The sequence below is a fragment of the Chiroxiphia lanceolata genome, chromosome 1, assembly GCF_009829145.1.
Source record: "Chiroxiphia lanceolata isolate bChiLan1 chromosome 1, bChiLan1.pri, whole genome shotgun sequence".
NCBI lineage: Eukaryota > Metazoa > Chordata > Aves > Passeriformes > Pipridae > Chiroxiphia > Chiroxiphia lanceolata.
Window position 1 is genome coordinate 58,361,036 of NC_045637.1, and position 72,089 is coordinate 58,433,124.

Genomic DNA, 72,089 nt, shown 5'->3' on the forward strand with positions numbered 1-72,089 from the left:
TAACCTGAGGTTGGAGATGCTCAGGGATGCCTCAAGATCTAGTCGCTAGTACTATCCAAATCCAAAGGTGGTCATGCCCAGAATGAGGAGGCCCTTATCAAGTACTGTGCACTCATTATTTGTGTAAGACCTGCAGAGCTGAAATCAGCAATGGCTGTGGTCCTCAGGTTTTAGTCATACCACTGAAATGTTCACCCATGTGCCTTGCAGCACATGTCCCTGACCCTCTTGCACTAATGTTCCTCCCGATTTTCCTTTTTACATGGATGTACTTTCTCCAGATGACACTTCTCACAGTGCTTAATGCAACATGATCATCTCTGAAACAAAAAACTCTGCTCTGTGGTGACCATTGTCATGCAATGAGAAAATACTACGACAAACTCCCCAGAGACTTAAAGCAACTCACTCTCTAACAGTGTCATCTAACAGAAAGTGATCTCTGCCAGAAAGCAGTTGAGGATGTTGGTTTATCCTCTCTTTATTACTAGCTTGACAGCACGTGAAAGAGAGAATATTCATGATTGAAATACAAGTATGATTTTGAACGTAGTCAGAGAACAATATACATTTAATTCTTAATATTAACACTTCGGTAATGAAATCAGCATCCTTTTCAAACAGATAGCAAATATGTACAACTTTGCAAAAAGTTTCCTGGCTACAAAATTTGGCAATAATACTTCACGATTTTGCAGAATCACCTTTCTTCAAGATGGATGGTATAAATTAATTTGGAATATAAAGTAGACTTCCTGTAAGCTTTAAGAACTGCTCCCTCCTATAGCTGCCAACCACTTAGTTTCTTTGCCTGGAAAAGATCTAACTGCAAATCTTGAAAGAATATGTTGTGAGGGAAGCAGATTTAGCCATTTAGAAATGAAAGAGCTTAATATCTTGTGTCTATATTTGATTCTGTTCTTCTAGACAGTTAAAAAAAAATGCAAACCTGATGCCTACTGTGAAACTTTTCCCACAGTTTTATAAGAACTGACAAGGTCACAGCCTGAGGTAATATGGTTGCCAGATGTCACACCATTAGTTACAATCTTAGACAGAATAGGTATAAGTAGGGAGAAGCAAGACTTAAAATATCTCTTCATGTAATGTTTTTCCTGCCAATGCTCTTCCAGCAATGTAAGTGCTATTTCTTATTTCATAGTGTTAGGTGGATCTCAATATTTTTATGTAACAAAAAATAAGTATTTAACTCAATTTATAGTTATGTGAAAAAACCCTGTAGCTATTTATCCTGTACAAACTATGTTTTTAATTATCAAGTTTTTCATTTTCACAAGAAAAAAGCCTTTGATCACATCACATCACATCCTACCAGTGACCTATGATTTCTTTGAACAGAATATTTGTGCAGTCACTTTCAGATATATTTGTTAACTATTTCATTTTAATATATTGTGTTCAATTGAAAGCATAGGTTTTTTTCAAGCAGGGGCAATATTTTTTTCAGAACACCTTTCTTACCTTTGAAAGTCGCTTTCTATACTGGGATACACATAAATAAATCATTGCCTTACTTCATTGGCTTTTGATGCACGTGTTCTACAGGTCATTCTTCACTGAATGAAAGCTATATGTCTTTAGTAGCCCGCTTGGTAATGTCAAGCTGATGGTGGTTAGTTGTTCTGAAGCTTTCAGAGAAACTGGAAAATTTCAAGTCATTTTCTATACTTTTGCTTTTGCTCACCCTGTCTCTCCTGGACTAAGTATTCTTATTTCTCAAATAAGGTTTAATATGGGGAGCTATCTGACCTGCTGAAAGTTTTTTAGAAGTTGCTTTTCATAATAAAATAAAGTTACACTTACTAAAACAAGTAGATCAGGCTTTCTTCTATAAGAAATTCCGTTACACAAAAAGAAGAAAATAAGCTGTACGGAAAAATGAATATATGTGGAAATACATGTCTGTACCTGTATTCTGTTTGCAAAAAAATGCAGTTCTTGTATTCAGCTAATTGTATGCACCTGCATACATAGGTGAAGGGTTAAAAAACCCACTCAATAGTAGCCTAGCCTACAGCTACTATTTCCCTCTGTTTTGCAACCAAATAGTGAAGGCCAAGGTCTGACAACTTTACAACATGGCTAGTGCTGTTATGCCAGTAGACTCAGAAAAATATATACACTGCCTAGTATGGAACCAATGCAGAGGAAAATGCTAGTCTGGAAAGTAAGTCTGTAAATCATTACATCTGATCACCAAAACCACATTCAACCATAGCTGTTTAATACAGGAAAATCTATAAAAACATCCATTCCTCTTCCAACATGCTCTCCAAATCATTCTTAACCAGACAAATGACAAACTTCTAGCACCAGGAACAATAAAAGTTGTGGTGTTATTGAACAGTAAATCTGAACTTTGACATAAGGAAATGAGCAAGACTGACTTTGCAACATTTAAAACTATTAAATATTATTGCTCCTTGATGTGTTTAAGTCTGGTAAACTATACATAACAGTATCATTCACCCATACACAGAGAACCATCATTAAAAATTCAGGTCAAAATAATAAAGGAAATATTGCATTGCAGAAAAAAAATGGAAAAAAGGAAAAGTCTTGTAAATAGACTGACCAGTGTAATGTTTTCAGTGCCATGGTGAGGCAAGTAGACCATGTATGAGACCTTAGTAGACCACTGCATGTAAGTAAATAGTTGTTCTATTCCTGTTTTCATATGGTGTTCATTAGAAAAACAAAAGAAGTGCCTCCAGCAGTTTTTCCTTAGAAGCAGACAATGCAGCTTTTGTCTTTTGAATCTGCGTAAGAGTCACAGACTGGAAAAAACATCTAAGTTCCCCCTATGAATTAATGATATCTAAAAGTAACAAGGATGAAATATGTTTTGATTATCAGATGAATGTTAAAGTGTAAGTAATGCTCTATTAAATTTCATTCTTAAGAGAAAAATGACCCTTTTTAGATGCATCGCCTATTTGCTTAGGGCAGTCTTGCTAAGAAATCTAACAGTGAATTATCATATACAAATTAAACTTTGATATGAAAGGGGTCCTTAGAGAGCTGGTGAGAACTACCTGCATATAAATAGTCACAATATGGAATGAAAGAATCTAGTGACTTGCAGGGTAGTGATAGTTAAAGCAGTAAAAATTGCTGTGGAGAAATAAAGTCACCATAGTCACTTATGTGCCAGTAATCTGAAAGTTTTCATGGCAAGTCACTTTCTATTGCACCAGTGACTAATTAGTAAATGATTGGCTAGAACTTGTAATATCAGTTGGTGTAATTGCACTGAAATGAGACCATTTTCATCAAAGATCAGCCACTTAGCATACTTCCACAAGCAGACTGGAAAATCTGAAATCACTGAGCATTCCCAGAAGAGTCCTCCTCTAGCATAAAGTGACTAGTCAAGAGTAGTTATTTCAATGTTTATGAATGAGGTTCTTTCTAGAATTTTTATAGGACTTTTCCTGTAAATGTTTTACGGTTCTTACCTGGTAGGGAAGATAAATTCAAGAACCAAACCAGCAGACAGATGAAAAAATACTTTGAAAAGCTGTCTGCTGCTGCTGAAGTCCTACTGAACTTCGGTCAAAGCACAATGCCTTCCACTCATCCTCTGGTTGTCTTACCTATTCACGTTGCAGTTTCAGTAAATCAGGGATTTCATGCACTATGAGTGTGGTTTTAGCTTACGTTCATCTGGTGAGACTATGGGCTGCTGATACGTGGGTGATCCTCCTCTTTCCCTCCTAACCTTGTATGGGTCTAGTAAACACACATCATTATGAATTGGATCAGCTTGTTGAACTGTCAGAAAACTAACCCAGCTCCTTCCCTGGCAGACCCTGAGTATGAATAAGGGATTGAGTTGATTCTTCCCTGCAGCAGCACAATCTCCAGGCTCAGTCGAAAGGAAACATCAGGGACACACTGCTGAGAGTGGAGAATTAAGAAATGTTTGCAGATTTGACTGGTTGAAGTGTTTATGACACATCCAATCACACACAGCTGCTGTAACTAGTTTCAAAATCACAACCCTGTTTGTGGGTGTTGGATTTGCATTACACAGACTGTGGACTGGGTAGGAAGTTAAATTAATCACATCTCCTGAAGGGTGCCCTCCTCCCAGCCTGACAGGTGCAAGCTCAAGAAGGAGCTGCAGACTCCACATCACAGAGACCATACAGGCACTATTACAATACCATCTTTGTCAAACATTAAAAAAAAAAAAGTTTGGTTTCACTTGAACAGATAATCCTAAAATGCTGCCTTCATCACTAACTGTAGTCCAAAAAGTTTCCTCTCCTTGCCTTCCATATATGTCAAGTGTTATCAGCCACAGAGATTCTCTTAGTGCTCAGTAAGGCTGGAAAAAAGTACAACAAATGAGTAGCCTAGGTTTGGACAATGAAGTCTTAAAAGAGAGAATAATGTATTGCCAAGCATCTGAAGTTTATTACACATAGGTCTCATCAAATGAAGTGAACTTTCTGTGAGTCTCAAGTTTGCCTGCTAAGTGAAATAGTATTAATGTAACAGATTGCTACTGATCTTACTATGAAAAAAGTCCTTGATGAAGATTTAATACCCCTAAAAGAAACTGTGGGATAATGAGTAGATTAAATTGAAACTATATATATAAGGACAGTTTTTAACTTACAGTGCTGAACCTGAACGCTGAGGACAAAGAAGCTGAACTGTATAACAATCAGTATTTTTTGATACCAGTTCAACCAAGAACGAACAACAGCCAGCAATAATTTGATGTAATGATCAATAATAGTAAAAAAATTCTCAAAAATTTAGAGCATTAGTTAAATAGAGAATTTTTGCAAGAGCTAACACAACAAAAGTAGTCACTTCTGTTTATATTAATTTGCTTTTGATGTTCCATGTAGCTAATTTTGATGTTTTTAATAATTTAAAAAACTAGTTTGATTTCCTCTGAATCCAAAGTAGGAAAGTTTTAAAATAAAGTCCCATTAATTTTGTCTTTACATTGCTACAGGAAAGGTTTACCATTCAGTAGTGTACATACTACTGCTATTCTAGTAAGCATTTAAGCAAGAGTGAGGAAGCTACAGTTGTCCTGAAGTGTACAGCAATTTTGCTAAGGATTTACATGGAATAAAGATGTTGTTTTGAATTTTTGCCTCTAAAAAATTATATGCTGATTGATACAGAAACATTTACCTTTAGTTATCTACATATAAAAATTGCTCTCATTAGGTATACACTTACATATTACCAGTATTTAAGCATATTCTTATTTTTAAGAAAAATGAGTATCATTATGAAAAAAGTATTCTATATTTTTCAATGTGTTCTATAGCTTCTTAAATTACTTTTGAATAATATGGTTTTTAATAGCTTTGTTTCCTGACTTTTTTTTTCTTTTCAAATAATACAAATAGAGATTTTATTCTTTTTCCCTTATGATGAAACAGCATTTCTGGTGTGATCATAGTGAGATTGCATAGAGGTTTTTGTAACTATTGAATACTATTTAAACCAACATTTCTCAGTTTCTCAATTCATGCACTTCACTTTTGCTAAGTACCCTTCAGCTTCACAGTGATTAATGTTTTCCATGCTGCCTATCAACATATTTATTAAAACAAGAGCATGTTTTATTTACAGCAAAGATGTGATAGAGGTGAGTCATAAAAGAAGAGAAATTCTATGTTAAGAAAATCCTAACAGAGCAAAGGCATGAAAATCCACGAGGCACCTAACTGATGTATCCAAGTGCCCTTCATGTCTTTGAAAATCTGCTCTGAATGCATTCTACTTAGTAGAACAGCATTGCTTCCATCAAAGGAATCAATTTCTTTTCTGGAGCAAAATTTGGTAACTAGCTAAAGACTCATTTTTACCCACAAAAGAGACTATGTTTGTGTATTCACTATGTAAGCACGTTTTGCAAACATATTAACCTCCCTTTTTTCTAAAAGAATAGCCTTATTTTTTCTAAAAGAATAGCCTTATTTATCAGTTTCAGCTGAAAAACCTCAATCCTGGGGTTTAAGATTATATCATTCTTAGTGTTGTCTTCACTGGTGTTGATTTTAGTGGTGTATTGAGGAGCACATTCAAATCCACTACATTTGCAGTGGAAAGAAGATGCTGCTGTGTTATTTTACATCAGTAATAATTTCCAGCTTTGGAACAACACATTGCAGATTCAGCACTGCTCTTTTCTTTTATAAAGTTCCTGCATGAAAGGAATGAGAGCTGTGATACGATCTTCAGCATGTCCAGGTTGTAGTCACTGAGATATTCTTTTAATTTTCTTTTAAAAGATGCCTCCAGTCACATAATTCTAGAGCATAGTAGTATGACTGAAAAGAGTTTTGCTACGCTATAATCAATGGTGACTAAATTTACTGCTCCATAAATAAAAGGTAGTGAAATGTTTAAGGGACCTGTAAAGCTTTTGTGGATGAAGAAGGCTTATACAAAGCATCATTCAGTTACTACTGCAACTCTGTCTTTGGTCACCAAGTAGCAGAGTGAGAGACTGACAGGATATTTCTTGACTGTTTTGCATACTGAAAACAACCTGCACACCCAATCATTTTCTGAGGATCTTTCACCTTTTTTGAATCTCGTTCTCATATTTTTTAAATCTTCAAGGTACTTCATGTGATGAATTTGACAAACTTACTTCTGAAGAACAACCCACATTTAACGAACTGACTGTAAAGCCTCCTCACATTTAAGTGTCACCCATATTTCATTGCGGTTTACACTTGCATAGACATCTTCATATATGTTCTCAGAATGTTTCTGAAAATTAGTAGGCTATTTCATAATGAATGCAATGCCATTTCAGGATCTTACAGTGATCTGACTTGCGACCAAGGCCTCATTGAAAATGTGTACTGTAGGCAGAGGGCTTTTCCACCCTGCTTTGCCAGTCAGCTTCACATCAGTGTGTGCGTAAAGAACTGTAGTTGAAAGCTCTGACTTCATTGATAAAGTAGGTTTCAGGTACAACAGAACTTTTAAAGTCAGTATTTTATTATTTGTTTAGGTAAGCGTAACAAAACAGTGTTTTGCCAAATTGTAGAGGTTGGTACTGTTGAATTCTACTGGATGGATAAGATTCTTCATTTTAGAGAAGAAACATCTTTAAATGTGCTTGTTTAGAGTGCATTTAGAAACAAGTCTATTGACCTATCCACTTTAGAAAGCAACTCACTCCATATCAATATGTAACAGATGTCAGTTATTGATAGGTTTAATTTGCAGGTAATGAAGACCATATTTGAACTTGTGACCTAAATGTGAAAAGTTCCATATGTACCTCTGTAAGCTATCTAGATTTAAATACTGTTTCTGCAACAATAGGAAATTTTATTCCAGAAGGCTGTGAGCTGTGTTGCTTGACTGAAGTCTCCTTGGGTTTTATTTATTTTATTTGAACTTTATAAATATAATAAATATGGGTTAAAATTGTTTACAAACTATGATCAATTAAAACTAGGAGCTGCAGGTATACCCTCTAATGATAAGATTTCAAGAAACAAGAGTATCAGGGCAACTCCTGATCTAGCTGAGAGTTGTGTAACGATAAGCACATGAGAAATGAGAATACTGTAGCAGCCATGGATCTAGCTGAAGTCAGTGGGAGTTCAGAAATCAAGAGAAATTGCTCATGGCTTCACAGGCACAGCCTCACAATGCTGAAGTAAACGTGGATCTTTTCTGTGAACTGTAAGGAAAGGACAATCAAAGCCTGACTAGAACGGCTGAGCTGGCATTGTGAAATCTGCTGACATCCTGCAACCACACATCCATTTTAGGGGTCAGGGTCGTTTGTTTGGTTTTAATATGCTTTTGCCCATTAATCGAGTATTTATTGTGCTTTTTGTATGTTTTTAAAAGGATATTCTTAAGAAGAGGATGGAAAAGAATCCTTTTCACCTTCTTTTCCATAACTAAGGACATGGCTGCAACACTTAAAGCCAAAAGGAACACTTGGCCTCTACACAGAAAGTAGACCATTAATTTCTAGGCACACCTGCTACTCCTGTTTTTAGACATTTTTAAATTTAATATAATCCCCAGCAGTGAACATTCTGAGTTACACTTTGCACCCTTTTATGTGGTCTAATGAACTAAGTATGATTCTTGATGTCTAACCAACTTTTATTTTTAGGTTTTTCAATAAAATTCTAGCTACATCTGTATGCTTAATCCTCATATAACTCTAACAGGAGCTGGCTGACGAAAGAATGCAAAATAATATTACCTCTTAAGTTTTCGAAAATATTTACACCTGTGAAAGTTAAGAGTAAGTCATCTTCTAACTCCTTTTCACTTTTTTATTCCATCTTCTATTTCCCCTTAAAGATGACAAAATAAACTACAGCTTCTTTTCAGTAGTCCTGCTTAAGAGCAATAAAATTCTGAGAAATAGAATTGTTTATTTTTAAATGACCAGTTTTATATTTGAAAGTTTTGGGGCAAACTTCTGTCATGAACTCTACTCTGAAAAAAGCAGTTGAAGTACAATGTTTTGTGGACCAGTTTCACTCCCTCAAACAGGGAAACCAGAAAATAAAGATAGAGCAACACATGCCCTTGCCACAATCTCAGTCAAATCACACAAATCTCATTTGATCCTTTAGACTTATGGCAAACCCATGACCAGAAGTTCAAAATGTTTAAGAATAGTAAAGCGATATTTGGAGTTGTTTTGGTTTGTCTTCAGCACTTTCTTTGCCAAATGATTGTCTCTTGGTGAGCTCTATACTCCTTAGGCCAGTTGTGAGTACTAAAGTAAGGGCTGCAAAGCCAAGCTCATGAGCTGCACTCTAAAGGATGATTCAGATAATGAATATAATTAATTGGCTACAGGGCAGAATATAATGTTCCAAATAAAAATATACTTTTTTTTTTTTTTTTAAGAGTGTTACACCTGTAGCCATAAAAATTCTTACTGGATGTATACTTTACATTTTAACAGAAAAAACTTTACAAGTTGAAGAAGGAAGTCTCTGTGAAGTTTCTGCTCTTCTGTTTTAAGAAAAATACATGACCATAGCCTTCTATATATATTATTTTGATGAACTAGTATGGGGAAACAGATGAAATAAGCCTGTATGTACACCAGTGCATTGGCTTTGAGAGTACTGAGTGAGTACTTGTCTTTGTTAGCTATGTCCTGCTTCAGGTCAAAGTCCTCTGTGCCAAGAAATTCAGACTGGTTCTGTCAACAGTGATTATACAGATGAGATCTGAGCTGGGACAAGTTCTCCACCTTGTCTATCTTTCTGCAACTCCAGATGTACATAACTCAATGCAGACATGAAATAAGTTACAAGCGAGTGCACAGGCAATATGGGCAATCAATGAGTAAGATGCCTCGGCTGAGCGAACTGTATAGAGCTGCTTGCAGCTAACTATAGTCATGATTTATTGTGCATCTTCGTCAACAAGAAAAGTGATATTTTATTTCCCTGACTTTAACAGAAATCAATTTGTGAGGCCCAATTTACTCCGACTTTATTCAGCTTTTGGTCCATAAACAATTAAAATGACTCCTCCCTTTCTCCATTACTCAGCAGATTAGAAGTTAGTCCTCTTGAGCTGTTATTAGATATGTCATGTTGCTATCCTCTGTTGTCTATGATAATATAATGTTAGAAAACTTTGATCTAAGTAAATATTGAGCTGTGCTCTTGCTAGAAAAACGAACCTGTATAATCAACTGAAAATTTTGTAATGAATTTAATTTCAGAAGTGTTCATCAATGATTTTAAAATATATTTCCTCTTGAAATGAAATAAAATTAAACAAGCGAGTGTGACACTCAAACTATGTGTATTTTAGCAAAAATCCCCAAGTACATAAGCACTGTTTTTTCAGGCATGAGCATAACAGATATAGTATATCACAACATAACCACAGTATAAAGTAGAAGCAATAGCAGTATTCTGATTAAAATGTAGCACATTAGTTATATATATCTTTCATGGATGGTTTTTTAGTAGCTATAATGAGGTTTTAATGCCATCTATACCTTAAACTGATTTCAGCTGTGCCAGTAAACCACGCCAATTTAACTTCAATCTGAGACAAAGAGTTTGCGTGTGTTAAAGAACTTCCCGCACACTTCAGCTCATTTTGGTGGCTTTTTTTTGCTGTTAAACTGGAGGGACAAGTCCCTTGAAAAAAAAAAGGGAAAAAACCCCAACCAACTTTGAAAATATTTGCATAAATTAACTTCTATAATGGAAATGGAATTTGCCAACAGAAAATGTGCAAGAATCTATGAAAAAACAAAGTGGAATTACAGTATCAAAAAACTATATGTGATGATATGATATATAAAGATTTCTAATACATATTATAACAGAGGAATATAAATATACAATATTATCTAAAATACAAATAAAGCAATATGCCGTGGTCCGAAGGGGGGATGGGACCGTGGCACAGCATAGGCCTGGGACACAAGGGAGGGTGCAAGTAGAACCCTTTATTCACGCGTGCATGCGGTCTTTTATCAGCTCAGGAGGGGAAAGGGCCAGAACATAGGGCGGAGCATGAGACAGACAAGCGGGGGGACAAATCAGGATAGGGACACGGGCAAAAGGGGGAGGAGCGGGGGAAGCAGGGAGCAGGCAAACTCTCGGCAAGCCTGGGCATGTCCAGGCTGTGCACTGTGTAGTGTGAATGCGATGAAACCACATAATAACAGTAAAGTCCATATAATAACTGTAAGGTCCATATAATAAAATCCTGTCAATTCCTGTATGTTTTTCTCCATGCCTGGAACTGTTCCCATCACAGGAATATATAAAATCCACATAATAAAAAAGACTACAGGAATTAAAAAATCAGAAAATTAAACCATAGTTACAAAAAATTATCAGCAATCTACAGTGATTGTGTATAAATTGCTTTCCTTAAAAGCATATATTGTCCCTAGGCCTTTTGAACATTTGCCATTTAAAAGATCAAGTTCCTGTAAAGCATTACAATAATTTGAAAATTTTAGTAAAATTATGAGAAATGCCCTTTCTGAAATATACTTAACAAAACTGGAAAAGAAGGCATTTGCAATGCAATTAAAATGCAATCACATACCCTTAAACACCTGCAAAGAGCAATAAGGAGACAAAGGCATTAACTTCCTGCTGCAATTCAAGCCCAAGAGCCAAGGCCAGAGTAGTTGTTACAAGATGATGGTAACCTATGCCAGGCAAGTAGGTAGCAATAAGATAAAAATAGATATGGTAAACATAACATTGGCTTTGTTGTCTATGAACACTCATACTTTAGGTTTCTGACCTGTCCCTCTGAACTACAGTTTTGTATAAACACATTTTGGTCTTAAAAGTTGTGAAATGATTTGTAATCATGCTTCTGAGTATAACAAATGAGGAAAAAAAGACATAAGCATATAAAAATAGAGAACTCATCAACATGTAGACCTCAAAGTAATTAGAACTGGGTGTGGAGCTCCTGATTTTAGAAGCTCCCACATATAAGGACATCAGATATGAAAGATTTAAATTTTTTATTACTAAAACCAAATTTATAGTTCTCATCATTTTAAACAAAAGCTAGAAACTGTAAGGCAAGTCTGATAGGTGATACATACAGAGAGCATTAAAACAAGATGTCCGAATGTATGAACAGCCCAACTTAGTTCAATATGTGTTTTTAAGCCAAGCACAAATTCATCTGAGTGATCCTGCTTCATCTGCCATTCTCTTCATCTGCCATCCGAGATGCAACACCAGTAGCACACTTCTGTGAGTTCAGACTTGGTGATAAATTGTTGGTCTTACTGGGGTATGGCTCTTTGCTGCCACATTTCAATGGGGAAAAGTCTATCCCAAACATGAAGCTATATGCTAAGACTGAGACAAGCAAACAGCACAATGGTAACCTCAACTGGCTGCACGCTGCAACCCTCAATCCTCCTTCCGTTTCCTCGAATACTACTCCAAATACACAAACTACCTCTTTTATTTGTGTAGGCTGCGATACTCACCTCATAACAGGTTGAACTACATCAGCTACTTATCCAGCTGGAAAGTACTGTTTGGTTTTGTTTATTCAGTTTGCATGTCTGCCTTGAAAGATCCTGGTTTCTCATAAACTGCTTAAAAGTATCTGAAAATGCTGTTCTCGTGAACTCTTACAGCAAGAGATGACACTTTCTAAATGAAAGGAGTGAGAAATAAGGCATCTATTCTACTTTATGTCATGATTTATTGTTAGGTAAATGAACCTCAAGACACTTTGCTACCTGAGCTACCTTTTCCTATCTAGAGGACTCCAATGAGGACTGGAGTCACTATGAAAAAAATGAAAGGTGTGTATGGGCAGGAAGAGGGAAGGAGATGGAGAGAAAATGAGCAAGGTCACTACTCGGAGTAGCGATGCTAATTTAAGCCATATTTAACATTATCCCTCATGAGAAAGTTAAGATATGGAAGACAAACTGGGGGGAAAAGCTACCAAGTGTTTTGCATTACTTTCCTTCAATCTTCCTGTAAGGTTGTCTGTCAGCCCCATTTCTGCAAAAAGCTAAGTTGTTTGGTTGATAAGACTGACAAGGGGCAGTTTCAGACACATGGAAACCTTTGGTCAACGCATGGGCTGGAAAACCTCATTTCTTTTAACAGTGTAGGAGGTTGTAGAATAAGATTTCTAAGACTGTTTCGAAAATTTGTTTCATATGCAATATAGACTACTACAGAAGTTGCCTATGGTAAAAGCTAGCTGAGGGTGGAAAAACATTTTTAGCCCAGATGGCTTCTTCACATACTGCTATTGTCCTGCAACTGCTGATGAAAACACTGCTGAAGTTACTACTACGTATACGTGTCAAGCAAGAGTACTGGCTGGATCCTGAGAATAATTACTTGTTCAAATGCATGTATCCAAAGGAAAAGGAGGCCTGAGAAGAAGGTAAGAACATACACATAAAGAAAAGCTCTTTGTTTGAGGAAATGACTGAACTGCAGAAAAATTAAACTAAAACTTTCCCAGTCAGGGCCATTTTTGCTTACTTGGCTCTCTCCTATTCCTCTTTTTGACAAGGTTGCTAAACTTACAACAGTTCATCTAGGAAAGAAGGAACCAACTGTGTTGTTAAAAAAAAAAAAAAAAGTAAGCTAGTCTTTTGTTATTTATTTAATTTTGTTCCTTTCTTTGAACACCACTGCCAACCTACAAAGTCACTGGTATTTTTCATACCAACAGTATTGACTTAACAAACAAAAATTAAAATCCATAAGGTTTCCAAAATGATCCACTTGAAGCTATTCTTAGCTTTGTTTGTTATACACCACTGATAACATGTAATCATAACTGTAAAAGTTTTAATAAAAAACACTTAACAAAAACATAAATCATTCTACACATAAATGAAAAAGCCAAACTTTATATTTGAAAAAAATAATTTCTTTTTGCAACTCTGATTAGAGTTATCATCTCCTGAAATGGTCCTGGACTGTCAGAAACTGAGGTTGATCAGATGAAGAGTATGAGCCTTGGCTGAGACTCAAGAAAAACCTTTAAGTCTTGATAAATGCCTGAGATACAAAAATGTAAATGAAATCAGGACACATTCTGACCTCAAATAACCTTGGTAATTAAACAATTCACTGACCTCAACGCACAAATACCTTTGATCTCAGTAGAAAAATTCAAGCAGAAGTTGTATGATATTCTCATAATCTTGAGTTTCAACGGATTGTTTTTAACCTTGAAATCAGTAGTTTCATAGTGAGTCATACAAATAATCTCACTGACTCTCATGTGACTACATAGGTAAGCAAATTATGCATATCTTTGCAACTCAGATACTGGCTTTGCATGAGGAAAAAAGGAAAGAAAGGTAGTATTTTACTATCTCCATATCAGTCTCCATATCAGCAAATACAACTTGTGACAACTTTTAAGAGCCATACTGTCCACAGATTTGAATTCTTCACCCCCTGCTAGTCACTTCCGTCAGTCTCACACATCCTAAACTAAGAATTGTTTTGTTGCTCTCGACTTGGCACTTTATTTTTAAAAAACAGAGAATAAGCAAGCGAGGCAGCCTGCTTGGCTGAAGTTGCTGCTGCACAGCTGATGTGCCTGAAGTTTAGTGTCACTTTTCTTGTGGAGATATCTGTGAAGCAAAGTTAAGCACAAAAATAATATGCCTCTTCTGGCGCGTCGGTTCTACGCCAAGGGAGGTGTAAGGGAAGGTGAAACGGAGGAGAGCGGAGAGGGAGACAACCTCCCCCCTTCCCTCCGTGCCCAGCGCAGCCTCCGGGGCGGGGGGCGGCGGAGGAGGGGACACCTCCGGCCGAGCGCTACCACCGAGGGGCTGCCCCTCGCCATAACGAAAAGGGGTGGTAGCTTCCTATGAACTTTATTGATGAGCTTCTGTCGCCCAGGGCGCAGCGGTCGCAGACTAGAGCGGGTGGGGGAGGGAGGAAAGGGCCGTGGCTAACAAAGCCCGACCGCCTTCCTCCCTCGCTCCCAGCGCGGCTCCCGGCCGCCCCCCGCGGGTCTCCCGTGGCCGCCGAGCGGGAACGAGCCCGGGACGAGGTGCCCAGGGCCGGCGAAAGGAAGGGGCCCGGGAGGTGGAGGGCCAGTTGTGTCGGGAGGCGGGGGCGGCCCGGGGGACAGAGCGGGGATGCTCCCGGCCCTGCTGCCCCCGCCGGGCCGTGCGCGGGCGCCGCAGCCATAGCCGAGCCTGCAGCAGGCGACGGCCATCGCGGGCTCGCCGCCCCCCTGCGCCCCTCCGAGGACGGAGGGGTGGGGGCAGAGGAGGCGGAGGAAGCGGCGGCGGCGCCAGGAACAGGGAGGCGGCGGCACGGCGAGGGAGGGAGCCAGAGCCGAAGCCGGGCCGGGCCCCGCGAAAGCAACAGCAGAGCCAGCTCCTCCTTCTCCTCCTCGGTGAGTACCGCTCCGCCGCCCCCGGAGGCTGCTCGCCGCCGAGCCCGGGTGCCGGCGCAGGCCGGGCCGAGGTGCCCGAGGAGAGGCCCGCGCCGGGAGCGGGACAGCGCGGCCTCCGCTGGGTGAGCGTCCCCGGGGCAACGGGCCCCGCTCCCCCGCCCGGCTCCGGCGGCCGCGGGGGGCTGGTGCGGCGCACGGGGAGCCGGAGGAAGGGGCTGGCGCGGTTCGCGGCTTGCCCGCCGCCCTCCTCCCGAGCCGCGGCCCCGGCCTTCTCTCCCTTTGTTTGCTCGGCTCCCCGAGCCCGCCGCGGTGCCAGGCCCCAAGGAGGCACCGGGGCCGCGGCGCGGCCTGCAGGGCGGGCGGGAAGCGGCTCCGGGCCCGGGTCGGCGAGGTGCTGCCCGGCTCCCGCCGGGACAGGACGGGGCCCGGCCTGGTTCTCACCGCACCAGTCCCGGCGGGGCCCGCCGGGCTCCCCCACGTCTCCCCTGGGCCGCTGCCCGAATGCACTCCGAGCCTGCCGGTGCCATTATCGAGGGCGGCGGAATTGGGCTGTTTTCCCCTTAGCCCGCCTTGGGACCCGCCTTCCGTCTGAGGCTTTGGGGGGGTCCCTGTCTCCGGCGGGGCGGGTGCGCGGAGGTGTCGATTTGGGCTGCCGGTGCTGGGGCTGGTGCGGCGGCGGAGCAGCCCCGGGTGTAGGGTTGATGCGAGGTGAGGGTGCGCCAAGGGCTCCCGGAGGGGCGAGCGAGAGAAAGGCGCCTTTCTGTGACAGGCACCACTTAAAAACTTGGCTTAAACAAAAAGCAGCACCAAATCCCAAAACTTTACTCTCTTTCGTGGTTCTTCAAGCTGCTTCTTACACTCTCTTTCCCTAAGGATGCCCCTTCTCTCAGTAAACAACTGGTCCTGGCCCGTGCCAACCTGATTGCTTAAGAAAAAAGCCTTTACAAAACAACGATGTTTTTGAGAAGTGCAGAGGATGATGCTTCTGTGATGTGAGGTATTTTGGCTACCCTGTCTTCTTTTTTCTTTTATTTTCCTATGTTTTCAAAATCATCTTAGTTTGGAGCATGATTTTTTTGTGGAGTAGCTTACTGAGTTAAAGAAGTTGGTCACAGGATATACTTCAGTCAGGGAAAGTTTCTCTTCCACTTAATAAATTCCTGTACCCTTTTACCGTTAGGTCCCAGCCCCTCTTTTCTACTGCCAGGAACGTTTACACCATGTCCAGCCTCTTAATACACCTGTGGTTAAAAGAAGTGTGCTACAGGCCTCCTGTCTTAGAGAGCTGATGTCTGCACAAGCGCTTGAGGAATAAAGCACTTCTGCTCTGGGTGAAAAAATAGCACTAGTTTTGTTTTATGCTAACAACCACTTCTTTGGATTGTAGAAAATATGGAAGCTTTGGTGTAGTTACGAAATAAATGACTTAATGTCACTTAGCTTGGCTGGAAGACTTTAAACCACTGGAGAATGTGTAGGTATTTTTGGAGTTTTCTGCAGTAAGGTGGTAGTCATAACTCACAGTTTTATGTGTAACTTATGAAAGGCAAATTTCAGCTTTTTCAAAATGCGTGATTTTATGAAGTGTTAAACAGTACTTGAATGGAGTCTTCACTTCCGATTTGATATTCCTTGGATTTGTGGCATTGCACTGTGTTTGGAACTGAGCTTTTACTTAAAACAGGTTCATCTGTTGTATGCTGTATCAGGCATGTATCCCCTATATCCTGAGTTTTGAGATTTAAGAAGATTTTTTTTAAATTAAAATTTAATGAAATTAAGCCTTAATATTTAAAAGTATGAATAATAACACTGTAGTGTTATATGGCGATATCTGCATTTGCTAAGCTAGAGGGCTGTGGAGTAGAAAGGGAGAAGCACTGGGTTGTTTCCAGAGGTTTTGTGAGCATCACTTTGTGGCATTCCGTGTGTGCAGCATCAGACTGTTTGCATGGATTCAGGAGACGTGATGGGTAATTCTAAACTTCATGAGAACTTGACATACCAATATCTATAAAATATGTGTATTAACTTCTTTGATCCTAGCTTGTGCAGTTGGTTGGTAACCTTCAGTTAGTCTTGGAGAGGGATGGTTTGAAGAAATGGTAACTAGTCTGCATTGTTCTGCAAGTAGATAACAAGTCATAACTCTCCTTGGTACGGTGAATGGTGGAGTGAGACAGTGAACTCTTAACTAAAAGTTTTTCTTATGAAGCAAGTTAATTATTTCTTTTCTTTCTTATGAAATTTTCTATAGTCATAGAGAAATTTGAACATAAATGTTTGAAAGGCTTCTTTTGGTAGCCTTGCCCTGAGTTTACTACATATTTGCTATGCTGTTGTTGGCAAAACTGAGGCCACAGTCCAGGGTAATCCCTTACTCAAGTGCCTTATTTGCTGTCACTTACCTACCCTCCTGGGACTTCAGAGCACTATTTTGGTAGTGTTTGGGTAGCACAATGTGATAACATAAAGTAGATAGAAAGGAGACTGTTCTCTGCTGGTGTGTCTCTCAGTGTTTTGTTGGCAGGGCTTTAATGTGTGTTAGCAATAATTTAGGGGGGATAGCTTGAGCAGTTGTGATGCTCCAAGGAGGAAAATAAGATACAAGTAGTATAAAAGTGAATTTAGTCTAATTTAGGAATGCAAATGCTAAAATATATTGAGTATAAGTTGGATAGGATTTGGACTGAAAAACAGAATGGAGATTTGTTATGCGACTTAACTCTGTATTTTGTACTGTCAAGTAGTAAACTGAAAAGAAATATGAAACTTAGAGTTTCCTCTTTTTTATGTTTTTTATTTTTCAGAAGAGAAATAATTATATCTGTAATGTTCCTTATCCTTATGTTTATTCCAAAATCTGATTTCATTCCATTTTAGTGTACACCTAATTTTCTGGAAATAAATGCCAATCTTCAGAAGACAATAGTTATACTTGATGCAAAGGCCCCAAGTTCTCACAGCCTTGGTCCTGGTGCCTCCCAGTCAATTTGTAGTAGCAGACAAGGAAGTATTCTTGTAAGAAAATAATTCTTGAAATTGTTTGTTGACCATTTCAGATGACAAGTTACATACAGCAGTATGTTTTTTTAGAAAAGAAGAAGATTGTGCTTGTAATGGGATATTTATTGTCCAGGTTTAAAAAGCAGCTTCATACCACTCAAATATGTTTTTGATACAGCAGTATATAAACATTCATGATGCACAATAGGTTCCTTCTTTTATTATTATTTTTGCTTTTTCCTCTGGAAATAATTGATTTCTGAATTAAAACACTGTACTATGCAAGCTGAATAAATTTCTGTGTTAAAAATAGTTACATTACTTTTAAAATAAACATTTAAAAACTCACAGCTTTGGGGTTTTTGTTGCAGTAGTTTTTTCCCCCACAGTAGCTGAATGATCTTAAGCTATTGAAACAAAAACCTGACACCTACTTCAGCCTCTCCTGATGATTAAAACCAATACCAAAACAAGCTGGCCTTGAATTTTTGCCCTGGATGAAAATGGAAACCTGACTGTATGTAAAGTGCTGGCTGTTATGTCAAATATATGAAGAAGGGTACACAAACTTTGCTGGAGTCTCCACAGACTGAATTGAAAAACACCACATAGAGCAGAGTCGGGCTTAGTCTACTTTTTGTGAGAATTAAAACTTTCAGATCAAAGCATTAGAAATTTAGTTCTCCACTTCCTTAAGCTCGCCAAAATAAAAGTTGCTCCTAATATTTTCTTTTGCCAGTTTTCATGGTCTTCTGACTCCTGCTTTTGTCATGTACAGGCATGCAAACAAGAAGCATCTGCAACTCCAGACAATTTCAGAAAGCTTTGAGGTATATGGCTTTGCAAATCTGACTGCTATTCATTAGTCTGTAATGTGGATTTAAGAACCTATCTTTACATATTTTTATTTTTTAAAAGATTAATAAACTGTTATCTCTCATGAAATTTTCTTCTGGAAAATATTAAGATAAAATACTTCTGAAATTATTGGTCCTTTTCTGTGTCCTTAACTGTTCACAGAACACTTTGGGCTCTGAGGAACTCAGTTGGCTTCATTTATGACAAGGATGTAAGCCACATGTTACCTAAAAAATTCATCCTTGGTTGCTACATCACCAAAAAAACTGTACAAGTTAAATGTAAGTCTTTATTTGTTTAGCATGGATGTGGAGACATTGGCTGACTTGTTCTACCTCTGACTTTATACACTACTGAAGGAATTTGAAAAAAAAGTCTTCTTGCTTGTAGGATGCTGTATATTGGTATCGTGCTAAGGATGCTGTATAGTGGCATTTCTGTCCATGTGTTACTCCCCTAACATTGCTTCTTTTTGCATATATATAGGGCACATAGAAAGCCTCTCATGCTCTTTCTTCTGTGAAACATTCTTTTTGTAATCTGCCAAGTGCAATAGGTTGGCAGTGTAAAAAATTCTCAAGTTTGTAAAGTGTGGTTTTGTTATCAACATCAAATAATCATACTGTAAACTGCTGTGAAATAGTTTTGCATGAGAACCATTTTCTCTGGTGGTGAAGGTATAAATAATGGATGTTAGTGATTTTTTTCAGAGTTCATTAAGTGTTTGGTAGTTAAAAATTTAACCAATAAAAATGAACCTGTGCGTATTGTTAAGTAAATCATACAGATATGTGGTATTTTTCTTTGTTTCTCAGTGCAATGTATAATCAGAAACTGTCTTTGTATCATATATGATACTGAACTGTAAGTGGAGTTGTGTAAGGTTTTCGTGGTCTTGAGTTAATGTGGTGAATGCATCTGGCAGATAAATTGATTAATTTTAGCATTTGAGATTGCAGACTTAATAACTTTGGTATTTTTCCTCAAGGATATTTTGTATTGCTTAAAACAGTACATTGAGTTCTACTCTGGATGACAAAATTGTTGGAAATGAGGTTCTAGTCAGGCTTAGTTTTACAGTGTGTGATCTCTTGTTTTTCTTCAGTAGTTTTATTCTTAATTAGTCTTGACGTTTTCTGGTAAATGTGCTAAAACAGTAGTTTTGTAGGAGTCTTGAGTAGGTGATTGTTTTTCCTTTTCCAAAGCAGTCTGCATTCCTCAAATATGTTGAGAACATAATAGTAGGCTATTCCAAATGTTTCTGAAGCATATTTGGTCCCAAGATTTCTCCAATACAGTGGTCAAGCTTGCTTTCTCTCTTTGTTCCTTCTGATTTAGGGAATCCTGTCTCCCCTGGCTTTGCCTCAGTAAGTGCTACAGAACTGGGTAATTACAAACTATAATGTTGACTATGTTTTTGGCATCAGTAATGGATTTTAATACCCTTGGAATCCCTTTGGGTTGGTAATCAGGTATCAGATTAAGAGTTTTGATAAAATAGAGAAACAGAAATGAATGACATCGGGGTAAAGGTTTTTGATTACAGAAGATGTGCCTTCGAGGATGAGATATATGGAAGCTGTACTCCAAAAACAGGGTAGGCAGCTTTTCAGATTGATGTTCTTTCAGGAGCTGGTGGGAACTGAGTGAGTGAGGAATTCTCTCTGTATTCAATGAACAGAAGCTGTTTGTGCAGGAATACCGGTTTGGGTGAAACCTGCACTGGGGAAGACTTCCAAGCTGGAATTTTGGTCAGCCCGAGGAGACTGACTCCAGAATAGTTGGTTTGTGTATTCAGAGGTAGGAGTCACTAGTTATGTGTGAGAGCTTAAATCTTGGTCTGTGTGGGGTAAGTGCCTGGTGGCTTTTTATGTTCCTTTCCCTCCCTGTTCTCTCCTCAGTGGAAAGCAGAGGCAAGACCAGTTCTGATCCAGTGCACTCTGAAACACTGACTTCTCCTCTTTTTGGCTTTTGAAAGGAAGAGAGCTGCTGGTTAGTAGTAAGTAATGCTGGGAAGTAATAAAGTATTAGCCATAGGCCTTTGGCATGATTTTGTGCAAAAAAATATAGTTACTTGGGAAAATAGTTACATATAAGTGTTAATACTCTGCAGTCCCTTACTGCAGGGATCAAAGAGAATCTATACTGACCAATGACACCAGTCTTAATTGCAGTCTAATCCAGTGGTGATCAGAAGAAGACAGTGAAGGGAAGTTGTTACATCAGTACTGACTCAGATGTCCTGTGTATTACAAAAATTAGTGCTTTTGGAATCTGCAGCATTTTAAATGCTGTTTGACAGAGAAAAAAAGGAACAGAATTTCAATGTATCAGCATTGAAAAGTACGCATCTATGCTCTCTATTCCCTTTTTTTTTGAATTGGGCTAATACTTTTTTTTCATTTTATTTATAGTTTGTGTTTAAATTTATGTCAGAGCAAACAGGAGAAAAAAAAAAGTCGGTGTGCTTGTATGTGGCTCTTTTTTTCATGCTTGAACTTTGAAGCTTAGCTAGCTTTTGCAGCCGGGCTTCTATACTCCTGGCTCTGCAGAAATCTGACCTTGCTCTGGAGATAGCTATCTTAAGGGCTCTGAGTTCGTGTAAATTTCATAGAGCACATTACTTCATAGAGACAGTGAAAATTTTATCTTTGATCCTGCGTATGAGAATTTATACACCAGTGTGAAGTTGCTCAGTGTAAGGCCCAGTTTTTTTATGTACAAGCTGAACATAACCTACAATGAGCAGTCCCATTGAGTTAAATGTCTGCTTACAATTAATTAATTAATCTGTGTTGGGTTAGGACTGAATATTAGCAAAATCAGATTTTTTAGGGCTAAGTCGAAAATGATTTTCTGCTTCTGTGGAACATTATTTTAAAAAACCGACCGCCACAAAAGAACCTTGGACCCAAACATCTTCCCGTGTGCATCAGGACAAAACAGTGTCTGTCTAAAAACTTTAATTAAAATATTCTCCATCAGATTTGCTAGTTGGGGTAGTGAGCCGTTTCTGTCTGCAGGTGATTAGAGCGTAGGTGTAGGAGGAAAAAAAGAACTTCCCGATCTTAATCATGAATAATTAAGTGTCTCTCTCATTTTGACCCAAAATGAGAAAATTTGCATGTAGAGTTAGCTTTGTCAGAACTGGTATAGTCCTGTAAAAAGGTTTTATTCTGACAAGTCAAGACTTCATGAAAAAGATGGCTAAGCAGCTTTGCCTATGCAGTCAAAATTCTGTTCCCACTCTGGTCAGTGTCTGAGTTGTGCAGAATTATTGTATGTACCTTCTTAAAAGCACTCCTTGGACTTAAAAGAACTGTGAATTTAGAAATCTATTTAATATTTCACTGTATGTTTTAGGGGAAACAAAATGTTAAAGTAATTTTGTGAGATTAGGAGAGAATATTCTCTCTATAGGTGTGTTTACTCTGTGTATTTGACAGTACTTTGAGCACAGCCGTCTCCTCTTTCCCATATATGGATAGACTCTAAACCATAAAGAAGCTAATTAATTTACTCTGTTCTTATTAGGCCTCCTACCAGTGAAAATGGGAAGGGAAATATTTTAAATAAGCTGTATTTTACATTCTCACTTTCCAAAATGCAGAACTTGAATTACTCTTTGCAGTGGGTCCTGAGACCTTGGAGGGGCAACCAGGCTGAACATGTGAGGGTCAATGGACACACACGAGGTGGGACTTACGCTTGATCTAGGTTCTGCTGCTGGAGCATGTTCCAGGAGAGACTGCTTAATTACAGAGGTACTCAATGAGGAAGAAGATTTCCCCTTGGCCACCCACCTGACTTAAGATCACCCAATCTTTAAACAAGGAGAAGGAAGTTCATTTCCCATCTCTCCACCTCCTGCCTTCTGGTTTGTTGTGTTGTACTGGCATGTCTGCAAAATAAACCTTACTTTCTGTTTCACTGACTGGATCTCTTTTCCTGATCCTGAAAGACTGATCTTCTGTAGCTGATACTATTTGACAATCTCAGTTGAATTGTATCTTGTTAAATAGCATAGATGTTCCAGAATAGAAATGAGATACAACTGTGTAAGAGTAGGTTCCTTACACTTGTTGTATTAAATGCTCTTTTACCTTTAAAATGGATTCCCAAGTGTGCACGAGTGAAATAATGGTTGTCACTCTTATTTATTTGGAACCATGTAATAGGTGGACATTGGGCCTATCGATGTGATGGACAAAATGTATCTGCAATGAAATACAAAATTAAATGTAAAAGTATGTAGCTAAAAATTCCCTTGTCATTTGCATGTCCAGGTTTCACAAACTGCAAGCAGTACAGGCTGCATTTCCCAGTGATGTAAAATATAGGATGTAACAGCTTGTTAGGTAGAGACCTCATTCAGAGTGTGAGATAGCCAAGCTAATTTTCTGCTTCTATCCTTTCTGTTTGAGGACTACCTTGAACACCGGCCTTTTGGCTGCTCTGTAGTGTGAAAATTTTTCTAGTGCTTCTTTTAAAGGTGTTCAGTAGAAGATAAACAGAGCTGAAAAAGGATGGGCTAGGTAGAGATGGTATGTTTTTCTCATCTCAGTGGAGGAAGCAACTGCCTTGTGAAGGGAAAACCTGAGACTGACTTTCTTGTGCAATTCATCCCGCATCTGAAACTGTTGCTGCACAGTAGTGTATTTTAAGAATAAGTGAGAATCTCCCTTTCACAGTGTCTGGGACCACTGTCCAAATAATTTGTAGCTTGATTTCCATTGGTGCAAACTCCTTATATCTGGAGGGATGCTATGATCATTCTTCCACTTCTCATGATGTCCATAAAAAGAAGCAGTTGCCACTGAATTTTGTGCGGCGTCGCTCTGTGAAGTGATGATGGACAGTTTTAGAACATGCCTGAGGAGGCAGGTGAAGGTGTTAACCACGAGGTAGCCACTGATACTGTTCTTTTAACACTAAGTACTTCTCATTTTATATGCAAAAAATAAGGCTAAGGGCTACTGAGAAGCTCTTAATTAAAAAAAAAAAGTCCCTCTGAAATTCTGGTACTTCCTGGATTAAACTACTCCTGGTATGTGAAGGGAGAAGGCTTTTGATGGAAAGCAGTTTAAGGTCCTCACATCTGTGAGTTTTAAGGAACCTGACTGTTCTAGTATACCCAAAGTACTTGCAGCTCCTGTTGATTTTTAGAGGGATTGCTTATGCTTTGCTTAGGTACTAAAAAAATAATCTTAACTTGGACAAAAGTTAGATCTTTTATGTCTGTTGTAGGTAAGATAGCTGTAATTCTGACCTTTGCAGTTTGTCAGAATGTACTTTGCTTTCAACTGTATTTTTGGAAAGCAGGCCATCAACCTCAGATCTGTTCTGTTGCAAGCAAAATGTGATAGGGGTTGTGAGAATGCTTTGTGCCTTTCTAGAGACACCAGTTTAGCCAACTCAGAGTATGTGTCATACAGAGCTTAAAGTCTGGGCCTTGGCCTATTTGTTAGTCTGAATTTACTTTCTTTGCAGGTCAAACTTTAATTATTGGTTTGGAACTAACCATGAAGGGTGTTTGTTGATGTGTTTTTTGTTTGTTTTGGGGTGTTTCTTTAGGTGGGGAGGAGGGGATTAGTTTTTTTACCTTCCTCCATAACTTTGGTGTTTTGCTTTTATTTTTTCTGCATATTTTTAACTTCTTTAGATATATACCACTGTGGGTCTTCTGCTCCTTATCCTGCTACGTCTTTGTACTGTAACATGGATTATTCATTCCCTTATTGCTTTGATAAACGAAACATTTGGGCTGAAAGGACTTTGTAAAATATCTGCTGAATTGTGAAGTTTTAAAGAAATTCAGGAAGCTGAATCATGACTAAATAGAGGACAGTGATAAGAAGGTATACTGAAAGGTTAGGTATGTCTCAACAGAATGATGAAACCCGAGGTCTTGTGTTTGACTTCTCCATTGTCAGCAAACCCCTAAAAGGGACCTCAAGCTTTAACTCTCGCAGCATGTGGCAGTTTGCTGCTGCAGTCAGCTACTGGACTTGTGCTTGTTCTGTTGCCATCATAGAGAGATGGGGGAGATTTCAGATTTAAGTAGGTAGGTATTTACCCAAAACCCCAACAGGTCACCCTCCTGCGCCCATCACTCCACTTTATGAAAATTCAGAATTTAGGTTTCAGAATTAAATGACCTTAATTTCACCTTATGGTGCATATAATTCAGCTTATTAATGCTCCTAAAAAAGTGGAAATTAAGCTCTCCGTGTTCTGACTCATTGAGTGTTGAATAGAGCATCGAGTACCTGTGCACTAACATTTAAGTGTCGGACATAGAGACAGCAGAAATTTCCTTAATTAAGCCAATAATTCTGTCTGGAATTTCGAGTTTGATTGGTATACTGTAAGTAAGTGGTAGGACCATACATTTTAAAGGATGTTGGAGAGTAGAATTAATGTAAACATTTTCGTTCCATATGTGAGACAAGAAAGAGAATTGGTCAGGCAACTCTTCTGGCTTTTCTCAACTTCTGTGTTCTTAGGCTTTGAACCTTAATGAAGTCATCTACTATGTTTCCTATATAAATGGTTCAGATAAAGGTTATAAAATTATTTTTCTCAATATGTTCAAGAAGGGAAACACAAGAGACTTTACTTACTGAAAGAAGTTGTCTGATTATTTTAGTGATAATGTTTTAAATTTTCCAGGAAGTAAAATTGTCAGTAGAATTTGCTGATCACTTCAGGAATAAAGACTCTCTAATTTTTAATTAACATGATACATAGAAAATGGTTTTTGCTAGTGATTTCTTACTGTAGTGATATAAAAAATATCTCGTAAGCCTAAGCAGAAATTAAGGAAAAGTCACAGTGACAAACCACTTTTGCTTCTAATGACAGGTGTGGTATCTTGAAGATTGGAGGTAAACATTTGTATGTTACAATGAAACAGTTTTGTAAAAAGTGTCTCTCTGTGTTGTTGTTTCGTGCTACTTTCTTCCTTTGTTTTCGAAATACTTTTGAGTTCCAGAGAAAGCTTTTCCTGAATTTAGAGATGTCCTTGGATGTTTTTTTATGTGTAAGAATATAAGAATTTTTGGCATTTCTGCTCCCTTAGTTGGGACGCTACGTATCTTCTTATTTGATAAAATGTAAAGAGGCTGCAGGGCATACAGACAGAACCTTGCATGGTTGAGCTTTGTTTCTATAGGAAGTAATGCTGAAACAAACAATAGTCTCTGGATGTGAGTTTAACTCTGAACTTTTGAGAAGTCACTAGGGAACTTGATTTCTTGACTAGTAGCCTGTACTTTATATGAGACACTTTATTACATTATTCTTCCTAGTTGTTGTTATTTCAGGGATTAGAATGACCTTGATTGCCTAAATGTAATTATTATTTAAATGTAGCCAATGTCTTTTTACCCCAGAACTTCCATATTTCACTCAATGTCTATTTCTGTGTTGAGTGAATTATACAGAATGGATGCATATACTTTCAAATTATATGTATGTTATGTGTGCCACTTTGGAAAAATGTTACTGTCTTTAGTAAAAAAAAAATGAATTAAATGAATGAATGAAATCTATGAGAATTTCACAAAGTTACTTTTTTTTTACAGTACACACCTAAATGATATTGCTTGTTGGTGTTTGTATTCTGTCAGAACTTTCTACTGTTAGAAATTAAAGGTATGAACTGATTTCATGTACACAAAAAAGCAAAGCCGTAGAGGTAGAAGTCTTCAGGTTTGAAATATTAAATCTTTGAGTTGTATGGCAACCAAAGAGCTTGATACAAGGCAAATATTATGAAGTATTGACATTAAATCTTTTTGTATGGTCTGGAGGAGAATGGAGGGATCTTTTTGACATCTGTGTAGCAAATACATTGTATTTGTCTTTGATAATTTAGTGAAGAAAGTCACAAAACAGAGGTCAGTCCCTTCTTCTCTGTGATTCTGTGGACTGCCCTTTATTAGCTGCTTCTTCCTCCTCAGCATGCTTGGAGATTTCTTGCCATGGGTGAACCCTGTAGAGATGTTGTGGGAGATAGCTTTCCACTTTTCTTTTACTTTAATCAAGACACTGTGCTCTTGACCTTCAGATCATAAATAGGTGCATTTAATCCTTCCATTTGTGTAGAGGGTTAACTGCATTATAAAGGATTGCTGCATCTTAGCTTAAATTAAGAGGATAGAGTGTTATCTTCTAATAAAAGAGAGCTTTTATTCTTATTGAAAATGACATGGTGAAAGTGGTGGGGTGATAGCTGCAAAAACATCAGAGATTCTATCTGCTCATACAAGTTTAAAAGGTCATTCAACCTCGGAAACTATACCAGAGGAGGCTACTTTGAAGCCACAGGTGCAGCCAGAGTCAGTCTTGAGATCCAAGGCAGAGTGGTAGGTACAAGGAAGTGTAAGACTGCAGTGTACTGCTATTTGTTTACGCCTTCTAGGAAAGCTGAAAAATAGGAAAATGCATCTTCCTTCAGTCACAGGTTCTCCAGTTGTAGTACATGACTGTGCTTGATATAGCAGAAAAATGGAATCCTCTTTTTCTATAGAGTGAATTTTCAAGCCAGTCTCTATTTCGAAAACTTGTTTCAGCTGCTTTCGTTTCAGCTTGTGTATTTGTTAGACAAATATCTGTCGAATATATTTGTCTTTTAGATTTTAACAATATTTCTTTAGTTTCTAGTAGAATATTTTAGATAACTAAATTTGGATTATCGTTTGAAGAATTTAATCACTAGGTTTTTGGGGTATCTTTACAAGGGTGGGGTTTTTTTTCCTTTTTGGATATTTTGAAAATAATCGTATTACCCTGAGATAATTTGTGCAATTTTTTTTCCTTTCTGTTTTTTATGTCTTTCATGCCAGGTGGATGTTATTTATGGGAATAAAGGGCAATTACATATGGTTTTGCTCGTCTGTCAGATAAGCATAAATGTAAGTGGGAAGGTGATCAGTTTACCACTTGCTGGTCAAGATAGCTATTTTACAAACAAGGGCTTTGAAGCCACCTGTTGGCTAGATAGTTGGCTAGTGAGTTGTTTAAAATAAAAGTCAGGTTTTGTTGGCTTTTTTTCCCTGTGAATCTGACTTTATAGCTCTCCTGATAAATTGTTTTCTCATTTTTGCTCAAGAAGAGAGTATCCCATGTTGCACCTTAAGGAAAGCATAAGTATCAGTCATGCTTGCTTGCTGCTTTAGTGTGCAAAAGCTACTTCCTCTGTCTTCATTTTCATGTCAGGTAACTGGGACAGGCAGAAGCAAACATGATGACTATAACAAATTAACAACTCGTAATTCAGGGAGACTGGCAGTATTTAGAAATTAGTAGGGTAGTGACCTGGTGATGCTGTGTAAAACTATAATTTTCAGCAGAAATATGAATCACAGAATCACAGAATATTCTGATTCAGAAGGGACCCACAAGGTCATCAAACTCCAGATTCCTGGCACTGCACAGGACACCACAAGAATCGGACCACATGCTTGAGAGAGTTTTCCAAATGCTTCTTGAACTCTGTCAGGCTTAGTGCTGTCACCACTTCCCTGAGGAGCCTGTTCCATTGTCCAACCACCCTCTGGGTGAAGAACTTTTTTCTAATATCTGACCTAGGCCTCCCCTGATACAACTTCAAGCCATTCCCTTGAATCCTTGTCACTGGTCACCACAGAGAAGAGATTGGTGCTTGCCCCTCCTTTTCCCCCTCACGAGGCAGTTGTAGACTGCAGTGAGGTCTCCCCTGAGTTTCCTCTTCTCCAGGCTGAACAGACGAAGTGACATCATCTGCTCCTCATATGGCTTCCCCTCAAGGCCTTTCACTGTCTTCATAGCCCTCCATTGGATGCTTTCAAATAGCTTTATATCCTTCTTATGTTGAGGCACCCAAAACTGCACAATATTCAAGGTGAGGCTGCCCCAGTGCAGAGCAGAGCGGGACAATCCGCTCCCTTGACCGGCTGGTGATGCTTTTCCTGATGCCCCCCAGGACATAGTTGACCCTCCTGGCTGCCAGGGCACTGCTGACTCATGTTCAACTTGCCATTGACCAGGACCCCCAGGTCCCTTTCTGTGGCACTGCTTTCCAGCATCTTTTTTGCCAGTCTATACATACAGCGAGGGCTGCCCCATTCCAGGTGCAGAATGCGGCACTTTCCCCTGTTAACCTTCATAGGGTTGGTGACTGCCCAGTCCTCAGAATCAACGGCTCTTCCCAGTTTTGTGTCATCTACAAACTTGCTTAGTATCCCTTCCAGTCCTGTGTCCAAGTCATTTATGAAGATGTTGAAGAGCACAGGGCCCAGGATGGAGCCCTGTGGAACCCCCCTAATGACAGGTCACTGATCTGTTGTTACCCCATTCACTCTTACGTTCTGTGCTCAATCCATGAGCCAATTGCTCACCTACCACATGATGTGTTTATCCAGCTGTGAGCTGGACATTTTGTCCAGAAGGATACTGTGAGAGACAGTATCAAAAGCTTTGCTGAAATCCAAAAAAAAACCCCATCAGCTGGCATCCCTTGATCAGCTAGGTGGGTTACCTTGTCATAAAAGGAAATCAGGTTATACAAGCAGGACTTTCACCCCATGAAGCTGTGCTTGACTTATGACTGCATCGTCCTTCAGGTGTTTTTCAGTACCTCACAGAATAATCATGCCCACAATGGTACCATATGGTACAAGGCTTCTCTTTCTGTTACTTTTCCTGTATTTTCCTCTTTCCCTTCACAGTGTCTTTCCTTCTTTTTCTGGCATTTTTTCCCCTGGATGCAGGAAATGAACATATAATGCAACTTGTACACATGTTAACTGAGTGCTGTGTTTCTGTACTGCCTGTTTGGTACATGCCCTGTGTACTGTGGAGTTGATCGGTGACAGAGGTTTGGCCTGAGACATTGAATATCTGTTCTGATAGCACTGTAGAAAAGATCATTCATGGTACTTGTTTTATTTTCCCTCATCAAAATATCTCTTGGCAGCAGTCCCTTTTCATGGTTTTTGTTCATGTTTTGAAATTGCATGCAGTGGACAGTGTTTCTCTGCTTGCTGTAGAAATACTAGCCTGAACTTGGAAAGTGAAACCAAAATCAATATAAGTCAATGTGAAGAGGTAATATTTAGCTGTTGCATGTCTGCCGAGTGTTTTCTTTCCTTTTTTGGGAAGGACTGGAAAACTCTTTCTCACAATTTTATTAGTTAGTCACTAATATTAAAAATGGTCAGATTATTGCTGACCACAAAAATCACTTTGAGAAAATGGTCTGCTTTGTTATTTCTGTCTTTCTGGTGTTTGCTTTGAATGAATGGACAGCATTTTTAAACTTATGCTTTGAAATGCATCGGCGTTCACAAACAAAGCTGCATTCAGAATTGGGTTTTAGTACCTGCATCCATACAATTAAATAGGTTATGTTTTTTCCAACACATGTTCCAGGATTTAGACATTTGTGCATACGTCTTTATAGAAAGAAGCACAGAAATGCAATTTTTTTTTTTTTTACTGAGTGTCTTTTCCATTCTTTCTTTCATTTTCGCTATATTAATTTCAAATGCTTTTCTTGTTCTCAAATACGTAGGCACAGAATCTGTTCCTTGCCGAAGGCAGTTTATTACTGTAAACTGTGTACTGGTTTCTACAAATAGCTTTACACAAATCTTAGAGCAAAACTGTTTTAAATTTTTTTCCTTTTTACAGAACGTGATGTTGGTCCGTATTGCTAAATGCATGATAGTTTGTAGAGCATTGTAGTTTTACAACTTTTCAGACTCCTAACATAACTGTGTTACGGTTTAAGAGGATTGCATAAATATCTTGGATAAGCATAAAATCTCTCTGTTATCATGCTGAGGGGTACCGCTGTACCTGACAACGGAGAAGAAACATTTTGGTGTATCCAACTTCCGTCAGGATGGAGAAGGGGGATGGACCCTTACTCAGAATGGAATTCTCGTATGCATCGCCTCCCAGGAAGTCTAGTTTTTGCTTATGGAACTAAATTTTTGCTGACAGACAGCCTGCTGCAAGGCTGGCTGCTACAGTCTTGCAAAATAGTAAAAAATGAAAACAGAGACTGACTGAGCATTATTCTCTTTCTTCGCCTGCTTCTGCACAGCTCTGTGAACACTGTAAGTGAAGGTTTATTTACACTCAGTGGATGTGATTCCCTGCAATGAAACACATGCACACATCAGGTTTCTTTAGTGACTTCTCTCAGCTGATTCATCAAAAATGTTCCACTTTTATCTTTTTCAGTGGCTTGGCATACATCAACCTGCTGAGTTTTTTTTTTTTTTGCTCCTTTGCTCCTCGCTGTTTGTTCATCAGGGTCTTAGAGCCAAATTGTGGCTTTCTTTTTCCTGGTATTTTTTCAGCATGCTTGAAAAAATTTATTAGTAGTATACTTTATTATCATATGTCTGCTTAAAAGAAAGTGATGAAAAGTGGTACTTGTGCCCATGTTTTAGTAAGTGTATTAAAAGTACAATCTACTTGGTTACCTGTTTGGTTGTTGATTCCTAGTTTGTGAGAGATCTGGCAGGAATGGCTGAAGTGCTTGCTGGCTGTCATCCACCCAGCTCCTCTGGAGTTTCCTTCTCCAACAGCAACTCTGGTATTGTGATGCTGTATGTATTCTTGAGCCAGTACCAACTTGTGCTGACTTCAGTTTAACACACCCCAGGCTAGGGTGTCTGCGATAGCTCGGAAGTAGACATGCATCTCAGTCACTCATGCTTGGATAGGGGAGATGTAACCTTGGCTGAGGTCTGTTACTATTAGTAACTGGTTTTAGCTATTGTCGTGATGAAATTATTGTAGTTACAAGACTGTATATACACATATGAGCCATAACAGAGATGCCGTTTAACACTCTTAGTTACTCCCCGGAGGAAAACTACCAATCAGATAGAAATATTCTGCCCTGCAACCAAATATGGGAAAGAAGAGCAGGAGTTACTGCAAACAGCCATGGATTAAGTAGTGTTCAACGAAAAAAAATGAAAAAATAAAAAATAAATCAGGGAAATCCAGATGTTAAGGGGCATCCTTTTTCAACAGCAGGCCAGAGACAAGCAGTCATGGTGTTTAGACTTTTTCAGTGGCTCTGTTCCTGGTTTTGCATACATTTAATTCCACTAATGGTGATGAAGAATAGTTTCTTTGTGTCAAGTTTTTATTATTTTACCCCCCTTTCCTACATATTTCCAAAGGTGTACTTTGCTTATTCTCTGCTAAAGATTGCTAGTCATGATTAGGGTTACTCTACACTGTGTTAGAACATTAGTGCCCATGGACTGTTTTCTTTTTAAGCTTTGTAAAAAGAGAAAAAAAAAATTGGAGAAATTCTATGACTGTCTGACATATTGTTGGTTGGTTTGTTTTCAATCGTAATCACTGTAAAATCTGTTAAATTATATTGACCTCTAGAGAAGCTGACCATACTTTTCTCAGCTGTTCAAATCTTAAATGGTAAAAATTTAAATTTGTGGTGAATAACATCTACTCTGTGTTAAGGTCATTGATTAGTTAGCTTAAAAATAGGAGGCTTTAAGTATGTAAGTATAATGTTGTAGGTATAATGTACTGTCAGATGAGCTTCTCGTCTGTTTTTCCTTGTTCCAATTTTATGTGAAGGTGTACATCTGAGCTTCTCACTAACTAGAAAAGCAGGTATGCAAGTCAGAAGGGCTTTTATAAAATTTGCAATCATATTAGGACAGTGTTCATCCATTAGTAAAGCAAACCACTGCTAAAACAATCTACCTTTTTTGTTTTCAAGGTATACGAGTATGTAATGGAATTTAGATTGCTTCATTTAAAGACTCTTCTTACTAAAAAGCAATACAACGTAGGAATTTACTTGAAGCTTAGGGAAGGGAAAAACCTCACCATCTTCAATATGATAAGGGCGTGTATAGTGAAAAAGGCAAAAACTGCCATGTAGTGTGTATGTTCTATCAGAAACTGATGGTGTTTGAAATAGATATTGAATCTCTCTTTACATAATGAGTATTTTATGTGTAGTTTCTGTACTCATATAGACTGAAATTGAAAATACGTAGAAGGAAATATCTTGGTTTGGTATTTTCTGTGCTGGTTTGAAGACAACTTCTAGTGATACCGACTTCAGTATTGAAGTAAATTTGATGGGAACAGGTATGGAGAACAACTTCTTAGTAATTCATATTAATAATTATATGAACTTTGGAGAAAATTTAGACACTTATGAATTTCCAAATTATATCACTTGAAATCTGTATTAAGATGCTGTTTTTGACATGCTCTTCCAAAGAATGCATGAATATATTTCAGTGGGAATTTGGGGGCAGCAGGAGAATGACACCTCATACTTCTGCAGATAATTAGACTAGGCTTCATTATGTGATTGCAATGAGAAACTGGTGCTTGTCATGCCCGGGAATGCAGAAACCCTTTTGCTTTCAAGATATTTTTAGTTTTTTTCTTAATAATTATATTAAATACAATAAATTGAAGTTGTAAATGGTGTAAGTTTTATGATATGGTAAGAATAAAGATTATATATTTCTAAGGGACAACCAGACTTTTCAGGAATGATGCATCTCTGGATTAAAAAAAATCAAATTCAATGCTCAACTGTTTCACTTTAAGGAAATAAGTAAGCAGATTAACATTTATTTTAGGAAAGTTATCTGAAATAGCATTGATTAAAAGTTCCAAGTCATTTTTGTGATGGTATTTTTATTAAACATTTTAAGGACAATTTTTTGTTCAGCCATGAGTTTTATTTTGCTGCATGTTTCCAGTACGATGTTTTCTGTCACAACTCTTTAAAGTTAATTCTGATTTATTTCTATAGTAGTGCATTTTGGCAGCACTGTTTATAGTACTTATCTCAGGAAATGAGTATGCCTAACCTAAAAGTGTGAAAAAGATAAGAAATTAATAAAAACCCTATAAATATAGTAAAGCTTTTTGTTGATGTACTTTTGTGAACACTGTTTCCAGATAGCTATGTGATTACAGTCTGCTGAAACTGTTTTGTAACATCAAACTGAAACTACTCTGAAGTGTTGGAATATTCAAATTAGATTTGCAGAAACTGGTTTATATATATATATTTTTAAAACTTTCATAATTTTTCATACATCAGTGCTTGGCCACCATAATAATTAATATACGATTGCATGACCTGCTCTTCAGATTTCTGAGAAGCAGCCTGTAAAGTCTTAGCCTTAATTATCTTAATTAATAACTTCACATGTGTGTATGATTAATAAATGTTGTTCTTCTTCAAAATGAGGTGTACAAATTTAGTTTTCATTATTTTTATATGCAGAAAGGGAGCATGGAGTTTGCTGGGTAGTAATTTGATAGTTTTTATCCAGAGGCCTTTATTTTGTCGACCTGCATAATATTAAAGATTCCAAGATGCAGACTTTCTTATGAAAGTTCATAAGTCAGAATCTCATTCTACCTTGTTATTCTATGTGTTAAGATCTCATTCTCTTTCTGGATTTGATTAATCTCTCATTTTCAGTCTGTGTGTTCCAGGTGTTTCTGCGTACATAGCCACAAGGCTTTGGGAGTACATTGGCGTAGTTCAGTCTGTTTATAGTGGCAAATGCCTACCAGAAAAATTTTTAGAGGTGTTGCTTGTTAGGCTGTCTAAATTCACTGTACAGCAGATGGCACTGGAAGAGCACATCAGTGGGAGACTTCAGTAATTTGTGCAAAATACTAATGTAGCTGTTGCTGTGCTGAGGGTTGTGAAGAAGTTGCATAGTTCATTTTAATGTATTCCAGGAAGGGGTGCATGCTGGGCTCTTTGGCTTCAGCTCTTTTATATGTAGACTGTGGAAAATTCTATACTTGCAAGTGTGAGAGTATCATCTATTGAGGGCTGTTTATACAGCATTTTTAAACACACTGATATGCAATACAGAATTACTGATATTCTTTAAGTATGTGCAAAGAAAGGAGAGTATCTGGGTCAATTCGGGTATTTGACTTCAGGGTGTATTTATTTTCTCCTGTCTTGGATAAAATGTGTGTAGGAGGTATCATAGAGTGTATCTCATATGGAAGACTTGTTTAGAGACTTGCTCTCATTGGTGGGTGTATTCATTTTACTTTGGAGAGCTTTGACCAGGACTGTCACTCACTAGATTTTTATCATCTTCTCATGTGTGAATGAACTGGACTCTGGATAGATGCATGTTGTTTATGTGCTTTATATTTGAGCATCAAATCTTTCTTATATCCTCATATGGAATTTTCAGGGGTACAAATAATGAGTCACGTGTATCATAGAATATACTGAGTTAGAAGAGACCCATCTAGATCATTGAGTCCAGCTCCTGGCCTTACACAGGACACCCCAAGAATCACACCATGTGCCTGAGAGCGTTGTCCAAATGCTTTTTGAACTCTTGGTGCTGTGACCACTTCTCTGGGGAGCCCGTTCCATTGCTCAGCCATCCTCTGGCTGAAAAACCTTTTCCTGATACCAGACTTTAACCTCCTTCAACTCTGCTTCATGCCATTTCCTTGGGCCTTTGTCATTGGTTGCGAGCGTGAGAGATCACTGCCTACTCCTCAGCTTCCCCTCATGAGGATGTTGTAGGCTGCAATGAGGTCTCTCCTCAATCTTCCCTTCTTCAGGTAGAACAAACCAAATGACATCAGCACTCCTCATAAGGCTTCCCCCTCAGACTCTTCACCATCCTTGTGGCTCTCCTTTGGATGCTCTCTAAGAGCTTAATATCTTTCTTATGTTTTGGCACCCAAAACTGCACACAATATTCAAGGTGAGGCCACCCCAGTGCAGAGCAGAGCAGAACAATCCACCCCTTGACCAGCTGATGATGCTTTACCTGATGCCCCCCAGCCCTCCTGGCTGCCAGGGCACTGCTGACTCATATTGAACTTGCCACTGACCAGGACCCCCAGGTCCCTTTCTGCAGTGCTGATCTCCAGCCTCTTGTTCCCTGATCTATACTCACAACCAGGATTGCCCATCCCAGGTGCAGAATCCGGCACTTTCCCTTGTTAAAGTTCATAGGGTTGGTGATCGCCCATCTCTCCAATTTATCAAGGTCTCTCTGCAGGGCCTTCCTGCCTTTGAGGGAGTCAACAGCTCCTCCCAATTTGGTGTAGTCAACAAACTTATTTAGTATCCCTTCAAGTCCTGCATCCAAGTCATTTATGAAGATGTTGAAGAGCACTGAGCTGAGGATGGAGCCTTGTGGAACCCCACTAGTGACAGGTCACCAGTCTGATGTAACCCTGTTCACCGTAAGTCTTTGTGCTCAACCTGTAAGCCAGTTGCTCACCTATCACATAACATTTTGTCCAGAAGGATACTGTGAGAGGCAGTATCAAAAGCTTTACTGAAGTCCAATAAGATTATATCTGTTGTCTTTCCTAGATCAACTACGTGGATTACCCTGAAGTAGAAGGAAATCAGGTCTTATAAGCAGGGCTTTCCCCTCATGAAGCCGTGCTGGCTGTGACCAATGACTGCATTGTCCTCCAGGTGTTTTTCAGTACCTCCTAGAATAATCTTCTGCATGACTTTGCCAGGCACTGAAGTGAGACTGACAGACCTGTAGTTTCTGGGGTCCTCCTTCTTTCCCTTCTTGAAAACTGAGACAACATTTGCCAGTTTCCAGTCAGCTGGAATTCCTAAAACCACTCAAAAATCATCAAGAGAGGTTTTGTGATGACATCAGCTAGCAATTTGAGGATTCTTGGACAAATCCCATCAGACCCCATAGATTTGTAGGGGTCCAGCTGGAGGAGCAGATCCCACAAAATTTCAGCATTGACTATGAGTTGATCATTCTTGCAGTCATGGTCCTCCAGCTCAGGGCATTGAGACCCCCTTGGCCCATCATCTGTGTTGAAGACAGAGGCAAAGAAAGCATTAAACACCTCTGCTTTGTCTCTGTCCCTGGTTGGGAAGTGACCATCCTCACCCTGTAACAGGCCAATGATATTTCTATACTGCCTCTTGCCATTAATATATTTGAAAAAAACTCTTTCCATTGTCCCCCACATTTCTGGCCAGCTGCAACTCCAGCTGAGCTTTGGCTGCACGAATTTTCTCCCTACAGAGGCAAGCAGAATCTCTGTATTCTTCCCATGTCACCTGACCTTGCTTCCACTGGGCATACACCTTCCATTTTTGGAAAAGATTGCCTGCTCCTGTGCCCTTAGGAGGTGATGTTTAAAAACTGCAAAAAGCTGCAAAAACATCTTCCCGGGAGATTTTACTTGCTAGTTCCCTGAGCAGCCTGAAATCTGCTTTCCTCATGTCCAGAGTTGAGGTTTTGCTGGCAATTTTTCTCCTGTCAACAGAAATTTTAAACTCAATCACTTTGTGGTCGCTTTGGCCAAGACAGCCACCAATCTCCACTTCGCTTGCAAGATCCTCTCTGTTGACAAGCAGCAGATCAAAAAGGGCATCTTCCTGACTCGGCTGTCTTAGGACCTGTTCCATAAAGTTGTCATCCAGGTTTTTTAGGAATCTTCTGACTGGGGTTGTGCCAGCTGTGAGATGCTTCCAGTGGATTTCTGGCAAATTGAAGTCCTTCACAGGGACAAGGGCAGTTGACTTCCTTGGAAGAGTCCCATTTGGACAGTCACACATTTTTTTTGATGAAGATATTGGCTACTAAGGTAGGCTGACAGATGTAAACCACTTTTTTGCTCAAACAGGCTCAGTAGTTGCTTTCTGAGTAAAAAGTTTTGACTACTCTGGATGCTGCCTTAGAGACTGATCTGTTCAGACTATTTTTAGATATTGGATTTTCATTTGTAAAAAAACCTCCACGTTTTGATACAGAAAGACTAGCACGTGATAACAACCTGTTCTTTCAAGTGACTGGCTTAATCTTTTAGTTACGGAAAAGCTGAAAGCTAAAACAATGTTTCTTCAACCAAATTTTAGGTAACTAATTGTTTTGAAACACATCAATGACAAAAGATGTGTGAATCATACAGTTTGGGGCATCTTCTTTCCCTAGTCAGCAATGTGATAGTGCTCTTTTAGTTTCTCCCTAGCTTGGAAGACAGATTTTACTTTTTTGTCCTTCATTAGTGTTTTTTTTTGGTTGGGTGCGTTTTTCTCCTGTTTTTCTCCTGTTTTCTCCTGTTTTCTCCTGTTTTGTTTTTTCTTTTCTTTTCTTTTGTTTTCTTTTCCTTTGTTTTGTTTTTTCTTTTCTTTTGTTTTGTTTTCTATTGTTTTCTTTTGTTTTGGTTTTTTGTTTTGTTTTGTTTTTTCTTTTGTTTTCTCTTTTGTTTTTTCTTTTGTTTTGTTTTCTTTTGATTTTCTTTTGTTTTGTTTTCTTCTGATTTGTTTTTTTAATTTTGTTTTATTTTGTTTTGATTTCTTTTGTTTTCTTTTCCTTTATTTTGGTATGTTTTGTTTTTTTTCTTTTGTTTTGTTTTCTTTTTCTTTTGTTTTGTTTTTTGTTTTTTTTTGTTTTATTTTTCTTTTGTTTTTTTTTTTTTTTTGTTTTCGTTTTCGTTTTCTTTTGTTTTTTTCTTTTTAGTTTTCTTTTTCTTTTTTTTCTTTTGTTTTCTTTTCTTTTCCTTTGTTTTGGTTTTTTTTTCTTTTTGTTTTGTTTTGTTTTCCTTTGTTTTTTCCTTTCTTTTTCTTTTGTTTTTTCTTTTGTTTTTTCTTTTGTTTTTTTTTTTTCCTTTTGTTTTTTTCTTTTCTTTTGTTATCTTTTGCTTTGGGTTTGTTTTTTCTTTTGTTTTCTTTTTTGTTTTCTTTGCTTTTGTTTTGGTTTTGTTTTGTTTTGTTTCTTTTGTTTTGTTTTCTTTTTTCTTTTTTTTTTGTTTTTTTTGTTTTTTTTTTTTTTTTTGTTTTTTATTTTTTTTTTTTTTTTTATTTTGTTTTATTTTGTTTTTTCTTTTGTTTTTTTATTTTGTTTTCTTTTGTTTTTTATTTTGTTTTTTTATTTTGTTTTCTTTTGTTTTTTTCCTTTTGTTTTCCTTTGTTTTGTTTTTTCTTTTTTTCTTTTTTTCTTTTGTTTTGTTTTCTTTTCTTTTGTTTGCTTTTGTTTTGGTTTTGTTTTGTTTTCTTTTGTTTTGGTTTTTTCTTTTGTTTCTTCTTTTTTTTTTTTCTTTTGTTTTTTCTTTTGTTTTGTTGTTGTTTTGTTTTGTTTTTTTATTTTGTTTTCTTTTGTTTTTTTCCTTTTGTTTTCCTTTGTTTTGTTTTTTCTTTTCTTTTCTTTTTTATTTTCTTTTGTTTTCTTTTGTTTTGGTTTTTTCTTTTGTTTCTTCTTTTGTTTTTTTCTTTTGTTTTCTTTTGTTTTTTCTTTTGTTTTTTTTCTTTTGTTTTCTTTTATTTTGTTTTGGGTTTGTTTAGTCTTTTCCTTTGTTTTGCTTTTTTCTTTTGTTTTGTTTTTTTTTTTATTTTCCTTTGTTTTCTTTGCCTTTGTTTTGGTTCTGTTTTGTTTTTTTTTTTTCTTTTGTTTTGTTTTGGTTTTGTTTTCTTTTTTCTTTTGTTTGGTTTGGTTTGGTTTTTTTCCTTTTGTTTTGTTTTTTTTTGTTTTCTTTTGGGTTTTTTTTGCTTTTTCTTTTTTATTTTGTTTTCTTTTGGTTTTTTTTTGTTTTCTTTGGTTTTCTTTTGTTTTGTTTTTTTATTTTGTTTTATTTTCTTTTGTTTTGTTTTCTTTTGTTTTCTTTTCCTTGATTTTGGTTTTGTTTTGTTTTCTTTTGTTTTGTTTTGTTCTTTTGTTATGTTTTCTTTTGTTTTCTTTTCTTTTACTTTTGTTTTGTTGTTTTGTTTTGTTTTCTTTTCCTTTGTTTTGGTTTTGTTTTCTTTTCCTTTGTTTTGGTTTTGTTTTCTTTTTCTTTTGTTTTGTTTTGTTTTCCTTTGTTTTGTTTTCTCTTTTGTTTTCTTTTGTTTTGTTTTCTTTCTTCTGTTTTGTTTTCTTTTCCTTTCTTTTGTTTTTTCTTTTGTTTTTTTTCTTTTGTTTTCTTTTCTTTTGTTTGGGGTTTGTTTTGTTTTTCTTTTGTTTTGTTTTCTTTTGTTTTCTTTTCCTTTCTTTTGTTTTTTCTTTTGTTTTGTTATTTTTGTTTTCTTTTCTTTTGTTTTCTTTTCTTTTGTTTTGTTTTTGTTTTGTTTTCTTTTGTTTTGGTTTTGTTTCGTTTTCTTTTCTTTTGTTTTGTTTTTGTTTTGTTTTCTTATCTTTTTTCTTTTGTTTTCTTATCTTTTTTCTTTTGTTTTGTTTTTTGTTTTATCTTTTTTTCCTTTTGTTTTTTTCCTTTTGTTTTCTTTTTTTTTCTTTTGTTTTCTTTTGTTTTGGTTTTGTTTTCTTTTCTTTTTTTCTTTTGTTTTTTGTTTTTTCTTTTGTTTTTTTCCTTTTGTTTTCTTTTGGTTTTTTCCTTTTGTTTTGGTTTTGTTTTGTTTTCCCTCTTTTTTTCTTTTTTTTATTTTGTTTTTTTCTTTGGTTTTTTTCCTTTTGTTTTCTTTTGTTTTCTTTTGTTTTGGTTTTCTTTTGTTTGCTTTTGTTTTGGTTTTGTTTTGTTTTCTTTTTTCTTTTGTTTTTTGTTTTATCTTTTATTTTTTTCTTTTGTTTTTTCTTTTGTTTTCTCTTCTTTTTTCTTTTTTTTTCTTTTGTTTTTTCTTTTGTTTTTTTCCTTTTGTTTTCTTTTTTTTTTTTTTTTTTTTGTTTTGGTTTTGTTTTATTTTTTTTTTGTTTTGTTTTATCTTTTTTTTTTTCTTTTGTTTTTTTTTTGTTTTCTTTTTTTTTCTGTTGTTTTGTTTTCTTTTGTTTTCTTTTGTGGTTTTTTTCCTTTTTTTTTTTTTTTTGTTTGTTTTGGGTTTTTTTTGTTTGGTTGGGTTTTTGGTGGGTTTTGTTTTTTTTTAGGGTTAGGAATTACCAATAGTATAATATAGTTTCCACAATGATGGGGGAACATTTCTGGAAAAGTAGCAATATTGTCAGCTTGTGGGTATCAGTCAGAAGCAGTTGGAGAACACTGTGGATTTCACAGGTGGAGCTGATGTGAGGGTTCCCAGGCTTCCAGTACTACATACACAAAAGCACAGTTAAATTTATCAAATGAACCAACACTCTGTTGGTTTAGGAGCAGTGTAGAATCCTGAAGTTGTAATTTTCACTCATTTTGTAGGTTCATTTACTTACCTATGATGAAAAGAGTACTGTAAATTGGTAAAATGGCAAAATCCAAATGGTTTAAGAATAGGTCAGCAAGACATTTTGAGTCTCCTCTTAACTGACGTGTAACTTTATCTGTACTTGTAGGAAAGTAAAAGTAGTGTTGTAACCTTTGAAAAGTCATACGTGTATCTCAGTATCTACTTCAAATTGTTTACGTGGAAGATGTTGTCTTAGGGTTTCATGACTCTTGGTACAACAGGCATCATGTTAAAAGTGGAAGATAATCTGAACATCTGATAAAATACTGGTTCTGGTTTTTTAAGGTTTTAATATTTGTTTTATAGCAAGAAATTGGTTCTTAGCCTTTTATTTGTTTAGGGAACAATTTTTTGGGGTATGTTTGTTCTTTGCTGATTGGAAGTATATCAGTTTACAGAAACCTTTTAATTTCTCCCCATTGAAAGTAAGGAAAGTGCTCTTTAGTTTGGTAATTAAGAAAAGGAAATGAGAGGAACTGAGCATGCTCTAAAGATGGACTTGTGAAATATCAGAGGTTATGACAAAGTCAGAACTGGTCTTTGAAACAGGAAGATGCAGATAGTCTAGGGAATTTGAAGATAGGACTAGGGTACAAATCTAAGTAAAGCAAGCTTTACTTTTTATGAAGCAGTGTCCAACCTCCAGCAACAGGGCTTTACGTCAAATTTTTCAGGGTATGTTGAAGTTCAGAATCCAGAGATGCCTCGCATTGCCTTTTAGTTTACTTTGAATATGATCGTTTAGCCTTTATGTGCTTCAGGACCACAGAAGTTGGACAGGACAAGAGTAATAGCCAATGGACTGATCTTTGGCTATAGTAATCATTCTCCTCACATGTTTTTATGCAATTTTTGAATGCTTATTTAAGAAAACCATATAGTTTAGTTGAAAAACTTATTTCGGTTTATTGCACAGTTTTTTTCTGTTGCTTGTATTGTGATGCCATGGGAGAGAAGTGGGAAGTATGTACATAAGGACTGTTTTACTTTCCCCTCAGTCCACCAAGGTTGGAAGATTTCTTGAAAGATTGAGCTTGCCATGCTTAGATTGGAGCCAGGCTTGCTGCTGCAGTTTGTGCTGCTAACATCACACGTATTTGGAGGTACGTGGAATAATGGCTACTACTACTGGTAGTACCTACTTCTGTGGCAGTGGCAACTTCTCTCTCTTCTCTTTCCTTTGTTCTTCTCTCTGCACAGCTGTTTACTTTGAAAGGTCTAGCTAACATTAAAAAGAACCAAACCAAGCTCCACCCCAAGCACAGCCACACCTGAAACAAAAAAACCCACAAGCCAAAAGGTTAAGTTTGTGGTTACATGACTCTGCAAGATGCCAGGTGGGAGCAGTTAGCTGGGACTTGAGCAGCTGTGTCCACTAGGTCTGGGCAGAAGTACAGGCAATTAGAGCCTGTAACTTGGTCTTCCGTGCCTAAAACAGTTTGGAAATCTACTTTTCTTTCAAAGAAGTTCAGGAGGGGACTTGTTGTAAACATATGTTACTTTGCTGTTAATATCCCTCTATTTTTTCATTAGAGTTAGTTTTCCTATAATTATGTAACCTTTTGAATATTCCTCAACTTGTGTAGAGAAAATATGACCTTATAAGACCATGTTTTTAGGACCAATCACTGTTTAACCGGTTTGTAGGAATCCTGTTGAATATCTCCTGTAGTTTTATCTCCTGTAGTTTTTTATGTGGGGACTTTTTAGGAGCCTTGGGAAAGAGAGGAGTGTTTCTGTGCTTGAAAACATGTATACATGCATTAAATATATACGCCTGTGAGTGTGATGTAGCATGTGTGTACGTTTCAAAAAATATCCTGCTGATAGCAGAAAAAAAGTTGTGGAAATCTCCAAGGCAGATGTAGCAGATTCATTTTTTGAGCCTGATTGGTTTCTAAGTCAGCTCTCTATCTCTATTTTTATTTGATACCCATTGTTTTAGTACTGCGACTGCTGTATTGTTTAGAGAGGGGGAAACCCTTATAGATAATTTTTGAAATATTTCTTTGAAGTTAATTGTTTTTTATTTGTTTCCAGGAAATGGCTCTTGAAGTTAAATGAGGCTGGATAAGACACGTAAATGAAGCAGAAGCTGCTCTGCATGTGTTAGGGCTATATCACCGCAAGCACTGCTGATCAGCCAGATTTGCTAACTTGTCATAATGAAGAAAATTAGTCTGAAAACAATTCGCAAGTCCTTTAACTTAAATAAAAGTAAAGACGAAAGTGACTTTGTAGTGGTTCAGCAGCCATCCTTAAGTGAATTTGGAAAAGATGATTCCTTGTTTGGCAGCTGCTATGGTAAAGATTTGGCTAGCTGTGAAGTCAATAGTGAAGATGAAAAAGGAGGCAAAAATAGATCAAAAAGTGAAAGTTTAATGGGTACATTAAAAAGGAGGCTTTCAGCAAAACAAAAACAGAAAGGCAAAGGCAGCACACCATCTGTAAGCTCTGCAGATGATGACACCTTTTCTTCCTCATCTGCTCCAATAACCTTCAAAGATGTGCGAGCTCAAAGACCTCTGAGATCTACTTCCCTCCGTAATCACCATTACAGTCCAACTCCGTGGCCCCTTCGACCTACAAATTCGGAAGAGACTTGCATCAAAATGGAAGTGAAAGTCAAGGCCTTGGTCCATTCCTCTAATCCAAGCCCAGCACTGAATGGTGTTAGAAAGGACTTCCATGAGTTGCAGTCAGAAAACGTGTTCCAGGAACAAAACAATGCATTAAAAAATACAGAATCTCAGAACGGAGACTTGCATCTTCATATTGATGAACATGTGCCTGTAGTTATTGGATTAATGCCTCAGGACTACATTCAGTATACTGTGCCTTTAGATGAGGGAATGTATCCTTTGGAAGGATCACGTAGTTACTGTCTGGATAGTTCCTCACCCATGGAAGTTTCAACTGTCTCTTCTCAAGTGGGGGGAAATGCTTTCCATGAAGACGAGAGCCAAGTGGATCAGGATGTAGTCGTTGCACCGGATATCTTTGTGGACCAGACGGTGAATGGTTTGTTGATTGGTACCACAGGAGTCATGTTGCAAAGCCCAAGGCTTAATCACAGCGATGTCCCTCCACTCTCACCTTTGCTACCTCCAATGCAGAATAATCAAATCCAAAGGAACTTCAATGGATTAAATGGCACAGATGCCCATGTGGCTGAAAGTATGCGCTGCCATTTGAATTTTGATCCTAACACTGCCCCAGGAGTTGGAAGAGTCTATGATTCTGTACAGAACAGTGGTCCTATGGTTGTGACGAGTCTGACAGAAGAACTGAAAAAACTTGCAAAACAAGGATGGTACTGGGGCCCCATTACACGTTGGGAGGCAGAGGGAAAATTAGCTAATGTGCCTGATGGCTCGTTTCTCGTTCGAGATAGTTCTGATGATCGTTATCTTTTAAGTTTGAGTTTTCGTTCCCATGGAAAAACTCTTCACACTAGAATTGAACACTCAAACGGTAGGTTTAGTTTTTATGAACAGCCAGATGTGGAGGGACATACATCTATAGTTGACTTAATTGAACATTCAATCAGGGACTCTGAAAATGGAGCTTTCTGCTATTCGAGATCCCGGCTGCCTGGATCTGCCACTTACCCAGTGAGACTGACAAATCCAGTGTCTCGGTTTATGCAGGTGCGCTCTTTGCAGTACCTGTGTCGTTTTGTAATACGTCAGTACACCAGAATAGACCTGATTCAAAAACTGCCTTTGCCAAACAAAATGAAGGATTATTTACAGGAAAAGCACTACTGAAAGCTTACGGGAATCTTGCATCTTGCACTTTGGGAACGACAACAACAAAAAGAGATTGAATTACAGTTTACAGACTTTCATTATTATCAAAATCTTTTGCTGCCATAAAAATATTTCATTTTTGTGTGTAAAAGAAAAGTAATGCATTTGGATTTATGTTTGTTTTGGGGGGTTTTGTGTATTTTGGGAGGCTTTCTTTTTTGTTTTGTTGGAAAGAATGATCTCAGTTTATTTTTAGAAGTGTGAAATAGCTATCTTTCATCAATGTGCAGATTAATCACAATGTGAATGATCAAATTCTCCTTAATTTCCCCCAAGTCCTTTGCTGCTATCCACTGTGATTTTTATGCATTGAAAGCACATTTCATGTGTATTCAACGATAAGTAAAAGTCAAATGAAACTTGTTGAATGGAATTTTTTTTCCTTTAAAACAACCTCTTGAAAAAAATTATCATGGATAAGGAACATATTGGTATTCTAAATTACTGAATTTACACCTATAGTAATAACTATTTCCTAGTGTCCTAATTAGAAAATTCCTATAGAGATATGCCCTAATGTATAGACAGAGCTGTGTGATAAGAACATGATTATGCAGCATATCTTTAAGAAAAAAAAACAAATGCCTTCCTCCTAAGCCTTGTATTGTCTGTACACTCTTGTGTTCAAGAAGGTTGATTCAGCCTTCTTCTCGTCTCAGTGTTTTGTCCTCTAAAAATGGCCTTTAAAAAAAAAGTCAATGAAAGTCAATATATAATACCTATAAGGAAATTGTGATATTGGGATCTTGTCAAATATTACCTTTTCTAATCATACCATCAGTTAAATAAATGAACACCTACCAGGTCCCCTCTTTTTGGCCTTTTCCTTCCTGCCTCATCTTGGGGGAGCAGGGGAGTGGAATTTCCCGGATTTGTAGGAAGACTCTAGGAATTGTTATTGTGGGAACATAAATTATAAGCCATTTTGGGGATGGGATAAAACTTTTAATAGGATGATTTCTACCTTATTTATATTCAAGCTACTTGAAATTGTATCCTTTTTCATTTTTCTGCATTTTTTTTTACTTCAGAAATTACAGTAATACACTAATGTCCTTTAGATCATTTTCCCCTTTTTTGTATATCCTTTGGGGAGGAAGGAATGGATTGATAACATTTTGTATGGAAGATGCTTAAAATGCATCTCTAAAGCTCTATTCTCATCTTTCAAATCATTGAGAAAAGATGTTTGGATATACAGTGACCACAGAAAATGTTCAGTTCATTGTCATGAAATATGTTTTGACATATGAAATATTGAATCAATTAAGTAAATGTTTGTGACATCTGTCAAAAATTCTGGCATTTGAAAAGCTTACAGTTATTCTAACCTTCTGTAGGGAAAAAAGACTTTCAATGGGGAGTACAGGTTCTACACTGTAGTATTTTCATCATGCAAGGTTAACCCATGGCATTTTCCTGTTTTGTTTTAGTTGCTGGGTTTTTTTTCTCTTTCTCCCATGTTTCGATCACTTTTATGAGTTATTTGTTAAAAGGGTCATAGCTAATTTGGGAGGGAGGCTTGCTTTGTCTGCCTCTGCCCCCCTGTTTTGTACTTTAGAATGTCGTATTCCCTGTCTCTGGTAGGAGTGGCTAATCAGTAAACATCACCTTAGAAAAAAAGGCTGTTCATCTTGGATACAGCTTTCTTGTTTAGGTCATTTTCTTCTCCTTATTTAATCTAGCCTTTTGGTCCCCTCAGATGAGTCTTTAGGAATGAATACATTGCTGCAAGGTGGTGCAGTAGCACTACATCTTGGGTTGCCTGAATTGATAGACGAAATTTATATTTTTTTAATTTATTTTTTTGACCATAATGTTTAACTAAAAAATAAAAAAAAGAAAATCAAAGGTAGATAAAGACTGCCTTTGCTTTTAAGGGAGGGAGAATAAGGATTTCCTCTTTAGTCTGATAAAGTTTTAAACTTAAAAAATTAAATAATCTAGAGCAGTCTATACATGTAATTTGTTGGCTCTGCCATGGAGATATATCTATGAAAGTGTGAATTCTGTTTTCTTTTTTTATCTCTACTGACTTCTCCCCCTATCCAGTCATGCCCCGTCCCCCCCTCCTCTGAATCAGGATCACTAAATTTATTCAAAAAGGCACAATAACCTATTGTATGGTACAGTGTTCTGATTCTGTCTGTGAGGAGGAAAAAGAAAATAATTTTTGTGGATTTCAGATGCATACTTTTGGAAGAAAGCCTCTGGCATTTTCTTCACTTTAAAAATTCTTTCCCCATACTAGAGGGCCTATGCATTCTACGGAATCTTTGAAAGATTATAATATATTGAATATTTTCTTTGCCATTTAATACCACTATTGAATGCATTAAACATATGTTTATACTATGCCACATGCATTAATTTAGCAGTCATTGCATTGAAACTTAAATATTTGAAGCTATAATATCCTGGTCTCACTGCTGAATTGAAAAACGTGCAAGAACACACATGTCAAAATTCTTGCTCATGCCTTTATAAGTTTCAGTTTGTTCACTCATAAATGTTGATGCTTTTTTTTTTTCTTTAAACTCTGTTTCAACTATCCAGTTTCTGAGTTACCTTCCTTGCTTGTCCTTCATCTGTGAACTTAATCAGGTCAAGTTAACTTTGTCATTTCCCCACCCCCCCTATAAAACTACCACAAAAGGAACACTTTAAAGTGACTGAGGTATAGGATGTGAGAACCACATAGCACTTTGCTTCTGAATAAAAAAATGGCGCCGATATTTCTACAAAGCTCAAAATACTTTAAATCAGTAGTAAGTAGACACAAATACTTATTTTTCAGGTTTCTTTAATCAGAACCCCACTGTATTTTTTCATGCTGAGGTAACTGGCCGGCCAGGAGAAGGAACCCAGAAAAAATACTTCGAAAACATTAAAGATACTTACAATTTCCTATAATCAAGATTAATATAAAAGAAACACAGTAACATTTAGTTATGAGTCCATTTAGAAGTAGTCATAATAACCACAAAAATTGTGTTGACTTCTGCTTCATGAAAATTAGAGGAACAAAGTGTCCTTGACAAATAAAAGGAAAATGATTGAGAATATTTTGGGGAACTTTGGAAGTAGATACACTAGGAATAAAAGCTAACTGACTATGATCCTTACAGATTAGAAATATGGCTATTTATTCAGCACAACAGTTTAAGGGTTCAAAAAGTATGCTTTTTATGATTGAATTGTGGAAAAATATTTTTAAAAAGGAAACTTTGAAATAAAACTTTTTTTGAGCATCTGAAATGATTGACATTATTGATAACATTGTCTGTTTTACCAATTAGAAGAGTTAAACCACACGTATTTGGAAATAATAAATTTGCACAATTTCCTCTGTGGGTTTTTTGTTTGTTTGTTTGTTTGTTTTGTAAGCCAGTGTTATAAACAACTGAAAGTAATGTGTATTCTTTGATCTGTTTGAAGGATATAGCACTTATCCTGCTGTTGACATAGTGAATGCCATCTTTTTTTCAAAATGTAATTCTGTCAGAAGGATCAGAAATGCAATTATTAATTAAACTCATTGTTCTCAGATGAGCTGACTTTGCATTTTGTTAAAGCCAATTTCTTTCTGTGAATATTGACTGCTGGGCTAAGGAAAATCTGTGCAGTTTTTGTTTTGATGCATTTCATCTATGTGAATACTGGAATTATAAATTTAAAACAGCATACCAGCAATATATGGGCTATGATTCTGATGAGAAGCATTTCTCTATTACTGAACTTTCAAATTCTGAGCTAAGCTATGGATGCATTAATGATTGCCAATTTAATTTCATAAAATCTTTCTATGACTGCAAAGAATAAAAATTACAGGCATTCTTTATAAATAAAAATGGACCAGATGATAGGTCATAATATGAAAAGTATGACATTATTGTATCTGGAAAGTGTTCTAAATTCTACACAGATAATGAAAAATTCTAAAAGAACTTTTTATGAATACCTGTTGGGTTAAAGAATTTTTATAGTGATGATGGAGTGCCATGAAGTTAATACTTGCAATCCAGATTGCTGTAGTTTACACTTTTCTCTGTTTCAGACCTGGTGTGCACTATTTGTACTAAGCACACCACAGAGTGAATTATCCAAAGTCCATTGATTTTAATGTGTTTTGGTTTGTAAACAAAATTATAGTAATTTCTTGCACATTTTTGAAAAATAATTGTATAAGGATTTATGTATCTGCTTCTGGATACAGTGTGTAAATAAAAATTTCATTCACAAAATGATTTGTGGAGTGTTCTATACTTTAATGATGTTCTAAAATAAAAAAACCCTGAGAGACATTGTAAAATTTGGGCATCTGACTCAAACATTTAAATTTTAGTGGTTACAGTTTAAACTATATATTTTTTAAACTTTGCTTGTTGACTTTCAAAATATTTTTGTATACCAATTATTTTAATTTCTACTTTTCAAAGAAAACAAAAAAAAATCTACCAGGACTTAACTGGAATATAATTTTTGAAAGGTCTGCATAAGTACTGTAAGCTAACTTTCTGATAATTTTACGTGGGCTTTTTTTTTCCATTAAAAATGTACAGAATTCGTAACAAAAGCCTCCACCTCATCCAGAAGTACCTCAAAGGTATTATAGTATCTCTTGCCTTCTAAGCAAGCAAATAGTTCTTATTTAACTCAAAAAGAGAAAGTTATGTGTGGTATTGATCTTCAGATGTTCTCTCGATGCTGTCTTAGATTCACTTTAAAACGGGAGTGAAATTTTAAACCCTGGGAAGTCAAACAAATAAACCAGAAGATCCAAGATAAACAGTTTCTATGTTACAAAAGAAATGCACAATTGTTCATGTGTTTTCATGTATTTGGGACTTGGACTCACTACTGAAGTAAATACCATCAGCTCCTTAAGTGTTGGTTATAAACGGGTGGCAGGGAGGGCGGGCGGCTGTTTGGTTTCATTTTTTAAAACAACCAAACTAAAAACCTAGCCCTGGTAGGAAGTCACTAGTGTTCATATTGTCCACAATGATGTACTTTTCTATGTATCCTGTAACTTAAGTCCTTAAACAGTAATCAGAAATAATTCATAGTTTTTGCTGTTTTAGAGAAAATTACATTCTCTTGTTTCCTGCTGCTGGGGCTGGTATTGCTTTATGCTCAGTATGTTGTGTGGTTGTTCCCCTAGTGCACAGGGGATCTTGCAGGAGTTTTGTTACTGGGTCAGCTTGATCTTCTTCTCTTTGTCTGTTCTATTCACTCCAGACATTTGGTGAAGAATAAGCTTACCCTAAGATGGTTCCATGGTAAGTAGTGAAAGTAAGAATTAATTTTTCAGCCACCTGTAAAATTAGCATGATCCAGGCAGGGCTGAAATGTTTATAGTCAAGATGCCTACAATACTAATTATTTCTACCTTACATTCAATCATCTTTTTAGTTGTGGGTGGAAGAGAAAGACTAAGGCACTGCCTGGTAAAGAAAGCTTGCTGTATTTCTGATAATACCAAGGTAGGTACCAAGGCAGGGCTCAGCAGTGGAGAGCTGAATTAAGTCATCTTCTGCAATTAAGACAAGACCTCAAAACTTACAAAGCTGTAAGATCCAGTGGAAGTCCATAATATTTAGGAAACAATGTTCTATGACTTTCTTCCAACACATACAATTTGGTTACAGTCTGTAATTTTTCTTTTTTTTTTTTTTTTTACCTTTTTAAAGGCTAAGGTTCAGCTAAGGATTTTATCATCCGTTGCAACATCAATATGCACTTCTTTGTTTATTCTGGTAAGGTAATAACTATCCTTTCCTGTCAACACCATGTAAAGCAGGAATAGGATATGGCAGGGAGTGGCAACAATGGTCATTTGTTAGGTTTTAAGGAATGACTGAGAAATAGGTGGTGGTCTGCCTCAGATCGGAGTCTCAGTCCAAGCTGATAGAACCATAGAATAGCTTGGGTTTGAAAGGACCTTAAGGGTCATCTAGTTCCAACCCCCCTGCCAGGGGCAGGGACACCTTTCACTAGACCAGGTTGCTCAGAGCCCCTTCCAACTTTACCCTGAACTCTGCCAGGGATGAAGCATCCACAACTTCTCTGGGCAATCTGTGCCAGTGCCTCACCACCCTCACAGTGAAGAATTTCTTCCTAATAGCTGATCTAAACCTACTCTCAGTTTAAAACCATTCCTCTTTGTCCTATCACTACACGCTCTTGTAAAAAGTCCCTCTCTGTCTTTCTTGTAGGCTCCCTTCAGGTACTGGAAGACCACAATTAGGTCACCCCGAAGCCTTCTCTTCTCCAGGCTGAAAAATCCCAATTCTCTTAGACTTTCCTTGTAGGAGAGATACTTCAGCCCTCTAATCATCTTGGTGGCCCTCCACTGGGCTTGCTCCAACAGGTCCATATCCTGAATCTCTTCAAGTGCAAACTTTGGAGATGGTACTGCTGAGGGTTTGGGTAGGCACGGTACCAGCCCTCATGAAAGAAGCTTAAAAATAAAGGAATGTTTGCATGCACAAAATGAGGAAGGAAAGATACTTGTGGTGTGTTTCATTTTTGATGGGTGACAATGAGTAAGTTTAGATGCACACAGAGGAAGTATGTTTGACAGAGTCTGGACTGCTCCTGACACTGACAGCTCAAGGGCCATTTGGGCAGTTATGGGCTGAGGGAAGACTCATCATCCGCTCAAAGGAACTGTAGCAAAGGTAAGACAACTTTTGTAAAACTTTGGAGCAACTGTGTGTGATGGTAAATGTATGTTATGTCTTTGTCTGCTCAACATTTCTGTCTAATTTTCTTAACTTTAATTTACAGGACTTTTAAGCTGCAATCCAGTTTTCTTGTCCCTGTGATGGGGTGTTTCTCACTGAGCCTGCTGCAGTAAGAAGAGCAGTTTTTAAAAGCATCTCCTGTTGGTTTCAGCTATTTAAATAGGAAATATTGCTTATACAGATGGAGAAAGTAATTCAAATGTGTTTTCCAGATTTCTGCATGAAACCACTGGGGCATCTATCATCATGTGATCGTAATCATATCTGTTTCTTAATTCACGTGTCTTTTCAGTTATACTCCTTTAAGCTAAGAAAGAAAGGAAAACACCACTTTCTCAAACTGAAGAGATTTTTGGCAGTGTTGGTTTCCCACAAAATATCCCCCTTTTTCCTCTACCCCAGCTTTCTGCTTCCATCAGGAAACAGCAACTGTCTTGTTCAGTTTCTAGTTGGAATTTATTTGGTGTATCCACTACTCCAAACTCAGGTTTCCAGTGAAAAGCATACTTTCTTTTCTTCCAGAACACCTTTCTTCCCTGATTGTCTACCCTAAATCGCTCCAAGAAGAAAATAAACAAACCTTTGAATGTTCTAACCTTCCTTAAACCTGATCTTGTCTGAAGCAAAACTGTTTCTGATTTAAACAGTCCTATTTTGTGCTAATGGAAAAGCTACCTAAACTGTTTTATGCCAGCAGTGTTTTCAGTCAGTCTCATGATGCTGAAATCTCTAAAAGTCTCAGTTTCAAAACTTTATTGTGCAACAAATTCAAAGATACTCTGTAGTTCTCATGAGCATGAAGTTTTGAAATGCAGTGTTCTGAGAAACTCCTGTCTTTCTACACTATGGTGAAGGTAAACAATACCAAAATGCAGGTCCATGGCAGACTTGTTCCTTTTTGTCAGTCGTTTGTGACAATCACTGACCAGTTTCAAGTTTTCTAACTTCCCCTTAAGTTTTCTTCCCCTTCATTTGTCTTTTCAGTTTCAGTGGATGAAGCCAAATTAAAAAAAATTATAAAAGCATAGAAATTGTTACTATTGCTGTATTTTCAGTGAGAAATTTTTTTGTCTGGTAACAGGCAGTTACATGAAATTTAATATTGACGTAGTTAATTTCATACCAGTTAACTTTTAAGATGGTTCATCAAAGAATCATGTACTCCTGTGGGTTAATGTAATAATGAAAGTGAAGATAACCTTACTGTCATCTTTTGGTACTTGATTTACTGTATATCCAAGTTTCTTATGAAGATAATTTATTGCTTAGAATAAAAGCCGTGGCCTCTCATAATTAGATCATTAACTTTTCTCCAAAAGTGGTATTTGGGAAAAAAATTTGTTTAAATTTTGGAAAGCATTTCCTTACATTTTTTTTAAAAAAGGCACTGTCAAATCTTTAAATTAACATTGACCTCAATAAATTTTCAGGTTTAATTAATTTTGGAACAATTTCCTATGGATAGTCAAGAAGCAGAATATTAGATTGAAAGATTCGTTTCAGAAACAGTAATTGCTGTTGTAATCGTTAAAGACTACTTTCTGTCTCTAAAAATTCAGTAATGTATGAATTTAATATATTGCTTTATTCTTATCAATAAAAGGTTTTCTGGCTGTAATACATACTAAGTATTACTTTCACTGATGTCCTAATGTACTGGTGACATGAGTTGGAAACTTCCTAAGATCAGCTAACAGCATAGTTCAAAGACAGAAAATGTCTGTCCTAAGAAAATGAAGTAATCCCTGCCTCCTGCCACCCCAAAATCCCAAATCCTTCATTTTATACATGATCATCTTGCACAACTGTAAATGTAAAAGGATTGTGAAAGAACTGCAACAAAATAGTCAACACTTGAGATCTGTTCAAGTATAGCTAATCTAGTTCAGTGGCGTATATTATGTTCAAACAGATCAGTGCTAAAGATAAGAAATTGTCCTAGGGTGTAGTTGTTTAATACACAAATGATGGTGTCATTTGAAAGTGATACATTACGAAAATATAGAAACAATTTTAATGAGTCTGAGGAAGGCATACAACATACATAAAAATTTGCTTCAAGTAACTTTCCAGTGAATTATTTATCCTTCTAGGAACTAGTTACAATTTTATTCAGCAGAGACTGATTTTTAGATATCATGCCTCCTAGCTGGTACTCAAATTACTTAGTTACTTTGTACAAATTTACTTATAATATATCAGAATTAAACTTGTGGTGGGATCAAAGAGGGTTTTTTGTGGAGGGAGAGGTAGAATTTTTTCCAATTTTGTCATCTCTGCTTCTCCAGTAGTGTTAAAGTTACATTTTACACAGGCTGAGGTAGGAAACTGCTTAGTTTCATATAAATTTGCTTTTTTTAAAGTTTAGGTGATGTGTTCAGTCATTGGAAGGTTATTGTTCTTGTAAAACTGTCAATACTTGGTAGCGTAGAATATGTGATGTACAGTGCAATGCAAGGAAAAATAGCTACAAAAATAATAGCTTTGAGCTTCTAGAAGACAAATTTGAAGAAAGGAGTTTATAATTTTCTTTTAAAACAGAGATTGTACTGTGATGTATTTTTATTTTCTGTCATAAAATACATGTTTTAAGTGCAAGGAAATCTACTTGAAGATTAGCAATGTTTTAAATAATGATTTTATTAAAAAAAAAAGGAAGAAAACTATGCCTTACGATGCTGACACTTCTTCACATGCATACCTATCTACCTGCCTACCTGAGGGCATACCAGTGTGTAGAGATGGCAGTGTTCTTCATCACTGTTACTCTTGGTCCTGACACTTCTCCTCCCACACACACTTTACCCAGCCTGATCATTCACAGCTCAATCTCCTGTCGCTTTAATCACTTGTTTTGGTGTAATTTTCCCCAGCTGCCCTTGCTGCATCTCTGACGTGGCTTGCTGTGTGGGATATTCATATCAAAACCTGCCATGTGACTCAAAGGTAACTTCTGTCCCTTTATGTGGGAGAGAAGAGGAAGCAACAATGAAAACATCATTTGACCGGTGTTGTACATGCTGTCAGCTGCTCCAGTGCTCGTACAGCCCCATGAAGAGGCTCCAGGCAAGGCCTCTGGGTTAAATCCTTGTCTAGTTTCAGCAATGTGGTAATGGTTGTTGCTTGGCAAGCTGAAGGAAGTTATCCTAAAGTTAGTGAGAACAGATGAAGTATTTGTTTCTAGAAGTCTCTGTAGAAATCTCCCATGCAGGTATTAATGCTTAAGGGTCTTAATGATTTAAGAGAAGCATTCTCAAGAGTTGTCATAACAAGAATAAGAATAATATGTCAGAGAAATGAGGTTCCATTTACAGCTGATGCTACTAATTACATTTTACCTGCCCTGAGTTCTAACCTGCAGGATCACCACAACCAGCCAGCCCACTGTTGCCCTAGGCTGCTGGCCAAGGGCAATGAAATTTTTTCGGGTGGCTAATGAACTGAGTGTGAACTGGGATCTATGATTCCTGTCATTGTATCTCCCAAAACAAGATCTAAGGGGGAAAAAGGAAAAGTAGGAGAAAGAGGTTCAAAAGAAAGAAGAGGAGGATGGGCTTCACACAGTTGGTCTTGAGGTGAGAAGCTCCTTTTCATGGGATCTTTTAGGTGCTAAGAATGTGTGCGAGCAAGAACACAGTAAGTTCATATGTTAGAAATACTTGTTGTGGTTCTGCTAAATGCAAAGATAATGCTGGATGGTTAGGAGGGTGTCTGGGCAGACTGTTTATGCTTTTACTGTGCTCGTCATCTTTTTCAGGGTTGGGTTCTAAGTGAACAAACGTAATATTGAGCTGTGAGGGTCTGTTTATACTTATATATTTTAACACTGGGTGAGAAATTGTAAATTTTTAAATTCTGTCTAAGAATTCTTTTTTCTGTGTTCTGGGGTCAGTAGGAATTTTAAGGATGAGTACCTTCTTCATTGTTGTGGAAAGTGTTGATTTTTTTTTTTTTTTTAAGTGAAACATTAAACAGAATGGTGAGTAATTTGTCATTTTCGAGGCAAAGGATTGTTCCCAGCTGGAACATCTAACATATTTTTCATGAAGCTCTTCTGTACTTTTTTTAGTGCAAAGCCAGTGTTAAAATTAATTCAAGATCTGCTTCAGATTCATTCTAACACTGAAAGCTTTGAAAAATATATCCGAGAGAGACATTTTATTTGAACCAACATAGAGTCTGTGTAGTATAAATATTTCAGCATATAAGAAGAACAAGAGCAAATCGGAAATTATGTTCTTTCTCCTGTGTTTGTCAAAGCAGTGCTTCATAGGCATATTTAACTGCATAGAAAATATTAGAAGTATCTGCATATCAGTTTGTATCAGAAGAAAATCTGACCTGCTTATCAATATAATTGATTGGTAACATACTGATGTATTTATTTCATATTGTATTTTAATTCTTGTATTGGAGGTTTGTTTGTTTGTTTTAAGTTGCTGAGGTGATGAAATAGCTAGGGGGAGATGAAAAAAAGGGAGGAGGGGAAGGAGGAAAACATCTTTCATCCTTCGATTTTTATATGCAAGTAAAAAAGAGAAGAAATACTACTGGGGGGTTGGAGACATCTTGGGTAAAGATTAACACTACATTATAAGGATTTTGTCCTTTTTTTTTTTTTCTCTGTGTGTTTGGCTGAATTTGATCATAATACCCATGTACATAATGTCTAAGCTTCATAATTTGATGCCCGTATATCTATTTCTTCTCCAAGGCATTTTGCAGCTTGCTTCTATAGATTTTTTCAGAGACTATGTTTTCAAAGATCTATCAGAAACCAGCTTTGTGGATTTTGGTTCTTACATTTCTCTTAAAGATTATATTTCTTTAGGAGAAAAATAACAAAGTCTAATTTTTCTGTCCTGAATAGTCTTGGAAAAGATCAAATACTCAGCTAATGAATGGATTAGTGCTTTTCCTCATTGCTTTATGAGTCTCAGATATTTCCCAATGGAAATATATAAATAGATTTTGATAACGAACAAAGGGAAGATGTATTTTATTCCAAAAGTACTAATGCTGAAGGGCATGTCAAATACTGTTGTTTTTTTTTTTCTTGAGGAGAGAAACTGAAAACCACCAGGGATTTTGACCAAAGATTTTTTTTTTAAGTGGTGGGAAGTAATTAAAAGTAGTAAGTGCATAATGAGTGATTTCCGAACTCTAAAAGGATATTTGAAAAATGTGAAGCACTGGGAGGTGTAAGAAAATCTGGGGCCTCATGCATATAGAACCATAAATGCCTGTGCATCACCTATTCCCTTTCAAGACTAAAACTGAAAATGTTCCATATTTGGAACTCGGCTTGTCAATACTATTACAAGAAGAAAAAACTAGTATCTTTTATATAGTAAAAGAAGTAATTTTTATTAGTTTGTTTTTTTTTTAATCTCAAATTCTAGTTTTAGAGGGCAGATATTGTGAAAATGTGGTAATCAACCAAAATCCTTGCCTTTCTGTAGGAATCTGTTGGGAACAGATGCTTATGCTTTTGATAGAAGGTGATAGCCACTGTTTCATTTTAAACATGAGCTATTTTACAGAGCAGGGGAAATACAAAAGAAATTAAGGATGAGCACAATTTTTTTCTCCTCTGTAGACCTTTGACAAGTTTCAAATCTTAGACTTAAAACCACACATATTTTAAATAATCATGATGCAGTTGGCATGCAGCTTGGGAAGATGACAAGAACTAAAATCCTTCATATAATATATAGAGGTGATATATTATTAAAATCTCATCTATCTTTAGTAGGAAGATAGTATATTATTATATCCTCATATATTCTTAATAGTAATGCATTTTTTGTTGTGGAACTGTATCTTAACACCTTTTGAGCGAAACTGAAGCTTGCCCATGCCTCACTCAGTGACCCTACTTGCATTTTTTTTTTCAAATGCACTACTTTTTTTCTTAGGCACACAGTAATATTAATGCAGAAAATATTTCATTACCTCATAAAATCCTTTGTCTTCTTAGTATACATTGCACAATTCTCTTAAATGCGGTTCTTTATAGGTATAAAGCAGGAAAATTTAAAAGTCAGGACAGAAAAAGAGGCTAATTTTCTTCACTTTAAAGAACTAGTGTACTGTTTTTCTCTCAGCTTCCAAAAAAGATTATAACAAATATTGGGGCACTGTTGTCCAGCAGAGGGTTTGATATAGGTATCAGCAGCTACTTATGCCTTTCCCTTTTTAAAAGTTGGATACAGTATTGTCCGTTTCTATGGCTTGTCCCTCAGAGGTGCTACAAGGGGAGGAAAGTTATGAACCTTGCTCTTTCTATGCAAAAAGGTGGTTGTATGGCACAATCAAGGATCTACCAGGAGAAAGGAGAGAAGAGAACCTCTTCTTGATAGGGCCATGATTTGCCTAAGCTTACCTGTAGCAAAAAAAACCCAGAAAACAACCCCTGAAGTGATAAAGTTTCACCTTTTTCTCCCTATTTTGTATGCAGTTATATATCTGCTTTTAAATCTTGCTGCTAATTTTGGCTGAACTGACACGTATGTGACCTTGCACAGTTGTTTAATTTCTCTGAGCTTCAGTAAGCTTGGCAGAGCAACTAGAAAAGAACAGAAGACCACTGGATAAACCATATGGGAAAGGAAAATAATTTTTACACAAAGCACTATGTTTTCAGGGGAGTAATTTAAGGGGAGGGAGTGAAGTAAGCAAGGGATTGGATGCAGACTCCAAAGAGATCACCTATCGTATCCAGGTAGCCAACCTACTAAAAGCAATAATCCTACTGAGTTTTTTATTTGAAATACAATCCGTCTATCTATTTCTGTGCATGTATGGTTGTGCACATTCATATGTCTATGTGGGAGAGGATGCTGAAGAAATTCAGATAGTTCAAAGGAGCATTTAAGGCCCTATGATTGCACTTGTGAATTACTCTCGTGCAACATGGTAACATGCAGACAAATGTTTACTTTACATGGAAATTTCTGTTACCTATGTGCATGAATAGCTTGAAAGCAAAATACTGAGTGGTAAAATACAGTGCATTCTACGTTGCATCTACTAATAGAGAGTTACTTGGATGTAAGTAAAAGTACTTGTTTAATTTTTGGTTTGTTTGGGGTTTTTTGTTTGTTTGTTTGAGGGGCTTTTTTTTCTAAACTCCAAAAGATCTCTCTCGTGTTATGTAGACTCAGGGCCAGAAACTGCATCTGGAGATGTAAGCCAAGTAGGTTACTACCAAAGTTAAACTTTTTGCTAAATTATATGAAATGCACATTGCTTAAAAGTTGACTCCCAGAACTCTGGAAATTAGTAAACTTTTTCTGGTTTTCCTTGTAAACTGAATTACTGAATAAGTATCTTCTGGCTCTGTATTTCTTATTCTGACTTAAAGAAAAAAAAGTATTAATGAACTAATGACCAGTGACCAAAGCATACTCTTATTCTTTGGCATTGTATAAATACAATTAAAATTAATTTGAACTGTAAATGCAAATAAGCAGTTTCACCTGACCTTTCTGTCTAGAAAATAAGGAGCAATTCATATAACGACAAACATTCTTACAAAAAGCTCCAAATGCTTTAGCAAGCCAATATAAGCCGACAAACATTGATGGGGCACTGCAGAGTTCAGAAGCTGTGGTTAATCAAGATTTTTTTGGAGACAATTATGCCTCTGTGTATGTTGATAGTAGCTCATCTGTATGTTCTATTTAAGGGACAGGTTTATTCAGCCATGGACATCAAATTGCAATGGATATATTTCCAGGAAATTAATCAATCCAAATGCTTGTGCCAACTAAACAGAAGCACTAATTTGTCAGAGAGTATAAGAAATTACTTGTGTCTGTGTTGTGAGAGTATAAGAAATTACTCATGTCTGTGTTGTGAGGGGTTTTTTTAAATAATATTCCGAAGCTGATAGATATTGACTTGTTTTAGGGGGCCTGAATTTGCTAAGAACTTTAAATATCAAATTACTCTTTTCTTCATCTTATTAGGCTTACTTGTCTCTTAGGTTCTGTCAACTCTTATTTCTCTAAGTACATTGATAATTACTCTAGATGAGTTGTGGAGGTGAAAAGAAAATCAATAAACAGCACACTTATTTGTGTATTTTAAAGTATAAGAATTATATCTATCATTTTAGCTTTTCCAGATTGTTGAACATTAAAAATAAGATGAAACTCAAAAAAGTATGAGATAGTCTTGTCCCTTACTAGACGTTTCAAAGTTTGTGATGGTACAGGCAGTAAATGAGACTATGCTTTAGAAATTATCTGATAAACAGATTTGTAACTGGATTGATTACTTTACAATGTGTGTTCTTGGAAAGCAATATGGAGATGTTACAGTTATATACAATAGAAATATATATACAATTTCACAAGGGAAAGGGAAGGGGGAAGGGAAAAGGAACAAAACCAAAATAAAATATATATATATATATCCCGATTAGTAGCCCAATATCTAGCAACTAAAAGAGTTAGCAAAGAAATATCTCACTACTCTCCTTGGGACAACCGAGAGTCTCTCTGGGACAATCGCTGGCAAACCTCCGCCTCCCAAGGTCGACAAGGCCCTACCAGGCCTCGCTCCCCAACCCGGCAGACTCAGCAACAGGGAACCTGCACCTCCAAGCCGCCGGAAGGAAAGAGAGCGAAGGCCTCTCCTCCTTTCTTCTTATAGTCTGGCTTACGTAAAAATCGTAGGGAATACTGGGTAAATCTGGGCCCTTCCTTGGCTACAAAGTGGTCACCAAGGAAGGCCTAGACCAAATTACCACAGGAGAGAATTCACATTCTCTTTGCATTGAAATCAAAATCATGTTGCTTTCAGAGGCATTAGAATATCACTAAATGTTTTTTAAAATTTCACTATACAGTCTATTTTTTTTTTGCTGTGTAATTTAGAAGCTGAAATAACTTCATCAGTTTATCAGATTGCTATTGATCAGTAAATACATGGTATCACTCTTCCAATTTGAAATTAAACTATTCACACATACTGCTTTCTGACAGATGTCTGCAATTTACATGACTGTGGAGTGCTCTATTCAGCTTTTGTAGTGTACCAAGAGAAATGTCTGCTCAGCAGCATGTCATTGTTTTATTTATTTATCTAGATATTTATTTTATTAAACTTAATGAAACTCATTCAAAAAATGTCAGCTCTGTCTTCTGGTTCTTTGAGGAAAGAGGTACAAGGATAATGCTTCTTTCAATTCTAGATGTAGTTACACACCAGTGGAACTGCTTTGTGAAGCTGGTTGGCAGTTACTAGAATGTTAAAGGTAATATCTTTTGAAAGCAAAACCTTTCACTCAACCTTGGGTGCTCTTTGGAGGAAGGAAGGGGCATATTTAAAATAAGTGTTTAAAGTATGCTAACCATTAATAGCTGCTGGCTGACAAGTCTGGTTTCCACTATTGACGTGGGTTTGGTGTAGCTAATATCCAAGGGGTATCTCTGAAACGTAAGTAAGAGGTTTAAATAGGTTTCTCCAGTGAGGCAAAGGTGCTGTGGGGTATGCATCTCCTCCTCTCACTTTTGGGTGAAAAAGGTGACCCAAAGCCTTGAGGCTAGAATCACAGAATCATAGAATCAACTGGGTTGGAAAAGACCTCCAAGATAATCAAGTCCAACCCTTGATCCACTACGACCGTGATTACTAGACCATGGCACTAAGTGCCACATCCAGTCTTATTTTAAAAACCTCCAGGGACGGAGAATCCACCACCTCCCTGGGCAGTCCATTCCAATGTCTGATTATTCTCTCTGTAAAATATTTTTTCCTAATATTCAACCTAAACCTCCCCTGGCACAGCTTAAGACCATGCACTCTTGTCTTACTGATAGCTGCCTGGGAGAAGAGACCAACCCCCACCTGGCTACAACCTCCTTTCAGGGAGTTGTAGAGAGATGAGGTCTTTCCTGAGCCTCCTCTTCTCCAGGTTAAACAAACCCAGTTCCCTCAGCCTCTCCCCATAGGACTTGTGCTTGAGTCCCCTCACCAGCCTTATGGCTCTTCTCTGGACCTGCTTCAGCACCTCAATATCCTTCCTGAACTGAAGGGCCCAGAACTGGACACAGTACTCCAAATGTGGCCTCACCAGCACAGAGTACAGGGAAAGAATCACTTCCCTGGTTCTGCTGGCCACACTGTTCCTGATACAGGCCAGGATGCCATTGGCCTTCTTGGCCACCTGGGCACACTGCTGGCTCATGTTCAGTTTCCTGTCAATCCAAACTCCCAGGTCCTTTTCTACCTGGCTGCTCTCCAGCCACTCTGTCCCCAGCCTGTAGCACTCCATGGGGTTGTTGTGACCAAAGTGCGGGACCTGGCACTTGGCCTTGTTGAACCTCATCCCATTGTAATCAGACCAACTCTCCAACTTGTCCAAGTCCCTCTGAAGAGCTCTCCTGGCACTACGAAAGCTCATTGTCAGAGGAAGAAATATTTGTATAATCATCATTTTATTGCAGCAAGGAATTTATGGGATAATCAATTTTAGTAACAATGCTAAAATGCTAACAATTTAAAAATCTTTTCTAAATACTGTAGAGCCTGACAGCATTGTACAATTACCAGTTAATAGAAAGGGCAAAACAAGAGTATCCATTTAAATATATTAAGGAAGATCACAGGATCATAGAATCATCATTGGGTTGGAAGGCACCTTTAGAGACCATCTAGTCCCACCCCCCCATCATAAGCAGGGACATCTTCAACTAGATCGGGTTGCTCAGAGCCCATCCACCCTGACCTTGAATGTTTCCAGGGACTGGGCATCCACCACCTCTCTTGGAAACCTGCTCCAGTGTTTCACCACTGTCACTGTAAAAAAATATCTTCCTTATATCTAATCTAAATCAACCTTCCTTCAGTTTAAAATCTTTACCCCCTGTTCTATTGCAACATACCCTGCTAAAAAGTTTGTCCTGATCTTTCTTATACCTTTAGGTATTGGAAAGCTGCTGTAAAATCTCCCTGGGACCTTCTCTTCTCTGAGCTGAACAACCCCAGCTCTCAGCCTGTCTTCACAGGAGAGGTGCTCCAGCCCTCTGATAATTTTTGTGAACTCCTCTGAACCCACTTGAACAGATTCATGTCTTTCCTGTGCTGATGGGTCCACAATAGATGTTTTTACTAGCATTATCAGATTTTGTTGATATGTACTCAGTAGATTGCCATTTGTTATGCTTCCTTGTGAGTATGTGACGGTGGGACCTTCCCCATTTGGGTTATTCATTTTGTAGGTTTCAAATGAGCAGTGTCAAGCATACTCGCTTCTTTGCATTAGCTGAGTCTGGAGTTTTCAGAAGGATTAATATGTACTCTTTCAGCTTTCACGCCTTTGTGCTGTCCCAAGACTCATAAAGCAAGAGGGATTGATAGGTTCAGCATTTTACTCATGTAACACAGAGAAATCATTTAGAAGAGTGATTTATGGTTTTGCAGTGATATGGTTCATAAAGGATAATGTCTTTCTACTTAGAATTCACGTTCCATTACATAGGAAAGACTTTGGCATTTGAAGGAAAAGTCAGCTGTGGTATCATCAATTTATAACAAGCAGTTTGAATGTGAAATAGAGGGAAATACCCCATCAAACATTTTATTTCTGGGAGTGTTAGCTTCCCTGGTAGTTAATTAGTCATGGAGGATGTCATTTGATAATTAGCTATAGATTAACCATAGATTTGTGATTGTGATGAAGAATGGTTGGAAGAGAAAATGAGAGAGACAGTAACCTATACAGCATTTCTTTATGTGTGGAAGAGGTAATTTATTCAAGGACAAGCCTTTAATTCTTCTGTCTTTGACATGTTAAGATGACACAAAATGAGAAGGTTGAGGCAGGCTTACCTAGCTTATTCCCACTTCAATATTCAGCAGCAATAATGAGATTAGAATATATTTTCTTGTTATCAGCTGACCTGGTACTTTTCAATACACACTAGAATGAAAGCTATTACGGTGGTCCCCAGATATTTGAGTCTATTCCCATCCCCCTTTGATCTTCCACATGTTTTTATTGCTAGTTCTGATTTAAATCACAACTCCATTCTTTGCTCTTAGTTTAAAACCAGATGAACCACATCCTAATCATCAGCTTAACTGTTTGTTGATTTTGGGAGCTACTCTACCTGTGGCTGCTGCTTCTTGCCTGGTGATCACAGGAAGCAAGCACCTGCTGATGCAGCAGCAGGGGGAAAAATATCTTTTTTTTTTTTAAAGTTCACAAACATATCTTAAAAAACATATTTTTGTTACTGCACTTGCATAGGCTGTGGAAGAAAGAGGAGTTATCATCAGGCAGGAAATTGGCTGAAATGACGGCAAAGAGGAATTTGTAACTTTTTAATTAAATATGTCAGTTCTTCATACCCTGTGCACAGAAGTAGAATAATAGGCTTAGGGGACATACCTAAAGTGTTATGAAGGGTAGCTGGGACCAGTCCCTGCATTAAGTGACTGAACAAGACAACGTCTCAGTTGCTAAGTGCAAGGAGAAATCAGAATAAAACTTACTTTATATCAAAGAGAAGATTAACTCTGCCTCCTTTATCCTTCTTCCCTTAATTATTAACATCTCTGAGTGCTGGCAGAATGAAATGTGGGACTGATATTCTGGCTATTTATTGCATCATAAGGAAAAGGTTTGTCAAAAATCCAGCATAAACTTCTGTTCATTCTTAAATTGTCCCTATACATTTTAGGGAAAATGTTCCTAATGGGACTGTATGCAAATATCAAAATCTGGAAGAAAGAAACAGAAAGAAAATAAGAACTTTGGCATAGTCTTTTAAGGAGGGGTATGAAGTTAAGACAGAAGCTGTTTGACTTGATGAGGTTCAAATTGGACTTGCTCAGTAGAATTGATTCTCACTCCTTCTTTGAAAGAAATGTCATTTTTACTCTTTGGATCACTTTTCCCAGATGCTTTCATAAGTGGGCCTTTAGCTAACCCTACATTTGTGTGGGATGCTCTCTTTCTCTGAAGTCCTTAATGAAAACATCAAATTAAATAGGACCTTAATAATGACCTTGTTGGTATTCTGCAGTGATTGTGTACATAAAACCTTCAAATCTAGACTGCTTCATAATTATTCATTATAATTCATAACTGCATCCATCAAAGACTGTCACTAATGTTTCTTGGGGGTTTTATGTAGGTTTTGTTCACAGGGAATATGAAAGGGTAAGAAAACTGCAAAACTAGGAAAAATGTAGTTGACTATGAATTATTTTAGTTTTGTTTGCTGCTACTACTTTTTTTCTAAGCAAAGAAGATAAATTCTGAGAAAGAAGAGTGTTGCAGTTCTACCTCTTTCAAGCATTGCTTCCATAGCTGCATTTTTTGGTCTTTCTCCCTTTTACCTCTTTTTACCTGTCCCCTCAACCAGCGGTAAGTGCTGTCATATACCTGTCTCCTGTTATTGGTGATGTGAGAAGAACAGCAAATGTCTTTATGTGGCAGGAGTCTTGCAGTTATAGCAAACCACATGCTTTATCTTTGCATCAGTAACTGCAATGGTATTCTGTACTCTGCAAAGTGAGTTACTGCTTTCAGTCACTTTCAGAGTTGCCTCCAACCTGTGGTATCTGAGTCTCGGAGTCACTCAGGCCTTGTCTGTGCTACTAAGGGACAATGAGAGCTGTCAATTTCCTTGAAAGTAGTAATAGTTGTGAAATGATCTAAATGTGTAAAATTTGCAGCAACAAGACCAAATTTAGAATTTGCTTTGGGATGAAAATGTTGATGCTTAGTTAGGATCCCTGGGATGCAAAGGTCAGAGGAGATGAAGGCTCTGGGAGATCAAGGCAGTGATCTGCCACTGGTGTGCCTGTGAGCTGGAAAACCAAATCTCCTTTGAGAACCAATTGTAATTAACACTCAGTTTTCTGGGTAATGGAGGATTTTGGTGCCCAAGAGAAAAGCACAGATAATACAAAACAATGTAAATGAAGTTAAGAAATGTGGGATCTGTGCAAAGCTCGTGCAGTCCACTGCCATGTACATAAAATGTTACTGCTTTCAGTCCTGAAATGATTTGTGTTAACTGTAGCCTGAATCACTGAGAATGTCTACTTCCAGAGATAAAAGCATGGGCAGATTTTCACTGCAGCAAGGTGGATCTAAGAGACATTCTATGATTTTTCGAACACATGATATGATGGCATTACTTGATGCCAGAAAAAAATACCTGAAGTGTCCAGACTCCTCCAATCCCATATGGACTGAAGAAGAGGACACATCTGTGGAAACATAAATAGGTAGTAGTAGCCTTGTATCTTCTGAACAAAAGAGAAAATCAATTAAATTTCATTGTATCCATGCCCTGATAATTGAAAGTGGGATCTTGTCCAGGGGGCTAAAGGAATTTAAACCACTAGAAAACTGCAGTCCCACACTTTAGGACACTTTTTGAGTCTTAAACTCATGAGCAAAATGTCTGTGCATGAAAATTAACAACAAAGTGCTCAGCAAAATTCAAATGAAACCTCTTGGTCTTTCTTCCACAAAAACCGATGCTGAACAATGTGGTAATTTCAGGTGTGTTCCAAGCAAAGAATTCATTTACAAGTACCTTCTTTTAGATTCTCTTGTGTTATGGATTACTGAGCTGAAGTCTTGAATTACAAAATTGATCACGCATTAATTACTTCTGTGAAACGTATTACACACAGTTCCTGATTAAATCACGTAGCCTTAAGACAAGAGATACTTATGCATCTGGTGAGAAGGCCTAGAGAAAATAGTTTTCAATCAATAGAAAATTTTCTGAATTCATAAATAATTGGTAGAAAAACCTGGAATTTGTTTTTGTAATTTAAAATATATCTAAGATATAAACACAGCTAACCTTTTGGTGTGTACTTAGCTTAAGGATATTTTACTAAAAACATTATTTTTAGCCTCTCTTATTTTTCTTCCATGCAATTATTCTTTAGAAACTTATAGGAGGAAATATACAGCTCATAACATAATGTTCCTAACACCCAGTCAGTGGAACTTCACAATAGTGCCCCAGATGGATAGTGCCATATAAATCCTTTTCTATTTATATGGAGACCTCAAAATACAACCGACCTCTTTTAACTTAAATTTTATTCTTACTACGAAATGTTTTAAAGATTAGCATCTCCAAAAAATTCGCTATTACATTTTTCAGCATATGTCTTAATATAATCTTTGCTGACATAAATTTGCATAAAGGATGTTACCTCAGCAGAGGGCAGAAACCAGATGGTAAAAGTGTTCTGGCTGTATTTTCAGGAATTTTGAATCTGGCATGCAGTTTTATCTGAAAAACACTGTGGCAGAGGGGAAGAAATTCAGAATATAAAAATATTTTTTGTCATTCTTCTCCAAATGAAATTTTTAACCTTCTCATTTTGAAACTTAGTTTGGTACTGTTTTAAAAATAGGGTGAATAGCACATTCAATTAAATGTTTAGGGAAGTATTCTTTTTTTCATCATTCTGAAATAATTCAGAAGGAACAGGCACTTTGTTTTGATGTGAAATAAAATGTAGTCATCAATAGTATTCATTATTGATGAATAATGACCGCTCTTGTTGTACAAGTAATTGATATTTTCAGAAAGTTTCTGGCTTAGTTGTTAGGTAAACAAGAGAGGTAAATTCAGAGACGGTGGTAACTTCCTTTGCTACCTATTCTTATAATTTCTTTGAATAACTTCTCCAGATTTACTGAGTTTTGTTTAGAAGGTTGCTAACATAGAGGAATTATGACAGATGCATTTATGTCTCTCATTTACTAGATGTTATCATGGATCTGTATAAGTATTTCATTGCTGTATGCCATTTACAGGGACTACCCTGGATATAATGATATTCATCTTAGCTGCTGTATCTGCTAATTTAGTTTTGTAGAGCTCACAAAGCTGTCATCATAGATAAGTTATTTATCTTTAGATACAAATATATAGAAAGCATGTTTTCTGTGGTTCTTCCACACATTATTTTGAATACTTCATATTTAGAACACAGCCTATCTCATTTCGGCTATTGGTTCTCTATTTTTCAGGTGCAAACGAAAGTTTTAGAATCTCCTAGGATTCATGGACTCATTTATGTACATGGTTCACTGCTGCACCCATTCTCATACTTTCATTTATAATGCAATAAAGTGAGTCATTGTCATTGAAAATGCAGTGATAGAGTAGTAATGGATCATTAATTCTGCAGCTTTCATGCCATTTAACTATATGTAACTAAGCAGTGCAGAGAGTTGGGGGTGGAGTAGATTCTGGTACGTATTCAGGAAAATGCATTTCCTTTTTCAAAGTGAAATGTTGGATGGCTTCACTCGTATTATTGGTGAGAGGATCCGCCTAGTTGATGGGAGCACTGTAAGCCCTGCACCATCAGGGGAAGAGCTGGGGTGTGGAGGAAGTTGGTTTGGAGATTTGTCAATACCCTATGAAAGAATTAACATTACTTGATTAAGAAACAATGGTAACACTTTGCATTTTCTGCCAAATATATCAAAACGCTTGCAAATGCCATTAGACTCACAAGTGTTCACTAATAAGAAAAAATAGAATTTAATAAACGTGGAACATGCAACGAAAGAGGTAATCCTATTTTCTATTTTTATCTCTCTTTCTGGAATTCTCAATAAAGTCATGATAGCATTTTTAGACAGACTTTTACAGAGTATATGGTTCAAGAGAGGCTTGATTAATGTTACATAGGAAGTCTGCTATAAAACTGGGGACAGAACTCAGATTCCCTGTTTTGTGAGTCTGTTGTACTAAAACAATTCCCTCTCCTTCATGCAATGAATTATTTGGTCTTTTATTTCGTTATTTTTGGCAAAGAGTAAGTGTGTTAAAATTCAGAAACATCTCTCCAAAGTGCAGGACTTTATCATAACTATGGAATTGTTACACCTAGACCGTTGTCTAGCTCCTCCTTAGGTGGCCTCTGTCCAGGGTCTTGTAAGACCATTTTATGTAAAACGTTGTTTTCCCTGTGCGTACCCCTAGGATGTGGGTATCTCAGGTCTGATGTATCCCTTTTCCTGTGATCAGTGTTGCCGCAGCAGTGCTCCCCTAGAATCCCATGGGAATGGCCGTGCTGCCAGCACACTCTCTGGTCGGAGGTGGTTGCACTTGCAGCTTGCAGGGCTGCATTACCTGATGTAACCCAGAAGTGGGTCTCTGCTGGGAAATGGTAACAGCTTGCAGAAAGCTTAACTGCTTCAGCTGGGGCTAGTTTTTTTGAGTGAATAGTGTGGCATCGTATGAATGATTAGTGTGGTTCTCATCATTCTTGGGTGATTCAGTCCCTCACACACAGCTGGGGACTTGGACTGTCCAGCAGCTCCTGCCCTGGGACAGCCTGCTGCTGTCAGCGTTACAAACCACCAATGTGATCATCCGCTCTCACAAGTCACAGCCAGTGAAAGAGCCATAATTGCCCGTTTTTTCATTTAGGCCTGTCATTCTCTCTCAGAGGAATCGATGGGACAGAGTCCATCTGACAGCTGCTTACAAGTCATGTCCTTTGGGGGTCAGTTCTAAGGCTGATTCTGTGTAATACAGCCTTAATGAACTGAATGATGAGGCAGAGATAGGACATTTGCTGTGCTCTCAGCAAATGACAGCAGGCAGAGCTGCTCTTCAGACTGATATTTGTGGGCTGGAGAAATGCAGGTACTGCAAGAAGTCGGACATTACCAGGTGAGGAGTCCTGCATGTGAGATGGAATAACGCTGTCCACCAATACGGTTTGGGGCTGACTAGCAGGAATACAGCTTTAGAGGAAAGGCCCTGGGAATTGTGTTGAACAACAAATTGACCATCAGCCAGCCAGTGCCTTTACACTGAAGAAGACCGTTTGCATGTGGGCTGTATTAGCATGACTGTAGCCAGAAAACCAAGTGAAGAATTGATGGTGTAATCAGTTCTGTAGTACTGCATCCATTTTGGGCTCACCGGTGAGATGCTCAAGGGGATGGAGCACAAGATATATGAGGAAAAGCTGAGAGGACTGGGCTTGAACAAATCCAGCTGTGAGCTGAAAGCTCTGAGAAGAAAATACTGAGAAGGAGCTCTTAATACTATCTGGAGCAGATGTCTCACAGAGAAGATGGAGTGAAACTCCTCTTGAAGACACGTGGTTTTTGAGATGAGAGGCACATGTTGGTAGATGAGAATTTTCTTCCAGATGTGAGGATTGTAAGATATGATTCTATGCAACATATGATTCTATATGAGAAAAATGGTTATTTATTTTTAATCATGAGGGTTGTCAAACACTGGAACAAGTTGCCCAAAACATCTGTGGAATCTCCATTTTTCTAGAGATTGATTCAGCTAGGCAAGAATGTGAACAACCTGCTTTAAGTGGACTTATTTTAAGCAGGAAGTTGAACGAGATGACTTCGAGGGGTCCCTTCCAGTCTGAATGATTCTGTGATTCTTTCTAACCACTGTGCCCTTACAAGTTTTGCAATGGAATGTTAGAAGCTGCTTATCCTGTAAGTTTTTGATTTGAACCTTAAAAATGAGTATTATATGGTAACCAAGCAATTATGACCATAGAGTGCAGCTCTATTGTCTGTAAGTCTGTCAGACCTTCTATGGTTATTTTAAGTTGCAGTCCATTGGGAAAAAAAAAAATCAAATTATTGATTCAATAATTGGTGTCACCTGACGACAGGTGACACCAATCCCATTTGCTTTCCTCCCTCCCTGATGTAATTTGGACTGTATCAGTCTTCATTACAGGAGCTCCTATTTTTACAGTTATGATGAGTTTCCTGCAAGGTTTCTCACGCTGGTTTGATTCTGTCCTGTTGAACTGATGAAATGACCTCAGTGCCCCAAAGCACATCATTCTTCTGTTCACATCAGTGGATTTTCTTCCTGTCTCCACCCATTTATGGTTTTTACTGCTGTCTTTTGTAAATGACTGGCTTTATGGTACTTATTCCAGGATGCTGCAGCTTCCCAGCTTCATTTGTTATTTGTATTCAATTTACATAAAGCAGACTACACTTCAAATCTTACAGTTTGACAGTTGTACCTGCCACTTCCTAGTTATTTGATTATGAATCACATATATTGAAAATAAATCATTGCACATTTAGGTTTCTTCATTGTTTCAAAGATGTTTGATCTGTGTTATCACAGCAGACACAGCTCTGCCTTTAAGAGACAGGAAGCAAGAAACATTAAACAAATGAGAGGGACAAAAGTAGCAGCTTCACTGAGATAGCATGGCACTTTGCAGCAGAAACTACAAGATGGACTAACAGGCTCAGTATATTCATCAAATAACTGATAGGTTTATGTCCCAAAGAGCACCATTTTTACACTGTAGCCCAACTCCCCAGAGCATGAGACATGTCTGTAATAACTGGTGCAATACATTCACATGTAACTGACTCCAAACAGAAAACCTGTCTGTGAAAACATATTCCAACTGTGCTCATGCAAGAGAGAATGAGAGGCTGAAAGCAACCAGAAAGTAAAGTCTTTTCACAATTTATTTCTGACTTCCCCGTAGTTGACAAAATTCAGATTTCTTCTTGAGCTATATTTGATTTTGTCATGGTACAATAAAACCAGGCTGAAGTTTAGTTAGGTGTTCTTGGACTATTGCTGTGGGTTGTCTAGGCTGGGAGAATGATGTTTTACACTGCTGTTGGTAAACTGTGCATTGATGTATAAGAACATGATAGCTTGGGGGTGATAACCTTAGGATTGGCTAGAAGAAAATAGCACTAGAGCTAAAGTCATACTTAATATGGTGATATGCTTTTTATGTACAACTTATATTTTCACCGAATAAGGGCAGAAAATGAAAGTAGAACACGTGCAAATCTGTTCAGTGTGGAAATGCAGCACAGCCCCAGAAGTGTGTATAGGATTAGAAGGGTGTGTCCTTTCTTTGTTTTATTATAAAAATCAGACAATACATTCTGTAATTCAATCTAATCAGATTTTCACAATCAGGTGCTGGCATAGAACTGTAGCAAATATTTCCTGAGTCCTTAGCCAACCACATTTACAGCAACTAGGAAAAAATATGACATGTAACCCCTTCATTGCCTGTGTTATATCATGTAAGAAGCAGCAGTCCTATGGACTCGCTTTTATCAGATGGGCCATAGTTACTTCCCATGGCACAAAAGGAATTGCTGCTTATATTTTTTACTTCTCTGTCAAGGTTACTGCACAGCCTCCCAGGAGCACTAAGCAGAGCACAGTCTGGTGAAATCCACCCTAGGTCACTGACAGAGCCCTTTGAATGTTCCTTTTTAAGGTTCTTTGATAATGGATCTTCCTCTGGGAGCCATAAGGATATTTATTAGGCATTTGCAGGTACCTGACCTGTCTAATTGTCAGATGCAAATCTGTCTTCTATATTGCAAATAAAGCAAGGCTTTTAGCAAGTGTATTTAAAAATTAACTGAGAATTCATTTCTACCAGCTTTCTACAACTGGTAGAAATATCAGCCAATAATGTAATACCACAGCTTTGAGAACAGGCTGTTAAAATGCCATGGTATGGACAGAGTCAAACTAATTAATAAATGAACATAAACACTTGCATTGTAGAAAGTTCTAATAATGTTAAAAAAGTCCTCTCAAAATGTAT

The 72,089-nt window shown here is 37.4% G+C and overlaps 1 protein-coding gene across 7 annotated transcripts; it reads left to right on the forward strand.

The window, feature by feature from the left end:
- The first annotated feature begins 14,777 nt into the window (after nt 1–14,777).
- Nucleotides 14,778–48,971, forward strand: SOCS6 (suppressor of cytokine signaling 6). 7 transcript variants are annotated; one of them, XM_032698036.1, is made up of 4 exons: nt 14,778–14,910; nt 21,234–21,236; nt 41,911–42,015; nt 42,953–48,971. In XM_032698036.1, the coding sequence occupies exon 4, from the start codon at nt 43,078–43,080 to the stop codon at nt 44,680–44,682; it is 1,605 nt and encodes a 534-aa protein (XP_032553927.1). In that variant the 5' UTR covers nt 14,778–14,910; nt 21,234–21,236; nt 41,911–42,015; nt 42,953–43,077; the 3' UTR covers nt 44,683–48,971. The 7 variants fall into 7 exon arrangements, with proteins under 7 accessions (XP_032553927.1, XP_032553974.1, XP_032553960.1 ...); XM_032698051.1 differs by lacking the exons at nt 14,778–14,910; nt 21,234–21,236 and adding exons at nt 31,314–31,518; nt 36,164–36,202; XM_032698083.1 differs by lacking the exon at nt 41,911–42,015.
- Nucleotides 48,972–72,089: the final 23,118 nt, after the last annotated feature.

What these genes read in the sequence shown, in the direction of transcription:
- SOCS6 (XM_032698036.1), top strand. Translation starts at nt 43,078, where the DNA reads ATGAAGAAAATTAGTCTGAAAACAATTCGCAAGTCCTTTAACTTAAAT.